Source organism: Phyllobates terribilis, unplaced genomic scaffold, assembly GCF_046119375.1.
Source record: "Phyllobates terribilis strain yellow unplaced genomic scaffold, ASM4611937v1 Scaffold_511__1_contigs__length_1272262, whole genome shotgun sequence".
Lineage (NCBI taxonomy): Eukaryota > Metazoa > Chordata > Amphibia > Anura > Dendrobatidae > Phyllobates > Phyllobates terribilis.
The window spans coordinates 329,329-401,417 of NW_027363271.1; positions in this window are offsets into that span (position 1 = coordinate 329,329).

A 72,089-nucleotide genomic window follows, 5' to 3' on the forward strand; every position below is an offset into this window, starting at 1 on the left:
TAACAGCAGAACAGTGAGTGCAGCTCTGGAGGTGACTGGAGGATAAGACACGATGTAACAGCAGAACAGTGACTGAAGCACTGGAGGATAAGACACGATGTAACAGCGGAATAGTGAATGCAGCTCTGGAGGCGACTAGAGGATAGGACACGATGTAACAGCAGAACGGTGAGTGCATCTCTGGAGCTGAATGGAGGATAAGACTGGATGTAACAGCAGAAAAGTGACTGCAGCTCTGGAGGTGACTGGAGGATAAGATATGATGTTACAGGAGAATAGAGACTGCAGCTCTGGAGGTGACTGCATGATAAAACATGATGTAATAGCAGAATAGTGACTACAGCTCTGGAGTTGACTGGAGGATAAGACATAATGTAACAGCAGAATAGTGACCGCAGGTCTGGAGGTGATTGCAGGATAAGACATGATGTAACAGCAGAATAGTGAGTGCAGCTCTGGAGGTGGCTGGTGGATAAGACATGATGTTACAGCAGAATAGTGAGTGCAGCACTTGAGGTGACTGGAGGATAAGACCTGATGTAACAGCAGAATAGTGAGTGCAGCTCTGGAGGTGACTGGAGGATAAGACCTGATATAACAGCAGAATAGTGACTGCAGCTCTGGAGGTGACTGGAGGATAAGACACGATGTAACAGCAGAACAGTGAGTGCAGCTCTGTAGGTGACTGGAGGATAAAACACGATGTAACAACAGAACAGTGACTGCAGCTCTGGAGGTGACTGGAGGATAAGACACGATGTAACAACAGAACAGTGACTGCAGCTCTGGAGGTGACTGGAGGATAAGACAGGAAGTAACAGCAGAATACTGAGTGCAGCTCTGGAGGTGACTGCAGGATAAGATGTCATGTAACAGCAGAATAGTGAATGCAGCTCTGGAGGTGACTGGAGGATAAGACACGATGTAACAGCAGAATAGTGAGTGCAGCTCTGGAGGTGGCTGGAGGATAAGACACGATGTAAAAGCAGAAAAGTGACTGCAGCTCTGGAGGTGACTGGAGGATAAGACATGATGTTACAGGAGAATAGAGACTGCAGCTCTGCAGGTGACTGGAGGATAAGAGATGTTGTAACAGAAGAATAGTGAGTGCAGCTCTGGAGGTGACTGGAGGATAAGACATGATGTAACAGCAGAATAGTAACAGCAGCTCTGGAGGTGACTGGAGGATAAGACACGATGTAACAGCAGAATAGTGACTGAAGCTCTGGAGGTGACTGGAGGATAAGACACGATGTAACAGCAGAATAGTGAGTGCAGATCTGGAGGTGGCTGGAGGATAAGACCTGATGTAACAGCAGAATAGTGATTACAGCTCTGGAGGTGACTGGAGGATAAGACCTGATGTAACAGCAGAATAGTGAGCGCAGACCTGGAGGTGGCTGGAGGATAAGACACGATGTAACAGCAGAAGAGTGACTGCAGCTCGGGAGGTGACTGGAGGATAAGTCCTGATGTAACAGCAGAACAGTGATTGCATCTCTGGAGGTGAATGGAAGATAAGACAGGATGTAACAGCAGAATAGAGACTGCAGCTCTGGAGGTGACTGGAGGATAAGACACGATGTAACAGCAGAATAGTGAGTGCAGCTCTGGAAGTAACTGGAGGATAAGACATGATGTAACATCAGAATAGTGACTGCAGCTCTGGAGGTGACTGGAGGATAAGACACAATGTAACAGAAGAATGGTAATTGCAGATCTGGAGGTGACTGGACGATAAGACACGAGGTTACAGTAGAATAGTGAGTGCAGCTCTGGAGGTGACTGGAGGATAAGACCTGATGTAACAGAATAGTGACTGCAGCTCTGGAGGTGACTGGAGGATAAGACACGATGTAACAGCAGAACAATGAGTGCAGCTCTGGAGGTGACTGGAGGATAAGACACGATGTAACAGCAGAACAGCGACTGCAGCTCTGGAGGAGACTGGAGGATAAGACACGATGTAACAGCAGAATAGTGAGTGCAGATCTGGAGGTGACTGGAAGATAAGACACGAAGTAACAGCAGATACTGAGTGCAGCTCTGGAGGTGACTGGAGGATAAGACCTGATGTAACAGCAGAATAGTGACTACAGCTCTGGAGTTGACTGGAGGATAAGACCTGATGTAACAGCAGAATAGTGACTACAGCTCTGGAGGTGACTGGAGGATAAGACATAATGTAACAGCAGAATAGTGATTGCAGCACTTGAGGTGACTGGAGGATAAGACATGATGTAACAACAGAATAGAGACTGCAGCTCTGGAGGTGACTGGAGGATAAGACCTGATGTAACAGCAGAATAGTGAGTGCAGCTCTGGAGGTGACTGGAGGATAAGACACGATGTTACAGCAGAATAGTGCGTGCAGCTCTAGAGGTGACTGGAGGATAAGACCTGATATAACAGCAGAATAGTGACTGCAGCTCTGGAGGTGACTGGAGGATAAGACACGATGTAACAGTAGAACACTGAGTGCAGCTCTGGAGGTGACTGGAGGATAAGACACGATGTAACAACAGAACAGTGACTGCAGCTCTGGAGGTGACTGGAGGATAAGACACGAAGTAACAGCAGAAAACTGAGTGCAGCTCTGGAGGTGACTGGAGGATAAGATGTCATGTAACAGCAGAATAGTGAATGCAGCTCTGGAGGTGACTGGAGGATAAGACACGATGTAACAGCAGAATAGTGAGTGCAGCTCTGGAGGTGGCTGGAGGATAAGACACGATGTAAAAGCAGAAAAGTGACTGCAGCTCTGGAGGTGACTGGAGGATAAGACACGATGTAACAGCAGAAAAGTGACTGCAGCTCTGCAGGTGACTGGAGGATAAGAGATGATGTAACAGCAGAATAGTGAGTGCAGTTCTGGAGGTGACTGGAGGATAAGACATGATGTAACAGCAGAATAGTAACAGCAGCTCTGGAGGTGACTGGAGGATAAGACACGATGTAACAGCAGAATAGTGACTGAAGCTCTGGAGGTGACTGGAGAATAAGACACGATGTAACAGCAGAATAGTGAGTGCAGATCTGGAGGTGGCTGGAGGATAAGACCTGATGTAACAGCAGAATAGTGATTACAGCTCTGGAGGAGACTGGAGGATAAGACTTGATGTAACAGCAGAATAGTGATTACAGCTCTGGAGGTGACTGGAGGATAAGACACGATGTAACAGCAGAAGAGTGACTGCAGCTCTGGAGGTGACTGGAAGATAAGACCTGATGTAACAGCAGAATAGTGAGTGTAGCTCTGAAGGTGACTGGACGATAAGACTTGATGTAACAGCAGAATAGTGACCGCAGCTCTTGAGGTGACTGGAGAATAAGACGCGATGTAACAGCAGAATAGTGAGTGCAGCTCGGGAGGTGACTGGAGGATAAGTCCTGATGTAACAGCAGAACAGTGATTGCATCTCTGGAGGTGAATGAAGGATAAGACACGATGTAACAGCAGAATAGTGACTGCAGCTATGGAGGTAGCTGGAGGATAAGACACGATATAACAGCGGAATAGTGACTGCAGCTCTGGAGGCGACTAAAGGATATGACATGATGTACAGCAGAAAAGAGACTACTGCTCTGGAGGGGACTAAAGGATATGACATGATGTACAGCAGAATAGTGACTACAGCTCTGGAGGTAACTGGAGGATAAGACATAATGTAAGAGCAGAATAGTGAGAGCAGCTCTGAAGGTGACTGGAGGATAAGACAAGATGTAACAGCAGAATAGTGACGACAGCTCTGGAGGTGACTGGAGGATAAGACTCGATGTAACAGCAGAACAGTGAGTGGAGCTCTGGAGGTGGCTGGAGGATAAGACATGAATTAACAGCAGAATAGTGACTGCAGCTTTTGAGGTGACTGGAGGATAAGACCTGATGTAATAGCAGAACAGTGACTGCAGCTCTGGAGGTGACTGGAGGATAAGACACGATGTAACAGCAGAAAACTGAGTGCAGCTCTGGAGGTGACTGGAGGATAAGATTTCATGTAACAGCAGAATAGTGAATGCAGCTCTGGAGGTGACTGGAGGATAAGACACGATGTAACAGCAGAATAGTGAGTGCAGCTCTGGAGGTGGCTGGAGGATAAGACACGATGTAAAAGCAGAAAAGTGACTGCAGCTCTGGAGGTGACTGGAGGATAAGACACGATGTAACAGCAGAAAAGTGACTGCAGCTCTGCAGGTGACTGGAGGATAAGAGATGATGTAACAGCAGAATAGTGAGTGCAGTTCTGGAGGTGACTGGAGGATAAGACATGATGTAACAGCAGAATAGTAACAGCAGCTCTGGAGGTGACTGGAGGATAAGACACGATGTAACAGCAGAATAGTGACTGAAGCTCTGGAGGTGACTGGAGAATAAGACACGATGTAACAGCAGAATAGTGAGTGCAGATCTGGAGGTGGCTGGAGGATAAGACCTGATGTAACAGCAGAATAGTGATTACAGCTCTGGAGGTGACTGGAGGATAAGACACGATGTAACAGCAGAATAGTGAGGGCAGCTCTTGAGGTGACTGGAGGATAAGACACGATGTAACAGCAGAAAAGTGAGGGCAGCTCTTGAGGAGACTGGAGGATAAGACACGATGTAACAGCAGAAAAGTGAGTGCAGCTCTGGAGGTGCCTGGAGGATAAGACACGATGTAACAGCAGAATAGTGAGTGCAGCTCTGGAGGTGGCTGGAGGATAAGACACGATGTAACAGCAGAAAAGTGAGTGCAGCTCTGGAGGTGACTGGAGGATAGGACATGATGTAACAGGAGAATAGAGACTGCAGCTCTCGAGGTGACTGCAGGATAAGACATGATGTAACAGCAGAATAGAGACTGCAGCTCTGTAGGTGACTGGAGAAGACATGATGTAACAGCAGAATAGTGAGTGCAGCTCTTGGGGTGACTGGAGGATAAGACACGATGTAACAGCAGAATAGTGACTACAGCTCTGGAATTGACTGGAGGATAAGACATGATGTAACAACAGAAAAGTAACTGCAGCTCTGGAGGTGACTGGAGGATAAGACATAATGTAACAGCAGAATAGTGACCGCAGGTCTGGAGGTGTCTGGAGGATAAGACATGATGTAACAGCAAAATAGTGACTACAGCTCTGGAGTTGACTGGAGGATAAGACACGATGTAACAACAGAATAGTAACTGCAGCTCTGAAGGTGACTGGAGGATAAGACACAATATAACAGTAGAATGGTAAGTGCAGCTCTGGAGGTGACTGGAGGTTAAGACACGATGTTACAGCAGAATAGTGACTGCAGCTCTACAAGAGACTGGAGGATAAGACACGATGTAACAGCAGAACAGTGAGTGCAGCTCTGGAGGTGACTGGAGGATAAGACACGATGTAACAGCAGAACAGTGACTGCAGCACTGGAGGATAAGACACGATGTAACAGCGGAATAGTGAATGCAGCTCTGGAGGCGACTAGAGGATAGGACACGATGTAACAGCAGAACGGTGATTGCATCTCTGGAGCTGAATGGAGGATAAGACTGGATGTAACAGCAGAAAAGTGACTGCAGCTCTGGAGGTGACTGGAGGATAAGATATGATGTTACAGGAGAATAGAGACTGCAGCTCTGGAGGTGACTGCATGATAAAACATGATGTAATAGCAGAATAGTGACTACAGCTCTGGAGTTGACTGGAGGATAAGACATAATGTAACAGCAGAATAGTGACCGCAGGTCTGGAGGTGATTGCAGGATAAGACATGATGTAACAGCAGAATAGTGAGTGCAGCTCTGGAGGTGGCTGGTGGATAAGACATGATGTTACAGCAGAATAGTGAGTGCAGCACTTGAGGTGACTGGAGGATAAGACCTGATGTAACAGCAGAATAGTGAGTGCAGCTCTGGAGGTGACTGGAGGATAAGACCTGATATAACAGCAGAATAGTGACTGCAGCTCTGGAGGTGACTGGAGGATAAGACACGATGTAACAGCAGAACAGTGAGTGCAGCTCTGTAGGTGACTGGAGGATAAAACACGATGTAACAACAGAACAGTGACTGCAGCTCTGGAGGTGACTGGAGGATAAGACACGATGTAACAACAGAACAGTGACTGCAGCTCTGGAGGTGACTGGAGGATAAGACAGGAGGTAACAGCAGAATACTGAGTGCAGCTCTGGAGGTGACTGCAGGATAAGATGTCATGTAACAGCAGAATAGTGAATGCAGCTCTGGAGGTGACTGGAGGATAAGACACGATGTAACAGAAGAATAGTGAGTGCAGCTCTGGAGGTGGCTGGAGGATAAGACACGATGTAAAAGCAGAAAAGTGACTGCAGCTCTGGAGGTGACTGGAGGATAAGACATGATGTTACAGGAGAATAGAGACTGCAGCTCTGGAGGTGACTGCAGGATAAGACACGATGTAACAGCAGAATAGTGACTGCAGCTCTGGAGGTGACTGGAGGATAAGAGATGTTGTAACAGAAGAATAGTGAGTGCAGCTCTGGAGGTGACTGGAGGATAAGACATGATGTAACAGCAGAATAGTAACAGCAGCTCTGGAGGTGACTGGAGGATAAGACACGATGTAACAGCAGAATAGTGACTGAAGCTCTGGAGGTGACTGGAGGATAAGACACGATGTAACAGCAGAATAGTGAGTGCAGATCTGGAGGTGGCTGGAGGATAAGACCTGATGTAACAGCAGAATAGTGATTACAGCTCTGGAGGTGACTGGAGGATAAGACCTGATGTAACAGCAGAATAGTGAGCGCAGACCTGGAGGTGGCTGGAGGATAAGACACGATGTAACAGCAGAAGAGTGACTGCAGCTCGGGAGGTGACTGGAGGATAAGTCCTGATGTAACAGCAGAACAGTGATTGCATCTCTGGAGGTGAATGGAAGATAAGACAGGATGTAACAGCAGAATAGAGACTGCAGCTCTGGAGGTGACTGGAGGATAAGACACGATGTAACAGCAGAATAGTGAGTGCAGCTCTGGAAGTAACTGGAGGATAAGACATGATGTAACATCAGAATAGTGACTGCAGCTCTGGAGGTGACTGGAGGATAAGACACAATGTAACAGAAGAATGGTAATTGCAGATCTGGAGGTGACTGGACGATAAGACACGAGGTTACAGTAGAATAGTGAGTGCAGCTCTGGAGGTGACTGGAGGATAAGACCTGATGTAACAGAATAGTGACTGCAGCTCTGGAGGTGACTGGAGGATAAGACACGATGTAACAGCAGAACAATGAGTGCAGCTCTGGAGGTGACTGGAGGATAAGACACGATGTAACAGCAGAACAGCGACTGCAGCTCTGGAGGAGACTGGAGGATAAGACACGATGTAACAGCAGAATAGTGAGTGCAGATCTGGAGGTGACTGGAAGATAAGACACGAAGTAACAGCAGATACTGAGTGCAGCTCTGGAGGTGACTGGAGGATAAGACCTGATGTAACAGCAGAATAGTGACTACAGCTCTGGAGTTGACTGGAGGATAAGACATGATGTAACAGCAGAATAGTGACTACAGCTCTGGAGGTGACTGGAGGATAAGACATGATGTAACAGCAGAATAGAGACTGCAGCTCTGGAGGTGACTGGAGGATAAGACCTGATGTAACAGCAGAATAGTGAGTGCAGCTCTGGAGGTGACTGGAGGATAAGACACGATGTTACAGCAGAATAGTGCGTGCAGCTCTAGAGGTGACTGGAGGATAAGACCTGATATAACAGCAGAATAGTGACTGCAGCTCTGGAGGTGACTGGAGGATAAGACACGATGTAACAGTAGAACACTGAGTGCAGCTCTGGAGGTGACTGGAGGATAAGACACGATGTAACAACAGAACAGTGACTGCAGCTCTGGAGGTGACTGGAGGATAAGACACGAAGTAACAGCAGAAAACTGAGTGCAGCTCTGGAGGTGACTGGAGGATAAGATGTCATGTAACAGCAGAATAGTGAATGCAGCTCTGGAGGTGACTGGAGGATAAGACACGATGTAACAGCAGAATAGTGAGTGCAGCTCTGGAGGTGGCTGGAGGATAAGACACGATGTAAAAGCAGAAAAGTGACTGCAGCTCTGGAGGTGACTGGAGGATAAGACACGATGTAACAGCAGAAAAGTGACTGCAGCTCTGCAGGTGACTGGAGGATAAGAGATGATGTAACAGCAGAATAGTGAGTGCAGTTCTGGAGGTGACTGGAGGATAAGACATGATGTAACAGCAGAATAGTAACAGCAGCTCTGGAGGTGACTGGAGGATAAGACACGATGTAACAGCAGAATAGTGACTGAAGCTCTGGAGGTGACTGGAGAATAAGACACGATGTAACAGCAGAATAGTGAGTGCAGATCTGGAGGTGGCTGGAGGATAAGACCTGATGTAACAGCAGAATAGTGATTACAGCTCTGGAGGTGACTGGAGGATAAGACCTGATGTAACAGCAGAATAGTGAGCGCAGATCTGGAGGTGGCTGGAGGATAAGACACGATGTAACAGCAGAATAGTGACTGAAGCTCAGCAGGTAACTGGAGGATAAGACACGATGTAACAGCAGAATAGTGAGTGCAGATCTGGAGGAGACTGGAGGATAAGACTTGATGTAACAGCAGAATAGTGATTACAGCTCTGGAGGTGACTGGAGGATAAGACACGATGTAACAGCAGAAGAGTGACTGCAGCTCTGGAGGTGACTGGAAGATAAGACCTGATGTAACAGCAGAATAGTGAGTGTAGCTCTGAAGGTGACTGGACGATAAGACTTGATGTAACAGCAGAATAGTGACCGCAGCTCTTGAGGTGACTGGAGAATAAGACGCGATGTAACAGCAGAATAGTGAGTGCAGCTCGGGAGGTGACTGGAGGATAAGTCCTGATGTAACAGCAGAACAGTGATTGCATCTCTGGAGGTGAATGAAGGATAAGACACGATGTAACAGCAGAATAGTGACTGCAGCTATGGAGGTAGCTGGAGGATAAGACACGATATAACAGCGGAATAGTGACTGCAGCTCTGGAGGCGACTAAAGGATATGACATGATGTACAGCAGAAAAGAGACTACTGCTCTGGAGGGGACTAAAGGATATGACATGATGTACAGCAGAATAGTGACTACAGCTCTGGAGGTAACTGGAGGATAAGACATAATGTAACAGCAGAATAGTGAGAGCAGCTCTGAAGGTGACTGGAGGATAAGACAAGATGTAACAGCAGAATAGTGACGACAGCTCTGGAGGTGACTGGAGGATAAGACTCGATGTAACAGCAGAACAGTGAGTGGATCTCTGGATATGACTGGAGGATAAGACACGATGTAACAGCAGAACAGTGAGTGGAGCTCTGGAGGTGGCTGGAGGATAAGACATGAATTAACAGCAGAATAGTGACTGCAGCTTTTGAGGTGACTGGAGGATAAGACCTGATGTAATAGCAGAACAGTGACTGCAGCTCTGGAGGTGACTGGAGGATAAGACACGATGTAACAGCAGAAAACTGAGTGCAGCTCTGGAGGTGACTGGAGGATAAGATGTCATGTAACAGCAGAATAGTGAATGCAGCTCTGGAGGTGACTGGAGGATAAGACACGATGTAACAGCAGAATAGTGAGTGCAGCTCTGGAGGTGGCTGGAGGATAAGACACGATGTAAAAGCAGAAAAGTGACTGCAGCTCTGGAGGTGACTGGAGGATAAGACACGATGTAACAGCAGAAAAGTGACTGCAGCTCTGCAGGTGACTGGAGGATAAGAGATGATGTAACAGCAGAATAGTGAGTGCAGTTCTGGAGGTGACTGGAGGATAAGACATGATGTAACAGCAGAATAGTAACAGCAGCTCTGGAGGTGACTGGAGGATAAGACACGATGTAACAGCAGAATAGTGACTGAAGCTCTGGAGGTGACTGGAGAATAAGACACGATGTAACAGCAGAATAGTGAGTGCAGATCTGGAGGTGGCTGGAGGATAAGACCTGATGTAACAGCAGAATAGTGATTACAGCTCTGGAGGTGACTGGAGGATAAGACCTGATGTAACAGCAGAATAGTGAGCGCAGATCTGGAGGTGGCTGGAGGATAAGACACGATGTAACAGCAGAATAGTGACTGAAGCTCAGGAGGTGACTGGAGGATAAGACACGATGTAACAGCAGAATAGTGAGTGCAGATCTGGAGGAGACTGGAGGATAAGACTTGATGTAACAGCAGAATAGTGATTACAGCTCTGGAGGTGACTGGAGGATAAGACACGATGTAACAGCAGAAGAGTGACTGCAGCTCTGGAGGTGACTGGAAGATAAGACCTGATGTAACAGCAGAATAGTGAGTGTAGCTCTGAAGGTGACTGGACGATAAGACTTGATGTAACAGCAGAATAGTGACCGCAGCTCTTGAGGTGACTGGAGAATAAGACGCGATGTAACAGCAGAATAGTGAGTGCAGCTCGGGAGGTGACTGGAGGATAAGTCCTGATGTAACAGCAGAACAGTGATTGCATCTCTGGAGGTGAATGAAGGATAAGACACGATGTAACAGCAGAATAGTGACTGCAGCTATGGAGGTAGCTGGAGGATAAGACACGATATAACAGCGGAATAGTGACTGCAGCTCTGGAGGCGACTAAAGGATATGACATGATGTACAGCAGAAAAGAGACTACTGCTCTGGAGGGGACTAAAGGATATGACATGATGTACAGCAGAATAGTGACTACAGCTCTGGAGGTAACTGGAGGATAAGACATAATGTAACAGCAGAATAGTGAGAGCAGCTCTGAAGGTGACTGGAGGATAAGACAAGATGTAACAGCAGAATAGTGACGACAGCTCTGGAGGTGACTGGAGGATAAGACTCGATGTAACAGCAGAACAGTGAGTGGATCTCTGGATATGACTGGAGGATAAGACACGATGTAACAGCAGAACAGTGAGTGGAGCTCTGGAGGTGGCTGGAGGATAAGACATGAATTAACAGCAGAATAGTGACTGCAGCTTTTGAGGTGACTGGAGGATAAGACCTGATGTAATAGCAGAACAGTGACTGCAGCTCTGGAGGTGACTGGAGGATAAGACACGATGTAACAGCAGAATAGAGACTGCAGCTCTGGAGGTGACTGGAGGATAAGACCTGATGTAACAGCAGAATAGTGACTACAGCTCTGGAGATGATTGGAGTATAAGACCTGATGTAACAGCAGAATAGTGACTGCAGCTCTGAAGGTGGCTGGAGGATAAGACACGTTGTAACAGCAGAATAGTGACTGCAGCTCTGGAGGTGAGTGGAAAATAAGACATGACGTAACAGCAGAATAGTGACTACAGCTCTGGAGAAAACTGGAGGATAAGACCTGATGTAACAGCAGAATAGTGACCACAGCTCTGGAGGTGAGTGGAGGATAAGACAGGATGCAGCAGCAGAATAGTGACTGCAGCTCTGGAGGTGACTGGAGGATGACACACGATGTAACAGCAGAATAGTGAGTGCAGCTCTGAAGGTGACTGGAGGATAAGACATGATGTAACAGCAGAATAGTGACTGCAGCTCTGGAGGTGACTGGAGGATGACACACGATGTAACAGCAGAATAGTGAGTGCAGCTCTGAAGGTGACTGGAGGTTAAGACATGATTTAACAGCAGAATAGTGAGTGCAGCTCTGGAGGTGACTGGCAGATAAAACATGATGTTACAGCAGAAATGTGACTGCAGCTCTGGAGGTGAATGGAGGATAAGACCTGATGTAACAGCAGAATAGAGACTACAGCTCTGGAGGTGACTGGAGGATAAGACACGATGTAACAGCAGAATAGTGAGTGCAGCTCTTAAGGTGACTGGAGGATAAGACATGATGTAACAGCAGAATAGTAACAGCAGCTCTGGAGGTGACTGGAGGATAAGACACGATGTAACAGCAGAATAGTGACTGAAACTCTAGAGGTGACTGGAGGATAAGACACGATGTAACAGCAGAATAGTGAGTGCAGATCTGGAGGTGGCTGGAGGATAAGACCTGATGTAACAGCAGAATAGTGAGTGCAGCTCTGAAGTTGACTGGAGGATAAGACATGATGTAACAACAGAATAGTAACTGCAGCTCTGGAGGTGTCTGGAGGATAAGACATGATGTAACAGCAAAATAGTGACTACAGCTCTGGGGGTGACTGGAGGATAAGAGACAATGTAACAGCAGAATGGTAATTGCAGATCTGGAGGTGACTGAACGATAAGACACGATGTTACAGCAGAATAGTGAGTGCAGCTCTGGAGGTGACTGGAGGATAAGACCTGATGTAACAGCAGAATAGTGAGTGCAGCTCTGGAGGTGACTGGAGGATAAGACACGATGTAACAGCAGAACAGCGACTGCAGCTCTGGAGGAGACTGGAGGATAAGACACGATGTAACAGCAGAATAGTGAGTGCAGCTCTGGAGGTGACTGGAGGATAGGACACGATGTAACAGCAGAATAGTGAGTGCAGATCTGGAGGTGACTGGAAGATAAGACACGAAGTAACAGCAGATACTGAGTGCAGCTCTGGAGGTGACTGGAGGATAAGACCTGATGTAATAGCAGAACAGTGAATGCATCTCTGGAGGTGAATGGAGGATAAGACAGGATGTAACAGCAGAATAGAGACTGCAGCTCCGGAGGCGACTGGAGGATAAGACCTGATGTAACAGCAGAATAGAGACTGCAGCTCTGGAGGTGACTGGAGGATAAGACCTGATGTAACAGCAGAATAGTGACTGCAGCTCTGGAGCTGACTGGAGGATAAGACCTGATGTAACAGCAGAATAGTGACTGCAGCTCTGGAGTTGACTGGAGGATAAGACCTGATGTAACAGCAGAATAGTGAGTGCAGCTCTGGAGGTGACTGGAGGATAAGCCATGTTGTAACAGCAGAATAGTGACTGCAGCTCTGGAGGTAACTGGAGGATAAGACACGATGTAACAGCAGAATAGTTACTGCAGCTCTGGAGGTGACTGGAGGATAAGACATGATGTAAGAGCAGAATAGAGAATGCAGCTCTGGAGGTGACTGGAGGATAAGAGATGATGTAACAGCAGAATATTAAGTGCAGCTCTGGAGGTGACTGGAGGATAAGACATGATGTAACAGCAGAATAGTAACGGCAGCTCTGGAGGTGACTGGAGGATAAGACACGATGTAACAGCAGAATAGTGACTGAAGCTCTGGAGGTGGCTGGAGGATAAGACACGATGTAACAGCTGAACAGTAACTGCAGCTCTGGAGGTGACTGGAGGATAAGACACGATGAAACAGCAGAATAGTGAGTGCAGCTCTGGAAGTAACTGGAGGATAAGACATGATGTAACAGCAGAATAGTAACTGCAGCTCTGGAGGTAATTGGAGGATAAGACATAATGTAACAGCAGAATAGTGAGAGCAGCTCTGGAGGTGACTGGAGGATAAGACACAATGTAACAGCAGAATGGTGAGTGCAGCTCTGGAGGTGACTGGAGGATAAGACACGATGTAACTGCAGAATAGGGAGTCCAGATCTGGAGGTGACTGGATGATAAGACCTGATGTAACTGCAGAATAGTGAGTGCAGCTCTGGAGGTGAATGGAGGATAAGACCTGATGTAACAGCAGAATAGAGACTGCAGCTCTGAAGTTGACTGGAGGATAAGACACGATGTAACAACAGAATAGTGAGTGCAGCTCTGGAGGTGACTGGAGGATAAGACATGAAGTAACAGCAGAATAGTGACTGCAGCTCTAGAGGTGACAGGAGGATAAGACATGATGTAACAACAGAATAGTGAGTGCAGCTCTGGAGGTGACTGGAGGATAAGACATGATGTAACAGCAGAATAGTGACTGCACCTCTGGAGGTGACTGGAGGATAAGACATGATGTAACAACAGAATAGTTATTGCAGCTCTGGAGGTGACTGGAGGAAGAGACACGATGTTACAGCAGAATAGTGAGTGCAGCTCTGGAGGTGAATGGAGGATAAGAACTGATGTAACAGCAGAATAGAGACTACAGCTCTTGAGGTGACTGGAGTATAAGACACGATGTAACAGCAGAATAGTGAGTGCAGCTCTGGAGGTGGCTGGAGGATAAGACACGATGTAACAGCAGAAAAGTGACTGCAGCTCTGGATGTGACTGCAGGATAAGACAAGATTTAACAGCAGAATAGAGACTTCAGCTCTGTAGGTGACTGGAGGAGAAGACATGATGTAACAGCAGAATAGTGAGTGCAGCTCTTGGGGTGACTGGAGGATAAGACACGATGTAACAGCAGAATAGTAACTACAGCTCTGGAGTTGACTGGAGGATAAGACATGATGTAACAGCAGAATAGTGACTGCAGCTCTGGAGGTGACTGGAGGATAAGACACGATGTAACAGCAGAAAAGTGACTGCAGCTCTGGAGGTGACTGGAGGATAAGACACGATGTAACAGCAAAATAATGACTACAGCTCTGGAGGTGACTGGAGAATAAGACACAATGTAATAGCAGAACAGTGAATGCATCTCTGGAGGTGAATGGAGGATAAGACAGGAAGTAACAGCAGAATAGAGACTGCAGCTCCGGAGGCGACTGGAGGATAAGACCTGATGTATCAGCAGAATAGAGACTGCAGCTCTGGAGGTGACTGGAGGATAAGACCTGATGTAACAGCAGAATAGTGACTGCAGCTCTGGAGGTGACTGGAGGATAAGACCTGATGTAACAGCAGAATAGTGACTGCAGCTCTGGAGGTGACTGGAGGATAAGACCTGATGTAACAGCAGAATAGTGAGTGCAGCTCTGGAGGTGACTGGAGGATAAGCCATGTTGTAACAGCAGAATAGTGACTGCAGCTCTGGAGGTAACTGGAGGATAAGACACGATGTAATAGCAGAATAGTTACTGCAGCTCTGGAGGTGACTGGAGGATAAGACATGATGTAAGAGCAGAATAGAGAATGCAGCTCTGGAGGTGACTGGAGGATAAGAGATGATGTAACAGCAGAATATTAAGTGCAGCTCTGGAGGTGACTGGAGGATAAGACATGATGTAACAGCAGAATAGTAACGGCAGCTCTGGAGGTGACTGGAGGATAAGACACGATGTAACAGCAGAATAGTGACTGAAGCTCTGGAGGTGGCTGGAGGATAAGACACGATGTAACAGCTGAACAGTAACTCCAGCTCTGGAGGTGACTGGAGGATAAGACACGATGAAACAGCAGAATAGTGAGTGCAGCTCTGGAAGTAACTGGAGGATAAGACATGATGTAACAGCAGAATAGTAACTGCAGCTCTGGAGATAATTGGAGGATAAGACATAATGTAACAGCAGAATAGTGACAGCAGCTCTGGAGGTGGCTGGAGGATAAGACCTGATTTTACAGCAGAATAGTGAGTGCAGATCTGGAGGTGACTGGAGGATAAGACACGAAGTAACAGTAGAATACTTAGTGCAGCTCTGGAGGTGACTGGAGGATAAGATGTCATGTAACAGTAGAATAGTGAATGCAGCTCTGGAGGTGACTGGAGGATAAAACACGATGTAACAGCAGAATAGTGACTGCAGCTCTGGAGGTGACTGGAGGATAAGACACAATGTAACAGCAGAATAGTGACTGCAGCTCTGGAGGTGACTGGAGGATAAGACACGATGTAACAGTAGAAAAGTGACTGCAGCTCTGGAGGTGACTGGAGGATAAGACACGATGTAACAGCAAAATAGTGACTACAGCTCTGGAGGTGACTGGAGAATAAGACACAATGTAACAGCAGAATAGTGACTGCAGCTCTGCAGATGACTGGAGGATAAGACATGATGTAACAGCAGAACAGTGAGTGCAGCTCTGGAGGTGACTGGAGGATAAGACACGACGTAACAGCAGAATAGTGAGTGCAGCTCTGTAGGAGGCTGGAGGATAAGACACGATGTAACAGCAGAAAAGTGACTGCAGCTCTGGAGGTGACTGGAGGATAGGACACGATGTAACAGCAGAATAGTGAGTGCAGATCTGGAGGTGACAGGAGGATAAGACACGAAGTAACAGCAGAATACTTAGTGCAGCTCTGGAGGTGACTGGAGGATAAGATGTCATGTAACAGTAGAATAGTGAATGCAGCTCTGGAGGTGACTGGAGGATAAGACACGATGTAACAGCAGAATAGTAACTGCAGCTCTGGAGGTAATTGGAGGATAAGACATAATGTAACAGCAGAATAGTGACAGCTCTGGAGGTGGCTGGAGGATAAGATGTCATGTAACAGCAGAACAGTGAGTGCAGCTCTGGAGGTGACTGGAGGATAAGACACGATGTAACAGCAGAACAGTGACTGCAACACTGGAAGATAAGACACGATGTAACAGCAGAATAGTGAGTGCAGCTCTGGAGGTGACTGGAGGATAAGACACGATGTAACAGCAGAATAGTGAGTGCAGCTCTGGAGGTGACTGGAGGATAAGATGTCATGTAACAGTAGAATAGTGAATGCAGCTCTGGAGGTGACTGGAGGATAAGACACGATGTAACAGCAGAATAGTAACTGCAGCTCTGGAGGTGACTGGAGGATAAGACAATGTAAAAGCAGAATAGTGAGTGCAGGTCTGGAGGTGACTGGAGGATAAGGCGTGATGTTACAGCAGAATAGTGACTGCAGCTCTGGAGGTGACTGGAGGATAAGACAAGATGTAACAACAGAATAGTTATTGCAGCTCTGGAGGTGACTGGAGGATGAGACACGATGTAACAGCAGAACAGTGATGCAGCTCTGGAGGTGACTGGAGGATAGGACACGATGTAACAGCAGAACAGTGACTGCAGCACTGGAGGATAAGACAAGATGTAACAGCAGAATAGTTACTGCACGTCTGGAGGTGACTGGAGGATAAGACATGATGTAACAACAGAATAGTTATTGCAGCTCTGGAGGTGACTGGAGGATGAGACACGATGTAACAGCAGAACAGTGATGCAGCTCTGGAGGTGACTGGAGGATAGGACACGATGTAACAGCAGAACAGTGACTGCAGCACTGGAGGATAAGACAAGATGTAACAGCAGAATAGTGAGTGCAGCTCTGGAGGTGACTGGAGGATAAGACATGATGTAACAGCAGAATAGTGAGTGCAGATCTGGAGGTGACTGGAGGATAAGACACGAAGTAACAGTAGAATACTTAGTGCAGCTCTGGAGGTGACTGGAGGATAAGATGTCATGTAACAGTAGAATAGTGAATGCAGCTCTGGAGGTGACTGGAGGATAAAACACGATGTAACAGCAGAATAGTGACTGCAGCTCTGGAGGTGACTGGAGGATAAGACACGATGTAACAGCAGAATAGAGATTGCAGCTCTGGAGGTGACTGGAGGATAAGACATGATGTAACAGCAGAATAATAATGGCAGCTCTGGAGGTGACTGGAGGCTAAAACACGATGTAACAGAAGAATAGTGACTGAAGCTCTGGAGGTGACGGGAGGATAAGACACGATGTAACAGCAGAATAGTGAGTGCAGATCTGGAGGTGACTGGAGGATAAGACACGATGTAACAGCAGAATAGTGAGTGCAGATCTGGAGGTGACTGGAGGATAAGAAACGATGTAACAGCAGAATGGTAAGTGCAGCTCTGGAGGTGACTGGAGGATAAGACACGATGTTACAGCAGAATAGTGACTGCAGCTCTGCAGGTTACTGGAGGATAAGACACGATGTAACAGCAGAACAGTGAGTGCAGCTCTGGAGGTGACTGGAGGATAAGACACGATGTAACAGCAGAACAGTGACTGCAGCACTGGAGGATAAGACACGATGTAACAGCAGAATAGTGACTGCAGCTCTGCAGGAGACTGGAGGATAAGACACGATGTAACAGCAGAACAGTGAGTGCAGCTCTGGAGTTGACTGGAGGATAGGACACGATGTAAAAGCAGAATAGTGAGTGCAGATCTGGAGGTGACTGGAGGATAAGACACGATGTAACAGCAGAAAAGTGACTGCAGCTCTGGATGTGACTGCAGGATAAGACATGATTTAACAGCAGAATAGAGACTTCAGCTCTGTAGGTGACTGGAGGAGAAGACATGATGTAACAGCAGAATAGTGAGTGCAGCTCTTGGGGTGACTGGAGGATAAGACACGATGTAACAGCAGAATAGTAACTACAGCTCTGGAGTTGACTGGAGGATAAGACATGATGTAACAGCAGAATAGTGACTGCAGCTCTGGAGGTGACTGGAGGATAAGACACGATGTAACAGCAGAAAAGTGACTGCAGCTCTGGAGGTGACTGGAGGATAAGACACGATGTAACAGCAAAATAATGACTACAGCTCTGGAGGTGACTGGAGAATAAGACACAATGTAATAGCAGAACAGTGAATGCATCTCTGGAGGTGAATGGAGGATAAGACAGGAAGTAACAGCAGAATAGAGACTGCAGCTCCGGAGGCGACTGGAGGATAAGACCTGATGTATCAGCAGAATAGAGAATGCAGCTCTGGAGGTGACTGGAGGATAAGACCTGATGTAACAGCAGAATAGTGACTGCAGCTCTGGAGGTGACTGGAGGATAAGACCTGATGTAACAGCAGAATAGTGACTGCAGCTCTGGAGGTGACTGGAGGATAAGACCTGATGTAACAGCAGAATAGTGAGTGCAGCTCTGGAGGTGACTGGAGGATAAGCCATGTTGTAACAGCAGAATAGTGACTGCAGCTCTGGAGGTAACTGGAGGATAAGACACGATGTAATAGCAGAATAGTTACTGCAGCTCTGGAGGTGACTGGAGGATAAGACATGATGTAAGAGCAGAATAGAGAATGCAGCTCTGGAGGTGACTGGAGGATAAGAGATGATGTAACAGCAGAATATTAAGTGCAGCTCTGGAGGTGACTGGAGGATAAGACATGATGTAACAGCAGAATAGTAACGGCAGCTCTGGAGGTGACTGGAGGATAAGACACGATGTAACAGCAGAATAGTGACTGAAGCTCTGGAGGTGGCTGGAGGATAAGACACGATGTAACAGCTGAACAGTAACTCCAGCTCTGGAGGTGACTGGAGGATAAGACACGATGAAACAGCAGAATAGTGAGTGCAGCTCTGGAAGTAACTGGAGGATAAGACATGATGTAACAGCAGAATAGTAACTGCAGCTCTGGAGATAATTGGAGGATAAGACATAATGTAACAGCAGAATAGTGACAGCAGCTCTGGAGGTGGCTGGAGGATAAGACCTGATTTTACAGCAGAATAGTGAGTGCAGATCTGGAGGTGACTGGAGGATAAGACACGAAGTAACAGTAGAATACTTAGTGCAGCTCTGGAGGTGACTGGAGGATAAGATGTCATGTAACAGTAGAATAGTGAATGCAGCTCTGGAGGTGACTGGAGGATAAAACACGATGTAACAGCAGAATAGTGACTGCAGCTCTGGAGGTGACTGGAGGATAAGACACAATGTAACAGCAGAATAGTGACTGCAGCTCTGGAGGTGACTGGAGGATAAGACACGATGTAACAGTAGAAAAGTGACTGCAGCTCTGGAGGTGACTGGAGGATAAGACACGATGTAACAGCAAAATAGTGACTACAGCTCTGGAGGTGACTGGAGAATAAGACACAATGTAACAGCAGAATAGTGACTGCAGCTCTGCAGATGACTGGAGGATAAGACATGATGTAACAGCAGAACAGTGAGTGCAGCTCTGGAGGTGACTGGAGGATAAGACACGACGTAACAGCAGAATAGTGAGTGCAGCTCTGTAGGAGGCTGGAGGATAAGACACGATGTAACAGCAGAAAAGTGACTGCAGCTCTGGAGGTGACTGGAGGATAGGACACGATGTAACAGCAGAATAGTGAGTGCAGATCTGGAGGTGACAGGAGGATAAGACACGAAGTAACAGCAGAATACTTAGTGCAGCTCTGGAGGTGACTGGAGGATAAGATGTCATGTAACAGTAGAATAGTGAATGCAGCTCTGGAGGTGACTGGAGGATAAGACACGATGTAACAGCAGAATAGTAACTGCAGCTCTGGAGGTAATTGGAGGATAAGACATAATGTAACAGCAGAATAGTGACAGCTCTGGAGGTGGCTGGAGGATAAGATGTCATGTAACAGCAGAACAGTGAGTGCAGCTCTGGAGGTGACTGGAGGATAAGACACGATGTAACAGCAGAACAGTGACTGCAACACTGGAAGATAAGACACGATGTAACAGCAGAATAGTGAGTGCAGCTCTGGAGGTGACTGGAGGATAAGACACGATGTAACAGCAGAATAGTGAGTGCAGCTCTGGAGGTGACTGGAGGATAAGATGTCATGTAACAGTAGAATAGTGAATGCAGCTCTGGAGGTGACTGGAGGATAAGACACGATGTAACAGCAGAATAGTAACTGCAGCTCTGGAGGTGACTGGAGGATAAGACAATGTAAAAGCAGAATAGTGAGTGCAGGTCTGGAGGTGACTGGAGGATAAGGCGTGATGTTACAGCAGAATAGTGACTGCACGTCTGGAGTTGACTGGAGGATAAGACATGAAGTAACAACAGAATAGTGAGTGCAGCTCTGGAGGTGACTGGAGGATAAGACAAGATGTAACAACAGAATAGTTATTGCAGCTCTGGAGGTGACTGGAGGATGAGACACGATGTAACAGCAGAACAGTGATGCAGCTCTGGAGGTGACTGGAGGATAGGACACGATGTAACAGCAGAACAGTGACTGCAGCACTGGAGGATAAGACAAGATGTAACAGCAGAATAGTTACTGCACGTCTGGAGGTGACTGGAGGATAAGACATGATGTAACAACAGAATAGTTATTGCAGCTCTGGAGGTGACTGGAGGATGAGACACGATGTAACAGCAGAACAGTGATGCAGCTCTGGAGGTGACTGGAGGATAGGACACGATGTAACAGCAGAACAGTGACTGCAGCACTGGAGGATAAGACAAGATGTAACAGCAGAATAGTGAGTGCAGCTCTGGAGGTGACTGGAGGATAAGACATGATGTAACAGCAGAATAGTGAGTGCAGATCTGGAGGTGACTGGAGGATAAGACACGAAGTAACAGTAGAATACTTAGTGCAGCTCTGGAGGTGACTGGAGGATAAGATGTCATGTAACAGTAGAATAGTGAATGCAGCTCTGGAGGTGACTGGAGGATAAAACACGATGTAACAGCAGAATAGTGACTGCAGCTCTGGAGGTGACTGGAGGATAAGACACGATGTAACAGCAGAATAGAGATTGCAGCTCTGGAGGTGACTGGAGGATAAGACATGATGTAACAGCAGAATAATAACGGCAGCTCTGGAGGTGACTGGAGGCTAAAACACGATGTAACAGAAGAATAGTGACTGAAGCTCTGGAGGTGACGGGAGGATAAGACACGATGTAACAGCAGAATAGTGAGTGCAGATCTGGAGGTGACTGGAGGATAAGACACGATGTAACAGCAGAATAGTGAGTGCAGATCTGGAGGTGACTGGAGGATAAGAAACGATGTAACAGCAGAATGGTAAGTGCAGCTCTGGAGGTGACTGGAGGATAAGACACGATGTTACAGCAGAATAGTGACTGCAGCTCTGCAGGTTACTGGAGGATAAGACACGATGTAACAGCAGAACAGTGAGTGCAGCTCTGGAGGTGACTGGAGGATAAGACACGATGTAACAGCAGAACAGTGACTGCAGCACTGGAGGATAAGACACGATGTAACAGCAGAATAGTGACTGCAGCTCTGCAGGAGACTGGAGGATAAGACACGATGTAACAGCAGAACAGTGAGTGCAGCTCTGGAGTTGACTGGAGGATAGGACACGATGTAAAAGCAGAATAGTGAGGGCAGATCTGGAGGTGACTGGAGGATAAGACACGATGTAACAGCAGAACAGTGAGTGCAGCTCTGGAGGTGACTGGAGGATAGGACACGATGTAACAGCAGAATAGTGACTGCAGCTCTGGAGGTGACTGGAGGATAAGATGTCATGTAACAGTAGAATAGTGAATGCAGCTCTGGAGGTGACTGGAGGATAGGACACGATGTAACAGCAGAAATGTGACTGCAGATCTGGAGGTGACTAGAGGATAAGACATGATTTAACAGCGGAATAGTAACTGCAGCTCTGGAGGTAATTGGAGGATAAGACATAATGCAACAGCAGAATAGTGGCAGCAGCTCTGGAGGTGGCTGGAGGATAAGATATGATATAACAGCAGAGTAGTGACTGCAGCTCTGGAGGTGACTGGAAGATAAGACACGATGTAACAGCAGAATAGTGACAGCAGATCTGGAGGTAACTGGAGGATAAGACATAATGTAACAGCAGAATAGTGGGTGCAGCTATTGAGGTGACTGGAGGATAAGACACGATGTAACAGCAGAATAGTGGGTGCAGCTCTGGAGGTGACTGGAGGATAAGACACGATGTAACAGCAGAATAGTGACTGCAGCTCTGGAGGTGACTGGAAGATAAGACACGATGTAACGGTAGAATAGTGAGTGTAGCTCTGGAGGTAACTGGAGGATAAGACATGATGTAAAAGCAGAATAGTAAGTGCAGCTCTAGAGGTGGCTGGCGGATAAGACACGATGTAACAGCAGCATAGTGAGTGCAGCTCTGGAGGTGACTGGAGGATAAGTCAATGTAACAGCAGAGTAGTGACTGCAGCTCTGGAGGTAACTGGAGGATAAGACACGATGTAACAGCAGAATAGTGACTGCAGTTCTGGAGGTGACTAGAGGATAAGACAGGATGTAACAGCAGAATAGTGAATGCAGCTCTGGAGGTAACTGGAGGATAAGACATGATGTAACAGCAGAATAGTGACTGTAGCTCTGGAGGTAACTGAAGGATAAGACATGATGTAAGAGCAGAATAGTGACTGCAGCTCTGGAGGTGGCTTGAGGATAAGATCTGATGTAATAGCAGAATAGTGACTACAGCTCTGGAGGTGACTGGAGGATAAGACACGATGTAACAGCAGAATAGTGAATGCAGCTCTGGAGGTGGCTGGAGGATAAGACACGATGTAACAGCAGAATAGTGAATGCAGCTCTGGAGGTGACTGGCGGATAAGACAAATAGTAACAGCAGAATAGTGAGTGCAGCTCTGGAGGTGACTGGAGGATAAGACCTGATGTAACAGCAGAATAGTGACTGCAGCTCTGGAGGTGGCTGGAGGATAAGACACGATGTAACAGCAAAATAGAGACTGCAGCTCTGGAGGTGACTGGAAGATAAGACACGATGTAACAGCAGAGTAGTGAGTGCAGGTTTGGAGGTGACTGGAGGATAAGACATGATGTAACAGCAGAGTAGTGACTGCAGCTCTGGAGGTGACTGGAGGATAAGACATGATGTAACAGCAGAATTGTGACAGCAGGTCAAGAGGTGTCTGGAGGATAAGACATGATGTAACAGCAGTATAATAAGTGCAGCTCTGGAGGTGACTGGAGGTTAAGACACGATGTTACAGCACAATAGTGACTGCAGCTCTGGAGGTGACTGGAGGATAAGACACGATGTAACAGCAAAATAGTGACTACAGCTCTGGAGGTGACTGGAGGATAAGACACAATGTAACAACAGTATGTTAAGTGCAGCTCTGGAGGTGACTGGAGGATAAGACCTGATGTAACAGCAGAATAGTGACTGCAGCTGTGGAGGTGACTGGAGGACAAGACACGATGTAACAGCAGAATAGTGAGTGCAGCTCTAGAGGTGGCTGGCGGATAAGACACGATGTAACTGCAGAATAGTGTGTGCAGCTCTGGAGGTGACTGGAGGATAAGACATGATGTAACAGCAGAATAGCGACTACAGCTCTGGAGATGACTGGAGGATAAGACATGATGTAACAGCAGAGTAGTGACTGCAGCTCTGGAGGTGACTGGAGGATAAGACATGATGTAACAGCAGAATAGTGACTACAGCTCTGGAGGATAAGACACAAGGTAACAGCAGTATGGTAAGTGCAGCTCTAGAGGTGATTGGAGGTTAAGACACGATGTTACAGCAGAATAGTGAGTGCAGCTCTTGAGGTGACTGGAGGATAAGACCTGATGTAACAGCAGAATAGTGACTGCAGCTCTGGAGGTGACTGGAGGATAAGACACGATGTAACAGCAGAATAGTGACTGCAGCTCTGGAGGTGACTGGAGGATAAGACACGATGTAACAGCAGAAGAGTGAATGCAGCTCTGGAGGTGACTGGAGGATTAGACATGATGTAAAAGCAGAATAGTGATTTCAGCTCTGGAGGTGACTGGAGGATAAGACAAGATGTAACAGCAGAATAGTGAGTGCAGCTCTGGAAGTTACTGGAGGATAAGACACGATGTTACAGCAAAATAGTGACTGCAGCTCTGGAGGTGACTGGAGGATAAGACCTGATGTAACAGCAGAATAGAGACTGCAGCTCTGGAGGTAACTGGAGGATAAGACATAATGTAACAGCAGAATAGTGTTTGCAGCTCTGGAGGTGACTGGAGGATAAAACACGTAACAGCAGAATAGTGATTACAGCTCTGGAGGTGACTGGAGGATAAGACACAATGTAACAGCAGAATGGTTAGTGCAGCTCTGGAGGTGACTGGAGGTTAAGACACGATCTAACAGCGGAATAGTGAGTGCAGCTCTGAAGGTGACTGGAGGATAAGACCTGATGTAACAGCAGAATAGTGACAGCAGCTCTGGAGGTGACTGGAGGATAAGACACGATGTAACAGCAGAAGAGTGACTGCAGCTCTGGAGGTGACTGGAGGATTAGACATGATATAAAAGCAGAATAGAGACTGCAGCTCTGGAGGTAACTGGAGGATAAGACATAATGTAATAGCAGAATAGTGACCGCAGCTCTGTAGGTGACTGGAGGATAAAACACGATGTAACAGCAGAATAGTGATTACAGCTCTGGAGGTGACTGGAGGATAAGACACAATGTAACAGCAGAATAGTGAGTGCAGCTCCGGAAGTGACTGGAGGATAAGACAAGATGTAACAGCAGAATAGTGACTGCAGCTCTGGAGGTAACTGGAGGATAAGACATGATGTAAGATCAGAATAGTGACTGCAGCTCTGGAGGTAACTGGAGGATAAGACATGATGTAAGATCAGAATAGTGAGTGCAGCTCTGGAGGTGGCAGGAGGATAAGACCTGATGTAATAGCATATTAGTGACTGCAGCTCTGGAGTTGACTGGAGGATAAGACCTGATATAACAGCAGAATAGTGACTGCAGCTCTGGAGGTGACTGGAAGATAAGACATGATGTAACAGCAGAATAGTGAGTGCAGCTCTAGAGGTGACTGGCGGATAAGACACGATGTAACAGCAGAATAGTGAATGCAGCTCTGGAGGTGACTGGAGGATAAGACATAATGTAACAGCAGAATAGTGAGAGCAGCTATTGAGGTGACTGGAGGATAAGACATGACGTAACAGCAGAATAGTGACTGCAGCTCTGGAGTTAACTGGAGGATAAGACATGATGTAAGAGCAGAATAGTGAGTGCAGCTCTGGAGGTGGCTGGAGGATAAGACCTGATGTACTAGCAGAATAGTGACTGCAGCTCTGGAGGTGACTGGAGGATAAGGCCTGATGTAACAGCAGAATAGTGACTGCAGCTCCGGAGGTGGCAAGAGGATAAGACACAATGTAACAGCAGAATAGTGAGTGCAGCTCTGGAGGTGACTGGAGGATAAGACATGACGTAACAGCAGAATAGTGACTACAGCATTGGAGATGACTGGAGGATAAGACACGATGTAACAGCAGAGTAGTGACTGCAGCTCTGGAGGTGACTGGCGGATAAGACACGATGTAACAGCAGAATAGTGAATGCAGCTCTGGAGGTGACTGGAGGATAAGACATAATGTAACAGCAGAATAGTGAGAGCAGCTATTGAGGTGACTGGAGGATAAGACCTGATGTAACAGCAGAATAGTGACTGGAGCTCTGGAGTTAACTGGAGGATAAGACATGATGTAAGAGCAGAATAGTGAGTGCAGCTCTGGAGGTGGCTGGAGGATAAGACCTGATGTAATAGCAGAATAGGGACTGCAGCTCTGGAGGTAACTGGAGGATAAGACATGATGTAAGAGCAGAATAGTGAGTGCAGCTCTGGAGGTGACTGGAGGATAAGGCCTGATGTAACAACAGAATAGTGACTGCAGCTCCGGAGGTGGCAAGAGGATAAGACACAATGTAACAGCAGAATAGTGAGTGCAGCTCTGGAGGTGACTGACGTTTAAGACACATTTTAACAGCAGAATAGTGAGTGCAGCTCTGGAGGTGACTGGAGGATAAGACATGATGTAACAGCAGAATAGTGACTACAGCTCTGGAGATGACTGGAGGATAAGACATGATGTAACAGCAGAGTAGTGACTGCAGCTCTGGAGGATAAGACACAAGGTAACAGCAGTATGGTAAGTGCAGCTCTGGAGGTGATTGGAGGTTAAGACACGATGTTACAGCAGAATAGTGAGTGCAGCTCTTGTGGTGACTGGAGGATAAGACACGATGTAACAGCAGAAGAGTGAATGCAGCTCTGGAGGTGATTGGAGGATTAGACATTATGTAAAAGCAGAATAGTGATTGCAGCTCTGGAGGTGACTGGAGGATAAGACAAGATGTAACAGCAGAATAGTGACCGCAGCTCTGGAGGTGACTGGAGGATAAGACCTGATGTAGAAGCAGAATAGTGAGTGTAGCTCTGGAGGTGACTGGAGGATAAGACACGATGTAACAGCAGAAGAGTGACTGCAGCTCTGGAGGTGACTGGAAGATAAGACCTGATGTAACAGCAGAATAGTGAGTGTAGCTCTGAAGGTGACTGGACGATAAGACTTGATGTAACAGCAGAATAGTGACCGCAGCTCTTGAGGTGACTGGAGAATAAGACGCGATGTAACAGCAGAATAGTGAGTGCAGCTCGGGAGGTGACTGGAGGATAAGTCCTGATGTAACAGCAGAACAGTGATTGCATCTCTGGAGGTGAATGAAGGATAAGACACGATGTAACAGCAGAATAGTGACTGCAGCTATGGAGGTAGCTGGAGGATAAGACACGATATAACAGCGGAATAGTGACTGCAGCTCTGGAGGCGACTAAAGGATATGACATGATGTACAGCAGAAAAGAGACTACTGCTCTGGAGGGGACTAAAGGATATGACATGATGTACAGCAGAATAGTGACTACAGCTCTGGAGGTAACTGGAGGATAAGACATAATGTAACAGCAGAATAGTGAGAGCAGCTCTGAAGGTGACTGGAGGATAAGACAAGATGTAACAGCAGAATAGTGACGACAGCTCTGGAGGTGACTGGAGGATAAGACTCGATGTAACAGCAGAACAGTGAGTGGATCTCTGGAGGTGGCTGGAGGATAAGACATGAATTAACAGCAGAATAGTGACTGCAGCTTTTGAGGTGACTGGAGGATAAGACCCGATGCAATAGCAGAACAGTGACTGCAGCTCTGGAGGTGACTGGAGGATAAGACCTGATGTAACAGCAGAATAGTGACTACAGCTCTGGAGATGATTGGAGTATAAGACCTGATGTAACAGCAGAATAGTGACTGCAGCTCTGAAGGTGGCTGGAGGATAAGACACGTTGTAACAGCAGAATAGTGACTGCAGCTCTGGAGGTGAGTGGAAAATAAGACATGACGTAACAGCAGAACAGTGACTACAGCTCTGGAGAAAACTGGAGGATAAGACCTGATGTAACAGCAGAATAGTGACCACAGCTCTGGAGGTGAGTGGAGGATAAGACAGGATGCAGCAGCAGAATAGTGACTGCAGCTCTGGAGGTGACTGGAGGATGACACACGATGTAACAGCAGAATAGTGAGTGCAGCTCTGAAGGTGACTGGAGGATAAGACATGATGTAACAGCAGAATAGTGACTGCAGCTCTGGAGGTGACTGGAGGATGACGCACGATGTAACAGCAGAATAGTGAGTGCAGCTCTGAAGGTGACTGGAGGTTAAGACATGATTTAACAGCAGAATAGTGAGTGCAGCTCTGGAGGTGACTGGCAGATAAAACATGATGTTACAGCAGAAATGTGACTGCAGCTCTGGAGGTGAATGGAGGATAAGACCTGATGTAACAGCAGAATAGAGACTACAGCTCTGGAGGTGACTGGAGGATAACACACGATGTAACAGCAGAATAGTGAGTGCAGCTCTTAAGGTGACTGGAGGATAAGACATGATGTAACAGCAGAATAGTAACAGCAGCTCTGGAGGTGACTGGAGGATAAGACACGATGTAACAGCAGAATAGTGACTGAAGCTCTGGAGGTGACTGGAGGATAAGACACGATGTAACAGCAGAATAGTGAGTGCAGCTCTGGAGGTGGCTGGAGGATAAGACCTGATGTAACAGCAGAATAGTGAGTGCAGCTCTGAAGTTGACTGGAGGATAAGACATTATGTAACAACAGAATAGTAACTGCAGCTCTGGAGGTGTCTGGAGGATAAGACATGATGTAACAGCAAAATAGTGACTACAGCTCTGGGGGTGACTGGAGGATAAGAGACAATGTAACAGCAGAATGGTAATTGCAGATCTGGAGGTGACTGAACGATAAGACACGATGTTACAGCAGAATAGTGAGTGCAGCTCTGGAGGTGACTGGAGGATAAGACCTGATGTAACAGCAGAATAGTGAGTGCAGCTCTGGAGGTGACTGGAGGATAAGACACGATGTAACAGCAGAACAGCGACTGCAGCTCTGGAGGAGACTGGAGGATAAGACACAATGTAACAGCAGAATAGTGAGTGCAGCTCTGGAGGTGACTGGAGGATAGGACACGATGTAACAGCAGAATAGTGAGTGCAGATCTGGAGGTGACTGGAAGATAAGACACGAAGTAACAGCAGATACTGAGTGCAGCTCTGGAGGTGACTGGAGGATAAGACCTGATGTAATAGCAGAACAGTGACTACAGCTCTGGAGGTGACTGGAGGATAAGACCTGATGTAACAGCAGAATAGTGACTGCAGCTCTGGAGCTGACTGGAGGATAAGACCTGATGTAACAGCAGAATAGTGACTGCAGCTCTGGAGGTGACTGGAGGATAAGACCTGATGTAACAGCAGAATAGTGAGTGCAGCTCTGGAGGTGACTGGAGGATAAGCCATGTTGTAACAGCAGAATAGTGACTGCAGCTCTGGAGGTAACTGGAGGATAAGACACGATGTAACAGCAGAATAGTTACTGCAGCTCTGGAGGTGACTGGAGGATAAGACATGATGTAAGAGCAGAATAGAGAATGCAGCTCTGGAGGTGACTGGAGGATAAGAGATGATGTAACAGCAGAATATTAAGTGCAGCTCTGGAGGTGACTGGAGGATAAGACATGATGTAACAGCAGAATAGTAACGGCAGCTCTGGAGGTGACTGGAGGATAAGACACGATGTAACAGCAGAATAGTGACTGAAGCTCTGGAGGTGGCTGGAGGATAAGACACGATGTAACAGCTGAACAGTAACTGCAGCTCTGGAGGTGACTGGAGGATAAGACACGATGAAACAGCAGAATAGTGAGTGCAGCTCTGGAAGTAACTGGAGGATAAGACATGATGTAACAGCAGAATAGTAACTGCAGCTCTGGAGGTAATTGGAGGACAAGACATAATGTAACAGCAGAATAGTGACAGCAGCTCTGGAGGTGGCTGGAGGATAAGACCTGATTTTACTGCAGAATAGTGAGAGCAGCTCTGGAGGTGACTGGAGGATAAGACACGAGGTAACTGCAGAATAGTGAGTCCAGATCTGGAGGTGACTGGATGATAAGACCTGATGTAACTGCAGAATAGTGAGTGCAGCTCTGGAGGTGAATGGAGGATAAGACCTGATGTAACAGCAGAATAGAGACTGCAGCTCTGGAGTTGACTGGAGGATAAGACACGATGTAACAACAGAATAGTGAGTGCAGCTCTGGAGGTGACTGGAGGATAAGACATGAAGTAACAGCAGAATAGTGACTGCAGCTCTAGAGGTGACAGGAGGATAAGACATGATGTAACAACAGAATAGTGAGTGCAGCACTGGAGGTGACTGGAGGATAAGACATGATGTAACAGCAGAATAGTGACTGCACCTCTGGAGGTGACTGGAGGATAAGACATGATATAACAACAGAATAGTTATTGCAGCTCTGGAGGTGACTGGAGGAAGAGACACGATGTTACAGCAGAATAGTGAGTGCAGCTCTGGAGGTGAATGGAGGATAAGAACTGATGTAACAGCAGAATAGAGACTACAGCTCTTGAGGTGACTGGAGTATAAGACACGATGTAACAGCAGAATAGTGAGTGCAGCTCTGGAGGTGGCTGGAGGATAAGACACGATGTAACAGCAGAAAAGTGACTGCAGCTCTGGATGTGACTGCAGGATAAGACATGATTTAACAGCAGAATAGAGACTTCAGCTCTGTAGGTGACTGGAGGAGAAGACATGATGTAACAGCAGAATAGTGAGTGCAGCTCTTGGGGTGACTGGAGGATAAGACACGATGTAACAGCAGAATAGTAACTACAGCTCTGGAGTTGACTGGAGGATAAGACATGATGTAACAGCAGAATAGTGACTGCAGCTCTGGAGGTGACTGGAGGATAAGACACGATGTAACAGCAGAAAAGTGACTGCAGCTCTGGAGGTGACTGGAGGATAAGACACGATGTAACAGCAAAATAATGACTACAGCTCTGGAGGTGACTGGAGAATAAGACACAATGTAACAGCAGAATAGTGACTGCAGCTCTGCAGATGACTGGAGGATAAGACATGATGTAATAGCAGAACAGTGAATGCATCTCTGGAGGTGAATGGAGGATAAGACAGGAAGTAACAGCAGAATAGAGACTGCAGCTCCGGAGGCGACTGGAGGATAAGACCTGATGTAACAGCAGAATAGAGACTGCAGCTCTGGAGGTGACTGGAGGATAAGACCTGATGTAACAGCAGAATAGTGACTGCAGCTCTGGAGGTGACTGGAGGATAAGACCTGATGTAACAGCAGAATAGTGACTGCAGCTCTGGAGGTGACTGGAGGATAAGACCTGATGTAACAGCAGAATAGTGAGTGCAGCTCTGGAGGTGACTGGAGGATAAGCCATGTTGTAACAGCAGAATAGTGACTGCAGCTCTGGAGGTAACTGGAGGATAATACACGATGTAATAGCAGAATAGTTACTGCAGCTCTGGAGGTGACTGGAGGATAAGACATGATGTAAGAGCAGAATAGAGAATGCAGCTCTGGAGGTGACTGGAGGATAAGAGATGATGTAACAGCAGAATATTAAGTGCAGCTCTGGAGGTGACTGGAGGATAAGACATGATGTAACAGCAGAATAGTAACGGCAGCTCTGGAGGTGACTGGAGGATAAGACACGATGTAACAGCAGAATAGTGACTGAAGCTCTGGAGGTGGCTGGAGGATAAGACACAATGTAACAGCTGAACAGTAACTGCAGCTCTGGAGGTGACTGGAGGATAAGACACGATGAAACAGCAGAATAGTGAGTGCAGCTCTGGAAGTAACTGGAGGATAAGACATGATGTAACAGCAGAATAGTAACTGCAGCTCTGGAGGTAATTGGAGGATAAGACATAATGTAACAGCAGAATAGTGACAGCAGCTCTGGAGGTGGCTGGAGGATAAGACCTGATTTTACAGCAGAATAGTGAGTGCAGATCTGGAGGTGACTGGAGGATAAGACACGAAGTAACAGTAGAATACTTAGTGCAGCTCTGGAGGTGACTGGAGGATAAGATGTCATGTAACAGTAGAATAGTGAATGCAGCTCTGGAGGTGACTGGAGGATAAAACACGATGTAACAGCAGAATAGTGACTGCAGCTCTGGAGGTGACTGGAGGATAAGACACGATGTAACAGTAGAAAAGTGACTGCAGCTCTGGAGGTGACTGGAGGATAAGACACGATGTAACAGCAAAATAGTGACTACAGCTCTGGAGGTGACTGGAGAATAAGACACAATGTAACAGCAGAATAGTGACTGCAGCTCTGCAGATGACTGGAGGATAAGACATGATGTAACAGCAGAACAGTGAGTGCAGCTCTGGAGGTGACTGGAGGATAAGACACGACGTAACAGCAGAATAGTGAGTGCAGCTCTGTAGGAGGCTGGAGGATAAGACACGATGTAACAGCAGAAAAGTGACTGCAGCTCTGGAGGTGACTGGAGGATAGGACACGATGCAACAGCAGAATAGTGAGTGCAGATCTGGAGGTGACAGGAGGATAAGACACGAAGTAACAGCAGAATACTTAGTGCAGCTCTGGAGGTGACTGGAGGATAAGATGTCATGTAACAGTAGAATAGTGAATGCAGCTCTGGAGGTGACTGGAGGATAAGACACGATGTAACAGCAGAATAGTAACTGCAGCTCTGGAGGTAATTGGAGGATAAGACATAATGTAACAGCAGAATAGTGACAGCTCTGGAGGTGGCTGGAGGATAAGATGTCATGTAACAGCAGAACAGTGAGTGCAGCTCTGGAGGTGACTGGAGGATAAGACACGATGTAACAGCAGAACAGTGACTGCAGCACTGGAGGATAAGACACGATGTAACAGCAGAATAGTGAGTGCAGCTCTGGAGGTGACTGGAGGATAAGACACGATGTAACAGTAGAATAGTGAATGCAGCTCTGGAGGTGACTGGAGGATAAGACACGATGTAACAGCAGAATAGTAACTGCAGCTCTGGAGGTGACTGGAGGATAAGACAATGTAAAAGCAGAATAGTGAGTGCAGGTCTAGAGGTGACTGGAGGATAAGGCGTGATGTTACAGCAGAATAGTGACTGCACGTCTGGAGTTGACTGGAGGATAAGACATGAAGTAACAACAGAATAGTGAGTGCAGCTCTGGAGGTGACTGGAGGATAAGACACGATGTAACAGCAGAATAGAGAGTGCAGCTCTGGAGGTGACTGGAGGATAAGACATGATGTAACAACAGAATAGTTATTGCAGCTCTGGAGGTGACTGGAGGATGAGACACGATGTAACAGCAGAACAGTGACTGCAGCACTGGAGGATAAGACAAGATGTAACAGCAGAATAGTGAGTGCAGCTCTGGAGGTGACTGGAGGATAAGACATGATGTAACAGCAGAATAGTGAGTGCAGATCTGGAGGTGACTGGAGGATAAGACACGAAGTAACAGTAGAATACTTAGTGCAGCTCTGGAGGTGACTGGAGGATAAGATGTCATGTAACAGTAGAATAGTGAATGCAGCTCTGGAGGTGACTGGAGGATAAAACACGATGTAACAGCAGAATAGTGACTGCAGCTCTGGAGGTGACTGGAGGATAAGACACGATGTAACAGCAGAATAGAGATTGCAGCTCTGGAGGTGACTGGAGGATAAGACATGATGTAACAGCAGAATAGTAACGGCAGCTCTGGAGGTGACTGGAGGATAAAACACGATGTAACAGTAGAATAGTGACTGAAGCTCTGGAGGTGACGGGAGGATAAGACACGATGTAACAGCAGAATAGTGAGTGCAGATCTGGAGGTGACTGGAGGATAAGACACGATGTAACAGCAGAATAGTGAGTGCAGATCTGGAGGTGACTGGAGGATAAGAAACGATGTAACAGCAGAATGGTAAGTGCAGCTCTGGAGGTGACTGGAGGATAAGACACGATGTTACAGCAGAATAGTGACTGCAGCTCTGCAGGTGACTGGAGGATAAGACACGATGTAACAGCAGAACAGTGAGTGCAGCTCTGGAGGTGACTGGAGGATAAGACACGATGTAACAGCAGAACAGTGACTGCAGCACTGGAGGATAAGACACGATGTAACAGCAGAATAGTGACTGCAGCTCTGCAGGAGACTGGAGGATAAGACACGATGTAACAGCAGAACAGTGAGTGCAGCTCTGGAGTTGACTGGAGGATAGGACACGATGTAAAAGCAGAATAGTGAGTGCAGATCTGGAGGTGACTGGAGGATAAGACACGATGTAACAGCAGAACAGTGAGTGCAGCTCTGGAGGTAACTGGAGGATAGGACACGATGTAACAGCAGAATAGTGACTGCAGCTCTGGAGGTGACTGAAGGATAAGATGTCATGTAACAGTAGAATAGTGAATGCAGCTCTGGAGGTGACTGGAGGATAGGACACGATGTAACAGCAGAAAAGTGACTGCAGATCTGGAGGTGACTAGAGGATAAGACATGATTTAACAGCGGAATAGTAACTGCAGCTCTGGAGGTAATTGGAGGATAAGACATATTGCAACAGCAGAATAGTGGCAGCAGCTCTGGAGGTGGCTGGAGGATAAGATATGATGTAACAGCAGAGTAGTGACTGCAGCTCTGGAGGTGACTGGAAGATAAGACACGATGTAACAGCAGAATAGTGACAGCAGATCTGGAGGTAACTGGAGGATAAGACATAATGTAACAGCAGAATAGTGGGTGCAGCTATTGAGGTGACTGGAGGATAAGACACGATGAAACAGCAGAATAGTGGGTGCAGCTCTGGAGGTGACTGGAGGATAAGACACGATGTAACAGCAGAATAGTGACTGCAGCTCTGGAGGTGACTGGAAGATAAGACACGATGTAACGGCAGAATAGTGAGTGTAGCTCTGGAGGTGACTGGAGGATAAGACATGATGTAAAAGCAGAATAGTAAGTGCAGCTCTAGAGGTGGCTGGCGGATAAGACACGATGTAACAGCAGCATAGTGAGTGCAGCTCTGGAGGTGACTGGAGGATAAGTCAATGTAACAGCAGAGTAGTGACTGCAGCTCTGGAGGTAACTGGAGGATAAGACACGATGTAACAGCAGAATAGTGACTGCAGCTCTGGAGGTGACTAGAGGATAAGACAGGATGTAACAGCAGAATAGTGAATGCAGCTCTGGAGGTAACTGGAGGATAAGACATGATGTAACAGCAGAATAGTGACTGCAGCTCTGGAGGTAACTGAAGGATAAGACATGATGTAAGAGCAGAATAGTGACTGCAGCTCTGGAGGTGGCTTGAGGATAAGATCTGATGTAATAGCAGAATAGTGACTGCAGCTCTGGAGGTGGCTGGAGGATAAGACACGATGTAACAGCAGAATAGTGAATGCAGCTCTGGAGGTGACTGGCGGGTAAGACAAATAGTAACAGCAGAATAGTGAGAGCAGCTCTGGAGGTGACTGGAGGATAAGACCTGATGTAACAGCAGAATAGTGACTGCAGCTGTGGAGGTGGCTGGAGGATAAGACACGATGTAACAGCAAAATAGTGAGTGCAGGTTTGGAGGTGACTGGAGGATAAGACATGATGTAACAGCAGAGTAGTGACTGCAGCTCTGGAGGTGACTGGAGGATAAGACATGATGTAACAGCAGAATTGTGACAGCAGGTCAAGAGGTGTCTGGAGGATAAGACATGATGTAACAGCAGTATATTAAGTGCAGCTCTGGAGGTGACTGGAGGTTAAGACACGATGTTACAGCACAATAGTGACTGCAGCTCTGGAGGTGACTGGAGGATAAGACACGATGTAACAGCAAAATAGTGACTACAGCTCTGGAGGTGACTGGAGGATAAGACACATTGTAACAGCAGAATAGTGAGTGCAGCTCTGGAGGTGACTGGAGGATAAGACATGATGTAACAGCAGAATAGCGACTACAGCTCTGGAGATGACTGGAGGATAAGACATGATGTAACAGCAGAGTAGTGACTGCAGCTCTGGAGGTGACTGGAGGATAAGACATGATGTAACAGCAGAATAGTGACTACAGCTCTGGAGGATAAGACACAAGGTAACAGCAGTATGGTAAGTGCAGCTCTAGAGGTGATTGGAGGTTAAGACACGATGTTACAGCAGAATAGTGAGTGCAGCTCTTGAGGTGACTGGAGGATAAGACCTGATGTAACAGCAGAATAGTGACTGCAGCTCTGGAGGTGACTGGAGGATAAGACACGATGTAACAGCAGAATAGTGACTGCAGCTCTGGAGGTGACTGGAGGATAAGACACGATGTAACAGCAGAAGAGTGAATGCAGCTCTGGAGGTGACTGGAGGATTAGACATGATGTAAAAGCAGAATAGTGATTTCAGCTCTGGAGGTGACTGGAGGATAAGACAAGATGTAACAGCAGAATAGTGAGTGCAGCTCTGGAAGTTACTGGAGGATAAGACACGATGTTACAGCAAAATAGTGACTGCAGCTCTGGAGGTGACTGGAGGATAAGACCTGATGTAACAGCAGAATAGAGACTGCAGCTCTGGAGGTAACTGGAGGATAAGACATAATGTAACAGCAGAATAGTGTTTGCAGCTCTGGAGGTGACTGGAGGATAAAACACGTAACAGCAGAATAGTGATTACAGCTCTGGAGGTGACTGGAGGATAAGACACAATGTAACAGCAGAATGGTTAGTGCAGCTCTGGAGGTGACTGGAGGTTAAGACACGATCTAACAGCAGAATAGTGAGTGCAGCTCTGAAGGTGACTGGAGGATAAGACCTGATGTAACAGCAGAATAGTGACAGCAGCTCTGGAGGTGACTGGAGGATAAGACACGATGTAACAGCAGAAGAGTGACTGCAGCTCTGGAGGTGACTGGAGGATTAGACATGATATAAAAGCAGAATAGAGACTGCAGCTCTGGAGGTAACTGGAGGATAAGACATAATGTAATAGCAGAATAGTGACCGCAGCTCTGTAGGTGACTGGAGGATAAAACACGATGTAACAGCAGAATAGTGATTACAGCTCTGGAGGTGACAGGAGGATAAGACACAATGTAACAGCAGAATAGTGAGTGCAGCTCCGGAAGTGACTGGAGGATAAGACAAGATGTAACAGCAGAATAGTGACTGCAGCTCTGGAGGTAACTGGAGGATAAGACATAATGTAATAGCAGAATAGTGACCGCAGCTCTGTAGGTGACTGGAGGATAAAACACGATGTAACAGCAGAATAGCGACTACAGCTCTGGAGATGACTGGAGGATAAGACATGATGTAACAGCAGAGTAGTGACTGCAGCTCTGGAGGTGACTGGAGGATAAGACATGATGTAACAGCAGAATAGTGACTACAGCTCTGGAGGATAAGACACAAGGTAACAGCAGTATGGTAAGTGCAGCTCTAGAGGTGATTGGAGGTTAAGACACGATGTTACAGCAGAATAGTGAGTGCAGCTCTTGAGGTGACTGGAGGATAAGACCTGATGTAACAGCAGAATAGTGACTGCAGCTCTGGAGGTGACTGGAGGATAAGACACGATGTAACAGCAGAATAGTGACTGCAGCTCTGGAGGTGACTGGAGGATAAGACACGATGTAACAGCAGAAGAGTGAATGCAGCTCTGGAGGTGACTGGAGGATTAGACATGATGTAAAAGCAGAATAGTGATTTCAGCTCTGGAGGTGACTGGAGGATAAGACAAGATGTAACAGCAGAATAGTGAGTGCAGCTCTGGAAGTTACTGGAGGATAAGACACGATGTTACAGCAAAATAGTGACTGCAGCTCTGGAGGTGACTGGAGGATAAGACCTGATGTAACAGCAGAATAGAGACTGCAGCTCTGGAGGTAACTGGAGGATAAGACATAATGTAACAGCAGAATAGTGTTTGCAGCTCTGGAGGTGACTGGAGGATAAAACACGTAACAGCAGAATAGTGATTACAGCTCTGGAGGTGACTGGAGGATAAGACACAATGTAACAGCAGAATGGTTAGTGCAGCTCTGGAGGTGACTGGAGGTTAAGACACGATCTAACAGCAGAATAGTGAGTGCAGCTCTGAAGGTGACTGGAGGATAAGACCTGATGTAACAGCAGAATAGTGACAGCAGCTCTGGAGGTGACTGGAGGATAAGACACGATGTAACAGCAGAAGAGTGACTGCAGCTCTGGAGGTGACTGGAGGATTAGACATGATATAAAAGCAGAATAGAGACTGCAGCTCTGGAGGTAACTGGAGGATAAGACATAATGTAATAGCAGAATAGTGACCGCAGCTCTGTAGGTGACTGGAGGATAAAACACGATGTAACAGCAGAATAGTGATTACAGCTCTGGAGGTGACAGGAGGATAAGACACAATGTAACAGCAGAATAGTGAGTGCAGCTCCGGAAGTGACTGGAGGATAAGACAAGATGTAACAGCAGAATAGTGACTGCAGCTCTGGAGGTAACTGGAGGATAAGACATAATGTAATAGCAGAATAGTGACCGCAGCTCTGTAGGTGACTGGAGGATAAAACACGATGTAACAGCAGAATAGTGATTACAGCTCTGGAGGTGACAGGAGGATAAGACACAATGTAACAGCAGAATAGTGAGTGCAGCTCCGGAAGTGACTGGAGGATAAGACAAGATGTAACAGCAGAATAGTGACTGCAGCTCTGGAGGTAACTGGAGGATAAGACATGATGTAAGATCAGAATAGTGACTGCAGCTCTGGAGGTAACTGGAGGATAAGACATGATGTAAGATCAGAATAGTGAGTGCAGCTCTGGAGGTGGCTGGAGGATAAGACGTGATGTAATAGCATATTAGTGACTGCAGCTCTGGAGGTGACTGGAGGATAAGACCTGATGTAACAGCAGAATAGTGACTGCAGCTCTGGAGGTGACTGGAAGATAAGACATGATGTAACAGCAGAATAGTGAGTGCAGCTCTAGAGGTGACTGGCGGATAAGACACGATGTAACAGCAGAATAGTGAATGCAGCTCTGGAGGTGACTGGAGGATAAGACATAATGTAACAGCAGAATAGTGAGAGCAGCTATTGAGGTGACTGGAGGATAAGACATGACGTAACAGCAGAATAGTGACTGCAGCTCTGGAGTTAACTGGAGGATAAGACATGATGTAAGAGCAGAATAGTGAGTGCAGCTCTGGAGGTGGCTGGAGGATAAGACCTGATGTAATAGCAGAATAGTGACTGCAGCTCTGGAGGTGACTGGAGGATAAGGCCTGATGTAACAGCAGAATAGTGACTGCAGCTCCGGAGGTGGCAAGAGGATAAGACACAATGTAACAGCAGAATAGTGAGTGCAGCTCTGGAGGTGACTGACGTTTAAGACACATTTTAACAGCAGAATAGTGAGTGCAGCTCTGGAGGTGACTGGAGGATAAGACATGACGTAACAGCAGAATAGTGACTACAGCATTGGAGATGACTGGAGGATAAGACACGATGTAACAGCAGAGTAGTGACTGCAGCTCTGGAGGTGACTGGCGGATAAGACACGATGTAACAGCAGAATAGTGAATGCAGCTCTGGAGGTGACTGGAGGATAAGACATAATGTAACAGCAGAATAGTGAGAGCAGCTATTGAGGTGACTGGAGGATAAGACATGACGTAACAGCAGAATAGTGACTGCAGCTCTGGAGTTAACTGGAGGATAAGACATGATGTAAGAGCAGAATAGTGAGTGCAGCTCTGGAGGTGGCTGGAGGATAAGACCTGATGTAATAGCAGAATAGGGACTGCAGCTCTGGAGGTAACTGGAGGATAAGACATGATGTAAGAGCAGAATAGTGAGTGCAGCTCTGGAGGTGACTGGAGGATAAGGCCTGATGTAACAGCAGAATAGTGACTGCAGCTCCGGAGGTGGCAAGAGGATAAGACACAATGTAACAGCAGAATAGTGAGTGCAGCTCTGGAGGTGACTGACGTTTAAGACACATTTTAACAGCAGAATAGTGAGTGCAGCTCTGGAGGTGACTGGAGGATAAGACATGATGTAACAGCAGAATAGTGACTACAGCTCTGGAGATGACTGGAGGATAAGACATGATGTAACAGCAGAGTAGTGACTGCAGCTCTGGAGGATAAGACACAAGGTAACAGCAGTATGGTAAGTGCAGCTCTGGAGGTGATTGGAGGTTAAGACACGATGTTACAGCAGAATAGTGAGTGCAGCTCTTGTGGTGACTGGAGGATAAGACACGATGTAACAGCAGAAGAGTGAATGCAGCTCTGGAGGTGACTGGAGGATTAGACATGATGTAAAAGCAGAATAGTGATTGCAGCTCTGGAGGTGACTGGAGGATAAGACAAGATGTAACAGCAGAATAGTGACCGCAGCTCTGGAGGTGACTGGAGGATAAGACCTGATGTAGAAGCAGAATAGTGAGTGTAGCTCTGGAGGTGACTGGAGGATAAGACATGATGTAACAGCAGAATAGTAACTGCAGCTCTGGAGGTGACTGGAGGATAAGATACGATGTAACAGCAGAAAAGTGACTGCAGCTCTGGAGGTGACTGGAGGATAAGACATGATGTAACAGCAGAATAGAGACTGAAGCTCTGGAGGTGACTGGAGGATAAGACACGATGTAACAGCAGAATAGTGAGTGCAGCTCTGGAGGTAACTGGAGGATAAGACATGAGGAAACAGCAGAATAGTGACTACAGCTCTGGAGGTAACTGGAGGATAAGACATAATGTAACAGCAGAATAGTGACCGCAGCTCTGGAAGGTGGCTCGAGGATAAGACATGATGTTACACCAGAATAGTGGGTGCAGCTCTGGAGGTGACTGGAGGTTAAGACACGATGTAACAGCAGAATAGTGAGTGCAGTTCTGAAGGTGACTGGAGGATAAGACACGATGTAACAGCAGTATAGTGTCTGCAGCTCTGGAGGTGACTGGAGGATAAAACACGATGTAACAGCAGAATAGTGATTACAGCTCTGGAGGTGACTGGAGGATAAGACACAATGTAACAGCAGAATAGTGAGTGCAGTTCTGGAAGTGACTGGAGGATAATACAGAATGTAACAGCAGAATAGTGACTGCAGCTCTGGAGGTAACTGGAGGATAAGACCTGATGTAATAGCATAATAGTGACTGCAGCTCTGGAGGTGACTGGAGGATAAACCTGATGTAACAGCAGAATAGTGACTGCAGCTCTGGAGGTGGCTGGAGAATAAGACACGATGTAACTGCAGAATAGTGACTGCAGCTCTGGAGGTGACTGGAAGATAAGACATGATGTAACAGCAGAATAGTGAGTGCAGCTCTGGAGGTGGCTGGCGGATAATACAGAATGTAACAGCAGAATAGTGAGCGCAGCTATTGAGGTGACTGGAGGATAAGACATGATGTAAGAGCAGAATAGTGAGTGCAGCTCCGGAGGTGGCTGGAGGATAAGACACGATGTAACAGCAGAATAGTGAGTGTAGCTCTGGAGGTGACTGGAGGATAAGACATGACGTAACAGCAGAATAGTGACTACAGCTCTGGAGATGACTGGAGGATAAGACACGATGTAAAAGCAGAGTAGTGACTGCAGCTCTGTAGGTGACTGGAGGATAAGACACGATGTAACAGCAGAATATTGGGTGCAGCTCAGGAGGTGACTGGAGGATAAGACATGAAGTAACAGCAGAATAGTGACAGCAGATCTGGAGGTAACTGGAGGATAAGACATAATGTAACAGCAGAATAGTGACCGCAGGTCTGGAGGTGTCTGGAGGATAAGACATGATGTAACAGCAGAATAGTGACTGCAGCTCTGGAGGTGACTGGAGGATAAGAGGATGTAACAGCAGAATAGTGACTGCAGCTCTGGAGGTGACTGGAGGATAAGACAGGAAGTAACATCAGAATGGTGACTGCAGCTCTGGAGGTGACTGGAGGATAAGACTCGATGTAACAGCAGAATAGTGACTGCAGTTCTGGAGGTGACTGGAGGATAAGACAGGATGTGGCATCAGAATAGTGACTGCAGCTCTGGAGGTGACTGGAGGATAAGACAGGATGTAACATCAGAATAGTGACTGCAGCTCTGGAGGTGACTGGATGATAAGACACGATGTAACAGCAGAATAGTGACTACAGCTCTGGAGATGACTGGAGGATAAGACATGATGTAACTGCAGATTAGAGACTGGAGCTCTGGAGGTGGTTGGAGGAGAAGAAACGATGTAACAGCAGAATAGTGACTGCAGCTCTGGAGGTGACTGGAAGATAAGACACGATGTAACGGCAGAATAGTGAGTGCAGCTCTGGAGGTGTCTGGAGGATAAGACATGATGTAACAGCAGAATATTGAGTGCAGCTCTAGAGGTGGCTGGCGGATAAGACACGATGTAACAGAAGAATAGGGAGTGCAGCTCTGGAGGTGGCTGGCGGATAAGACACATTGTAACAGCAGAATAGGGAGTGCAGCTCTGGAGGTGGCTGGCGGATAAGACACATTGTAACAGCAGAATAGTGAGTGCAGCTCTGGAGGTGACTGGAAGATAAGACATAATGTAACAGCAGAATATTTACCGCAGCTATTGAGGTGACTGGAGGATAAGACATGACGTAACAGCAGAATAGTGACTACAGCTCTGGAGATGACTGGAGGATAAGATATGACGTAACAGCAGAATAGTGACTGCAACTCTGGAGGTGACTGGAGGATAAGACACGATGTAACAGCAGTATGGTAAGTGCAGCTCTGGAGGTGACTGGAGGTTAAGACACGATGTAACAGCAGAATAGTGACTGCAGCTCGGGAGGTGACTGGAGGATAAGACACGATTTAACAGCAGAATAGTGACTGCAGCTCTGGAGGTGACTGGACGATAAGAAACGATGTAACAGCAGAACAGTGAGTGCAGCGCTGAAGGTGACTGGAGGATAAGACACGATGTAACAGCAGAATAGTGAGTGCAGCTCTGGAGGTGACTGGAGGATAAGACACGATGTAAAAGCAGAATAGTGCGTTCAGGTCTGGAGGTGACTGGAGGATAAGATGTCATGAAACAGCAGAATAGTGACTGCAGCTCTGGAGGTGACTGGAGGATAAGACACGATGTAACAGCAGAATAGTGACTGCAGCTTTGGAGGTGACTGGCGGATAAGACACGATGTAACAGAAGATTAGGGAGTGCAGCTCTGGAGGTGGCTGGCGGATAAGACACATTGTAACAGCAGAATAGTGAGTGCAGCTCTGGAGGTGACTGGAGGATAAGACATAATGTAACAGCAGAATAGTGACAGCAGCTATTGAGTTGAATGGAGGATAAGATATGACATAACAGCAGAGTAGTGACTGCAGCTCTGGAGGTGACTGGAGGATAAGACACGATGTTACAGCAGAATAGTGAGTGCAGCTCTGGAGGTGATTGGAGGATAAGACTTGATGTAACAGCAGAATAGTGACTGCAGCTCTGGAGGTAACTGGAGGATAAGATGTCATGAAACAGCAGAATAGTGACTGTAACCTCTGGAGGTGACTGTAGGATAAGACAAGATGTAACAGAATTATGGTAAGTGCAGCTCTGGAGGTGACTGGAGGTTAAGACAGGATGTAACAGCAGAATAGTGACTGCAGCTCTGGAAGTGACAGGAGGATAAGACAGGATGTAAAAGCAGAATAGTGAGTGCAGCTCTGGAGGTGAATGGATGATAAGACATAATATCACAGCAGAATGGTGAGAGCAGCTCTGTAGGTGACTGGAGGATAAGACACGTTGTAACAGCAGAATGTTGAGTGCAGCTCTGCAGGTGACTGGAGGATAACACACGATGTAACAGAATAGTGAGTGCAGCTCTGGAGGTGAGTGGAGGATAACAGCTGATGTAACATCAGAATAGTGACTGCAGCTCCGGAGGTGACTGGAGGATAAGACCTGATGTAACAGCAGAATAGTGGCTGCAGCTCTGGAGGTGGCTGGAGGATAAAACACGATGTAACAGCAGAATAGTGACTGCAGCTCTGGAGGTGACTGGAGGATAAGACCTGATGTAACAGCAGAACAGTGAGGGCAGCTCTGGAGGTGACAGGAGGATAAGACACGATGTAACAGCAGAATAGTGACTGCAACTCTGGAGGTGAGTGGAGTATAAGACAGGATGTAACAGCAGAATAGTGAGTGCAGCTCTGGAGGAGACAGGCGGATAAAACATGATGTAACAGCAGAATAGTGAGTGCAGCTCTGGACGTGACTGGAGGAAAAGATAAGATGTAACAGCAGAACAGTGACTACAGATCTGGAGGTGACTGGAGGATAAGACACGATGTAACAGCAGAATAGTGAGTGCAGCTCTTGAGGTGACTGGAGGATAAGACATGAAATAATAGCAGAATAGTGAGTGCAGATCTGGATGAGACTAGAGGATAAGACACGAACTAACAGCAGATTAGTGACTGCAGCTCTGGAGGTGACTGGAGGATAAGACTTGATGTAACAGCAGAATAGTGACTGCAGCTGTGGAGGTGGCTGGAGGATAAGACATGATGTAACAGCAGAATACTGAGTGCAGCTTTGGAGGTGGCTGGAGGAAAAGACACGATTTAACAGCAGAATATAGACTGCAGCTCTGGAGATGACTGGAGGATAAGACATGGTGTAACAGCAGCTCTGGAGGTGACAGGAGGATAAGACACGATGTAACAGCAGAATAGTGAGTGCAGCCCTTGAGGTGACTGGAGGATAAGACACGATGTAACAGCAGAAAAGTGAGTGCAGCTCTGGAGGTGACTGGAGAATAAGACACGATGTAAGAGCAGAATAGAGACTGCAGCTCTGGAGGATAAGACCTGATGTAACAGCAGAATAGAGACTACAGCTCTGGAGGTGACTGGAGGATAAGACATGATGCAACAGCAGAATAGTGACTGCAGCTCTGGAGGTGACTGGAGGATAAGGCACGATGTAACAGCAGAATAGTGAGTGCAGCTCTGGAGGTGATTGGAGGATAAGACACGATGTAACAGCAGAATAGTGAGTGCAGCTCTGGAGGAAACTGGAGGATAAGACGTGTTGTAACAGCAGAATAGTGACTGCAGCTCTGGAGGTGACTGGAGGATAAGACATGAAATAATAGCAGAATAGTGAGTGCAGCTCTGGATGTGACTGGAGGATAAGACACGATGTAACAGCAGAATAGTGACTGCAGCTCTGGAGGTGACTGGAGGATAAGACTTGATGTAACAGCAGAATAGTGACTGCAGCTCTGGAGGTGGCTGGAGGATAAGACAGGTTGCAACAGCAGAAGAGTGACTGCAGCTCTGGAGGTGACTGGAGGATAAGACATGATGTAAAAGAAGAATACTGAGTGCAGCTTTGGAGGTGACTGGAGGATAAGACACGATGTAACAGCAGAATAGTGACTGCAGCTCTGGAGATGACTGGAGGATAAGACATGGTGTAACAGCAGCTCTGGAGGTGACAGGAGGATAAGACACGATGTAACAGCAGAATAGTGAGTGCAGCACTTGAGGTGACTGGAGGATAAGACACGATGTAACAGCAGAATAGTGACTGCAGCTCTGGAGGTGACTGGAGGATAAGACATGATGTAACAGCAGAATAGTGAGTGTATCTCTGGAGGTGACTGGAGGATAAGACACGATGTAACAGCAGAATAGTGACTGCAGCTCTGGAGGTAACTGGAGGATAAGACACGATGTAACAGCAGAATACTGAGTGCAGCTTTGGAGGTGACTGGAGGATAAGACACGATGTAACAGCAGAATAGTGACTGCAGCTCTGGAGATGACTGGAGGATAAGACATGGTGTAACAGCAGCTCTGGAGGTGACAGGAGGATAAGACACGATGTAACAGCAGAATAGTGAGTGCAGCACTTGAGGTGACTGGAGGATAAGACACGATGTAACAGCAGAATAGTGACTGCAGCTCTGGAGGTGACTGGAGGATAAGACATGATGTAACAGCAGAATAGTGAGTGTAGCTCTGGAGGTGACTGGAGGATAAGACACGATGTAACAGCAGAATAGTGACTGCAGCTCTGGAGGTAACTGGAGGATGAGACACGATGTAACAGCTGAAAATTGACTGCAGCTCTTGAGGTGACTGGAGGATAAGACACGATATAACAGCTGAAAAGCGACTGCAGCTCTGGAGGTGACTGGAGAATAAGACTTGATGTAATAGCAGAATAGAAACTACAGCTCCGGAGGTGACAGGAGGATAAGACACGATGAAACAGCAGAATATTGAGTGCAGCTCTGGAGGTGACTGGCGGATAAAACATGATATAACAGCAGAATAGTGAGTGCAGCTGTGGAGGTGACTGGAGGATAATACATGGTGTAACAGCAGAATAGTGACTACAGCTCTGGAGGTGACTGGAGGATAAGATATGATGTAACAGCAGAATAGTGAGTGCAGCTCTGGAGGTGACTGGAGCATAAGACGTGTTGCAACAACAGAATAGTGACTGCAGCTCTGGAGGTGACTGGAGGATAAGATACGATGTAACAGTAGAATAGTGACTACAGCTCTGGAGGTAACTGGAGGATAAGACATGAAATAATAGTAGAATAGTGACTGCAGCTCTTGAGGTGACTGGAGGATAAGACACGAACTAACAGCAGAATAGTCACTGCAGCTCTGGAGGTGACTGGAGGATAAGACCTGATGTAACAGCAGAATGGTGAGTGCAGCTCTGGAGGTGACTGGAGGATAAGACACGATGTAACATCAGAATAGTGACTGCAGCTCTGGAGGTGACTGGAGGATAAGACACAATGTAACAGCAGAATAGTGACTGCAACTCTGGAGGTGACTGGAGGATAAGACACGATGTAACAGCAGAATAGTGAGTGCAGCTCTGGAGGTGACTGGAGGATAAAACATGATGTAACAGCAGAATAGTGACTGCAGCTCTGGAGGTGACTGGAGGATAAGACACGATGTAACAGCAGAATAGTGACTGCAGCTCTGGAGGTGACTGGAGGATAAGACACGATGTAACAGCAGAATAGTGACTGCAGCTCTGGAGGTGACTGGAGGATAAGACTTGATGTAACAGCAGAAGAGTGACTGCAGCTCTGGAGGTGACTGGAGGATAAGACACGATGTAACAGCAGAATAGTGACTGCAGCTCTGGAGGTGGCTGGAGGATAAGACAGGTTGCAACAGCAGAAGAGTGACTGCAGCTCTGGAGGTGACTGGAGGATAAGACATGATGTAAAAGAAGAATACTGAGTGCAGCTTTGGAGGTGACTGGAGGATAAGACACGATGTAACAGCAGAATAGTGACTGCAGCTCTGGAGATGACTGGAGGATAAGACATAGTGTAACAGCAGCTCTGGAGGTGACAGGAGGATAAGACACGATGTAACAGCAGAATAGTGAGTGCAGAACTTGAGGTGACTGGAGGATAAGACACGATGTAACAGCAGAACAGTGACTGCAGCTCTGGAGGTGACTGGAGGATAAGACATGATGTAACAGCAGAATAGTGAGTGTAGCTCTGGAGGTGACTGGAGGATAAGACACGATGTAACAGCAGAATAGTGACTGCAGCTCTGGAGGTAACTGGAGGATAAGACACGATGTAACAGCTGAAAATTGACTGCAGCTCTTGAGGTGACTGGAGGATAAGACACGATATAACAGCTGAAAAGCGACTGCAGCTCTGGAGGTGACTGGAGAATAAGACTTGATGTAATAGCAGAATAGAAACTACAGCTCTGGAGGTGACTGGAGGATAAGACCTGATGTAACAGCAGAATAGTGATTGCAGCTCCGGAGGTGACAGGAGGATAAGACACGATGAAACAGCAGAATATTGAGTGCAGCTCTGGAGGTGACTGGCGGATAAAACATGATATAACAGCAGAACAGTGAGTGCAGCTGTGGAGGTGACTGGAGGATAATACATGGTGTAACAGCAGAATAGTGACTACAGCTCTGGAGGTGACTGGAGGATAAGATATGATGTAACAGCAGAATAGTGAGTGCAGCTCTGGAGGTGACTGGAGCATAAGACGTGTTGCAACAACAGAATAGTGACTGCAGCTCTGGAGGTGACTGGAGGATAAGATACGATGTAACAGTAGAATAGTGACTACAGCTCTGGAGGTAACTGGAGGATAAGACATGAAATAATAGTAGAATAGTGACTGCAGCTCTTGAGGTGACTGGAGGATAAGACACGAACTAACAGCAGAATAGTCACTGCAGCTCTGGAGGTGACTGGAGGATAAGACCTGATGTAACAGCAGAATGGTGAGTGCAGCTCTGGAGGTGACTGGAGGATAAGACACGATGTAACATCAGAATAGTGACTGCAGCTCTGGAGGTGACTGGAGGATAAGACACGATGTAACAGCAGAATAGTGAGTGCAGCTCTGGAGGTGACTGGAGGATAAAACATGATGTAACAGCAGAATAGTGACTGCAGCTCTGGAGGTGACTGGAGGATAAGACACGATGTAACAGCAGAATAGTGAGTGCAGCACTGGAGGTGACTGGAGGATAAGACACGATGTAACAGCAGAAAAGTGACTGCAGCTCTGAAGGTGACTGGAGAATAAGATATGATGTAACAGCAGAATAGTGAGTGCAGCTCTGGAGGTGACTGGCGGATAAAACATGATATAACAGCAGAATAGTGAGTGCAGCTGTGGAGGTGACTGGAGCATAAGACATGTTGTAAGAACAGAATAGTGACTGCAGCTCTGGAGGTGACTGGAGGATAATACATGGTGTAACAGCAGAATAGTGACTACAGCTCTGGAGGTGACTGGAGGATAATACATAATGTAACAGCAGAATAGTGACTGCAGCTCTGGAGGTGTCTGTAGGATAAGACACGATGTAACAGCAGAATAGTGAGTGCAGCTCTGGAGGTAACTGGAGGATAAAACATGAAATAATAGCAGAATAGTGAGTGCAGCTCTGGATGTGACTGGAGGATAAGACACGATGTACCAGCAGAAAATTGAGTGCAGCTTTGGAGGTGGCTGGAGGATAAGACACGATGTAACAGCAGAATAGTGACTGAAGCTCTGGAGATGAATGGAGGATAAGACATGGTGTAACAGCAGCTCTGGAGGTGACAGGAGGATAAGACATAATGTAACAGCAGAATAGTGAGTGCAGCTCTGGAAGTGACAGGAGGATAAGACACGATGTAACAGCAGAATAGTGAGTGCAGCCCTTGAGGTGACTGGAGGATAAGACATGATGTAACAGCAGAATAGTGAGTGCAGCTCTGGAGGTGACTGGAGGATAAGACACGATGTAACAGTAGAATAGAGACTGCAGCTCTGGAGGTGACTGGAGGATAAGACATGATGTAACAGCAGAAAAGAGACTGCAGCTCTGGAGGTGACTGGAGGATAAGACACGATGTAATAGCAGAATAGTGACTACAGCTCTGGAGGTGACTGGTGGATAAGACACGATGTAACAGCAGAATAGTGACTGCAGCTCTGGAGGAAACTGGAGGATAAGACATGATCTAACAGCAGAATAGTGACTGCAGCTCTGGAGGTGACTGGAGGATAAGGCCTGATGTAACAGCAGAATAGAGACTACAGCTCCGGAGGTGACTGGAGGATAAGATATGATGTAACAGCAGAATAGTGACTGCAGCTCTGGAGGTGACTGGAGGATAAGACACGATGTAACAGCAGAATAGTGACTGCAGCTCTGGAGGTGTCTGAAGGATAAGACACGATGTAACAGCAGAATAGTGAATGCAGCTCTGGAGGTGTCTGAAGGATAAGACACGATGTAACAGCAGAATAGTGAGTGCAGCTCTGGAGGAGTCTGGAGGTTAAGACACTATGTAACAGCAGAACAGTGACTACAGCTCTTGAGGTGACTGGAGGATAAGACACGAACTAACAGCAGAATAGTGACTGCAGCTCTGGAGGTGACTGGAGGAGAAGACACGATGTAACTGCAGAATAGTGACTGCAGCTCTGGAGGTGACTGGAGGATAAGACACGATGTAACAGCAGAATAGTGAGTGCAGCTCTGGAGGTGACTGGAGGATAAGACATGAAGTAACAGCATAATAGTGAGTGCAGCTCTGGAGGTAACTGGAGGACAAGACACGATGTAACAGCAGAATATTGACTGCAGCTCTTGAGGTGACTGGAGGATAAGACACGATGTAATAGCAGAATAGTGACTGCAGCTCTGGAGGTAACTGGAGGACAAGACATGATGTAACAGCAGAATAGAGAGTGCAGATCTGCAGGTGACTGGAGGATAAGACGTGATATAACAGCGGAATAGTTATCGCAGCTCTGGAGGTGACTGGAGGATAAGACATGATGTAACAGCAGAATAGTGACTGCAGTTCTGGAGGTGAATGGAGGACAAGACATGATGTAACAGCAGAATAGTGACTGCAGCTCTGGAGGTGACTGGAGGATAAGACCTGATGTATCAGCAGAATAGAAACTACAGCTCTGTGGGTGACTGGAGGATAAGACACGATGTAACAGCAGAATGGTGAGTGCAGCTCTGGAGGTGACTGGACGATAAGAGCTGATGTAACATCAGAATAGTAACTGCAGCTCTGGCGGTGACTGGAGGATAAGACATAATATCACAGCAGAATAGTGAGTGCAGCTCTGTAGGTGACTGGAGGATAAGACACGATGTAACAGTAGAATAGTGAGTGCAGCTCTGGAGGTGACTGGAGGATAAGACACGATCTAACAGCAGAATAATGACTGCAGCTCTGGAGGATAACACCTGATGTAACACCAGAATAGTGACTGCAGCTCTGGAGGTGACTGGAAGATAGGACATGATGTAACAGCAGAATAGTGATTGCAGCTCTGGAGGTGACTGGAGGATAAGACATGATGTAACAGCAGAATAATGACTGCAGCTGTGGAGGTGACTGGAAGATAGGTCATAATGTAACAGCAGAATAGTGACTGCAGCTCTGGAGGTGACTGGAGGATAAGACACGATGTAACAGCAGAATAGTGAGTGCAGCTCTGGAGGTAACTGGAGGACAAGACACGATGTAACAGCAGAATGGTGACTGCAGCTCTTGAGGTGACTGGAGGATAAGACACGATGTAATAGCAGAATATTGACTGCAGCTCTGGAGGTGACTGGAGGATAAGACATGATGTAACAGCAGAATAGTGACTGCAGCTGTGGAGGTGACTGGAAGATAGGTCATAATGTAACAGCAGAATAGTGACTGCAGCTCTGGAGTTGACTGGAGGATAAGACATGATGTAACAGCAGAATAGTGACTACAGCTCTGGAGGTGACTGGAGGATAAGACACAATGTAACAGCAGAATGGTGAGTGCAGCTCTGGAGGTGACTGGAGGATAAGACACGATGTAACAGCAGAATAGTGACTACAGCTCTGAAGGTGACTGGAGGATAAGACAATGTAACAGCAGAATGGAGAGTGCAGCTCTGGAGGTGACTGGAGGATAAGACACGATGTAACAGCAGAATAGCGAGTGCAGCTCTGGAGGTGACTGGAGCATAAGACCTGATTTTACAGCAGAATAGTGACTGCAGCTCTGGAGGTGACTGGAGGATAAGACACGATGTAACAGCAGAATAGTGACTTCAGCTCTGGAGTTTACTGGAGGATAAGACACGATGTAACAGCAGAATAGCGAGTGCAGCTCTGGAGGTGACTGGAGCATAAGACCTGATTTTACAGCAGAATAGTGACTGCAGCTCTGGAGGTGACTGGAGGATAAGACACGATGTAACAGCAGAATAATGACTTCAGCTCTGGAGTTTACTGGAGGATAAGACACGATGTAACAGCAGAATAGTGAGTGCAGCTCTGGAGGTGAATGCAGGATAAGACACGATGTAACAGCAGAATAATGATACAGCCCCATCCTGCAGTATATCTCCCCTCCCACCTATATACAGCCCCATCCTGTAGTATATCCCGCCTGTCATCTATATACAGCCCCATCCTGCAGTATATCATACCTCTCACCTATATACAGCCCCATCCTGCAGTATATCCCACCTCTCACCTATATACAGCCCCATCCTGTAGTATATCTCACCTCTCACCTATATACCGTCCCATCCTGTAGTATATCCCACCTCTCACCTATATACAGCCCCATCCTGCAGTATATCCCACCTCTCACCTATATACAGCCCCATCCTGCAGTATATCCCCACCTCTCACCTATATACAGCCCCATCATTCAGTATATCCCACCTCTCACCTATATACAGCCCCATCATTCAGTATATCCCACCTCTCACCTATATACAGCCCCAGCCTGTAGTATATCCCACGTCTCACCTATATACAGCCCCATCCTGCAGTATATCCCACCTCTCACCTATATACAGCCCCAGCCTGTAGTATATCTCACCTCTCACCTATATACAGCCCCAGCCTGTAGTATATCCCACCTCTCACCGATATACAGCCCCATGCTGCAGTATATCCCACCTCTCACCTATATACAGCCCCATGCTGCAGTATATCCCACCTCTCACCTATATACAGCCCCATCCTGCAGTATATCCCACCTCTCACCTATATACAGCCCCATCCTGTAGTATATCCCACCTCTCACCTATATACAGCCCCATCCTGTAGTATATCCCACCTCTCATCTATATACAGCCCCATCCTGTAGTATATCTCACCTCTCACCTATATACAGCCCCATCCTGCAGTATATTCCACCTCTCACCTATATACAGCCCCATCCTGTAGTATATCCCACCTCTCACCTATATACAGCCCCATCCTGCAGTATATCCCACCTCTCACCTATATACAGCCCCATCCTGCAGTATATCCCACCTCTCACCTATATACAGCCCCATCCTGCAGTATATTCCACCTCTCACCTATATACAGCCCCATCCTGCAGTATATCCCACCTCTCACCTATATACCGTCCCATCCTGCAGTATATCCCCCCTCTCATCTATGTACAGCCCCAGCCTGTAGTATATCCCACGTCTCACCTATATAAAGCCCCATCCTGCAGTATATCCCACCTCTCATCTATATACCGTCCCATCCTGCAGTATATCCCACCTCTCACCTATATACAGCCCCAACCTGTAGTATATCCCACCTCTCACCTATATACAGCCCCAGCCTGTAGTATATCCCACCTTTCACCTATATACCGTCCCATCCTGCAGTATATCCCCCCTCTCATCTATATACAGCCCCAGCCTGTAGTATATCCCACCTCTCACCTATATACAGCCCCATCCTGTAGTATATCCCACCTCTCATCTATATACAGCCCCATCCTGCAGTATATCCCCCCTCTCACCTATATACAGCCCCATCCTGTAGTATATCCCACCTCTCATCTATATACAGCCCCATCCTGCAGTATATCCCCCCTCTCACCTATATACAGCCCCAGCCTGTAGTATATCCCACCTCTCACCTATATACAGCCCCAGCTTGTAGTATATCCCACCTCTCATCTATATACAGCCCCATCCTGCAGTATATCTCACCTCTCACCTATATACAGTCCCATCCTGCAGTATATCCCCCCTCTCATCTATATACAACCCCATCCTGCAGTATATCCCCCCTCTCATCTATATACAGCCCCAGCCTGTAGTATATCCCACGTCTCACCTATATACAGCCCCATCCTGCAGTATATCCCACCTCTCACCTATATACAGCCCCAGCCTGTAGTATATCCCACCTCTCACCGATATACAGCCCCATGCTGCAGTATATCCCACCTCTCACCTATATACAGCCCCATGCTGCAGTATATCCCACCTCTCACCTATATACAGCCCCATCCTGCAGTATATCCCACCTCTCACCTATATACAGCCCCATCCTGTAGTATATCCCACCTCTCACCTATATACAGCCCCATCCTGTAGTATATCCCACCTCTCACCTATATACAGCCCCATCCTGTAGTATATCCCACCTCTCACCTATATACAGCCCCATCCTGTAGTATATCTCACCTCTCACCTATATACAGCCCCATCCTGCAGTATATCCCACCTCTCACCTATATACAGCCCCATCCTGTAGTATATCCCACCTCTCACCTATATACAGCCCCATCCTGTAGTATATCCCACCTCTCACCTATATACAGCCCCATCCTGCAGTATATCCAACCTCTCACCTATATACAGCCCCATCCTGCAGTATATTCCACCTCTCACCTATATACAGCCCCATCCTGCAGTATATCCCACCTCTCACCTATATACCGTCCCATCCTGCAGTATATCCCCCCCTCTCATCTATGTACAGCCCCAGCCTGTAGTATATCCCACGTCTCACCTATATAAAGCCCCATCCTGCAGTATATCCCACCTCTCATCTATATACCGTCCCATCCTGCAGTATATCCCACCTCTCACCTATATACAGCCCCAACCTGTAGTATATCCCACCTCTCACCTATATACAGCCCCAGCCTGTAGTATATCCCACCTTTCACCTATATACCGTCCCATCCTGCAGTATATCCCCCCTCTCATCTATATACAGCCCCAGCCTGTAGTATATCCCACCTCTCACCTATATACAGCCCATCCTGTAGTATATCCCACCTCTCATCTATATACAGCCCTATCCTGCAGTATATCCCCCCTCTCACCTATATTCAGCCCCATCCTGTAGTATATCCCACCTCTCATCTATATACAGCACCATCCTGCAGTATATCACCCCTCTCACCTATATACAGCCCCAGCCTGTAGTATATCCCACCTCTCACCTATATACAGCCCCAGCTTGTAGTATATCCCACCTCTCATCTATATACAGCCCCATCCTGCAGTATATCTCACCTCTCACCTATATATAGTCCCATCCTGCAGTATATCCCCCCTCTCATCTATATACAACCCCATCCTGCAGTATATCCCCCCTCTCATCTATATACAGCCCCAGCCTGTAGTATATCCCACCTCTCATCTATATACCGTCCCATCCTGCAGTATATCCCACCTCTCATCTATATACCGTCCCATCCTGCAGTATATCCCCCCTCTCAGACCCTCTATATAGCTCTGTATAATGCAGCCCCATATAGTATAATGCACCCCTATTGCCCATTCAGTGTAAAGCACTCCCATATAGCATAATGCAGCCCCATAGTCTTAAATGTAATTTAATGGCCACAACAATGTCCTAAAAAAATAAAATACAATACTCACCTCCAGGGGCGGACACAGACTGTAGTGGGCCCCTGTGCAAGAAATTTTGGGGGGCCCCCCCTGCCCTTCATAAGGCAACAAAGTTATGTAAACATAACCCCCCATGTGCATCTCTCACCCCCCCATGTGCAGCTCTCATCCCACCCATGTGCAGCTCTCACCCCCCCCATGTGCATCTCTCATCCCCCCATGTGCATCTCTCATCCCCCCCATGTGCATCTCTCACCCCCCCATGTGCATCTCTCACCCCCCCATGTGCATCTCTCACCCCCCCATGTGCATCTCTCACCCCCCCATGTGCATCTCTCACCCCCCTCATGTGCATCTCTCATCCCCCCGTGCATCTCTGATTCCCCCCACTCATAGTTAATTAATTGTATTTAAAAAAAATAAAACTTGTTATACTTACCTCCATGCAATCCCTGCAGAATCCTGGCGCTCGTCCACGTCGCTGCCACCAGGTTCTCCTGACGTTCGGCCATGTGACGGCGCCACATACATAGCCATCAGCTTTTGTTTTGGCCAAAAGATTTTTAAAGCCGCCACCACGATAAGGTAGACTCTTCTGGGCGGGCCCTACTCTAACCTATTATAATTTTCTTAAAATATCCAATACTCTTTTTAGATATATTTTTATTTAGTTTTCTTTAAGGGAATGTGTCATATACATTTTTTTTTTAAATGACCAATAATACCACATACAGGGAATACCGCCACACCATGACCAGACCACATATTACCACAACATAGTGACCGAATAATACCACACAGAAGGGAGAAAAACTGCCACACCATGACCAGACCACATATTACCACTACATTACTAATATTACCACCACATTACTAATATTACCATAAGTGTCATTATACACGGGAGCTCTATACATGGTATGTATAACGTAAGTGTCCAGGTAATCTAGTGATCACCAGTGAAATTATACACAGGAGCTCTGTATATAGTGTCAGTGTACAGGTAATACAGTGATCACCAGTGACATTATACACAGGAGCTCTGTATATAGTGTACAGGTAATACAGTGATCATCAGTGACATTATACACAGGAGCTCTGTATATAGTGTCAGTGTACAGGTAATACAGGGATCACCAGTGACATTATACACAGGAGCTCTGTATATAGTGTCAGTGTACAGGTAATACAGTGATCACCAGTGAAATTATACACAGGAGCTCTGTATATAGTGTCAGTGTACAGGTAATACAGTGATCATCAGTGACATTATACACAGGAGCTCTGTATATAGTGTCAGTGTACAAGTAATACAGTGATCACCAGTGACATTATACACAGTGTACATGTAATAGACTGACTCACCGGTGACGTCTCTAGGTGAAGTCCTTCATCTTCGCTTTTCTCCTTCATCCAGCACAGACCGCCATCACGTCTTCCAGCCAGGACTTGTCTCTGCATAAAATAACACAGTTATCTAGAGCACATTCCCCAACTTCTACATTACGCAGCTGAATACAGACGTGCATCCACCATCAATATATGGTTAGTTATTATGCAACCTACCATTCCAAATATAAATTGTAATCCACCACTGTGCCCCCATTAACTGTAAATAGGCACTTAATATATAATTTAATTAGAACCTCTACTCTTTCCGCCAATTTGTTACCAGTCACACTCCTGCATCCGCAACGCCCCCTACTCTATACTTCCTGCTCCCCGCATTCAATATTTACATGCACCCCCTGCCCCAATTCATTATATCATGTCCGTGCTCTCCCCACCCCATCATCATTTATCATTTACTCTCCCCCACCCCACATTCGTTATGTGCAGCTCATTATCCCCCTACTCCCAATTCCCCCATGTGCAGCTCTCAAACCCCCCCATGTGCAGCTCTCATCCCCCCCATGTGCACATCTCTCACCCCCTCCCCCACATGTGCCCCTCTCTCATCCCCCTCCCCCACATGTGCCCCTCTCTCATCCCCCTCCCCCACATGTGCCCCTCTCTCATCCCCCCCCCCACATGTGCCCCTCTCTCATCCCCCCCCACATGTGCATCTCCCATCTCCCCCCCCACACATGTGCATCTCCCATCCCCCCCCCACACATGTGCATCTCCCATCTCCCCCCCCACACATGTGCATCTCCCATCTCCCCCCCCACACATGTGCATCTCCCATCTCCCCCCCCACACATGTGCATCTCCCATCTCCCCCCCCACACATGTGCATCTCCCATCTCCCCCCCACACATGTGCATCTCCCATCTCCCCCCCCCACACATGTGCATCTCCCATCTCCCCCCCCCACACACATGTGCATCTCCCATCTCCCCCCCACACACATGTGCATCTCCCATCTCCCCCCCACACACATGTGCATCTCCCATCTCCCCCCCCACACACATGTGCATCTCCCATCTCCCCCCCACACACATGTGCATCTCCCATCTCCCCCCCCCACACACATGTGCACAGGGGCGGACACAGACTGTAGTGGGCCCCTGTGCAAGAAATTTTGGGGGGCCCCCCCCGCCCTTCATAAGGCAACAAAGTTATGTAAACATAACCCCCCCATGTGCATCTCTCACCCCCCCATGTGCAGCTCACCCCCGTGCATCTCTCATCCCCCTCCGTGCATCTCTCATCCCCCTCCGTGCATCTCTCATCCCCCTCCGTGCATCTCTCATCCACCCCCCGTGCATCTCTCATCCCCTCCGTGCATCTCTCATCCCCTCCGTGCATCTCTCATCCCCCCCGTGCATCTCTCACCCCCCCGTGCATCTCTCACCCCCCCGTGCATCTCTCATCCACCCCCCGTGCATCTCTCATCCCCCCCGTGCATCTCTCACCCCCCCCGTGCATCTCTCATCCACCCCCCGTGCATCTCTCATCCCCCCCGTGCATCTCTCATCCACCCCCCCGTGCATCTCTCATCCCCCCCGTGCATCTCTCACCCCCCCGTGCATCTCTCACCCCCCCGTGCATCTCTCATCTCTCCCCTCCCTCCCATGTGCATCTCTCATCTCTCCCCTCCCCCCATGTGCATCTCTCATCTCTCCCCTCCCTCCCATGTGCATCTCTCATCTCTCCCCTCCCCCCCATGTGGATCTCTCATCTCTCCCCTCCCCCATGTGCATCTCTCATCTCTCCCTTCCCCCCCATGTGGATCTCTCATCTCTCCCCTCCCCCATGTGCATCTCTCCCCTCCCCCCCATGTGGATCTCTCATCTCTCCCCTCCCCCATGTGCATCTCTCATCTCTCCCCTCCCCCCATGTGCATCTCCCATTCCCCCCACTCCTAGTTAATTGTATTTAAAAAAAAATAAAACTTGTTATACTTACCCCCATGCGATCCCTGCAGAATCCTGGCGCTCGTCCAAATCGCTGACACCAGGTTCTCCTGACTTCCGGCCATGTGACGGCGCCGTCACATGACCGGAAGTCAGGGGAATCATGAAGGTGCTGCCGCAGCAGCGCAGCGCTAAGATGTCCCGGACCCGGCGCTTAGCATGCGGCCGGGGGCCCCATGAGGAGAGAGACGCACAAGAGGGGGGCTCCGAGGGAGCTCCTACCGGCCGGGCCCCATACTGGAGTCAGGGCAGTCATGCCCTGATGGCGGCCCTGCTGGAGGCTGGAGGGGCCCCCTCTCCCCGCGGACCGGCTGAAAAACCCCAACGGCCCGGTCCTGGTCCGCGGACCGGCGGTTGGGGACCTCTGTGTTATAGAGTCTGCTCTTTGGCAGCTTGGCCCCCGGAATGAGATTTATAGTGCTATCATAAGGACGATCGGGAGGGAGTTTTTGGCACCCCTGCTCCGAGAACTCTTCCCCAAAATCTGACAGGTAATTAGGCACAGACCGGGTATCCACCCTTGCCAACCGGGTACCCAAGCAGTGCTCTTGACAATACCCACTCCATTTAACAATCTCCTGAGTCTGCCAATCAACAACAGGTTTGTGCACGGTGAGCCAAGGGAGTCCCAGTACTACAAGTGAGGGCAGACCCTCTAGCACATAGCAGTCTAACACGTCAGTGTGCATAGCCCCCACCTGAAGCCACACGTCACAGATGACTTGAGTAAAGTGCCCTTGTCTCAAGGGGGTGGAGTCAATGGCGACAATGTGAATGGGTCTGGACAGTGGATGTGGGACGGGGACTTGGACCTGGACGAACCTAGAGTCGATCAAATTTAACACGGCCCCACTGTCCAGAAAGGCCCACACCTCCGCCTTAACTCCACCCACATGAACCACGGCTGGTAGAAAAAATTGTGTCTTACCCATGGAGGTGATGAATACACCCAGGTTGCTAACCTCCCAGCAACCTGGGCTATCAGGCTTCTCCGGTGGTTGCTTACACTGGGAAGGACACATGCCTACGAAATGTCCCCTTTTCCCACAAAAGGAACACACTCCCCCTTACGACTGACTACAGTCAATTTGCCAGCGGAGGATGCCGCTCCCACCTGCATGAGATTCACAGTTGGCTCAACGCTGACTTCCTGTGACCCCGGATCCCCCACACACCTATGTCTCTGGCGAAGACGGCAGTCAACCCGGATCGCCAGAGACATGGCTGTCTCAAGGAAGTCTGGAGTCTCATACAGGGCCAAGGCATCCTTCACACTTACTGAAAGCCCCTCACAAAAGAGACTACCAAGTGGGGGTCGTTCCACATGGTATCCGTGGCCCACTTCCGAAACTTGGAGCAATATTCCTCCGCCGGCCGATCTCCTTGCTGAAGTTGGTGCAGTGTGGACTCCGCTAAGGAGACACGATCGGGGTCATAATATATATGGCCTAGAGTCCGCAAAAACTCCTCCACCGTCTGGAGCGACGGTGAATCAGGAGTGAGATTATTATGCCCACATGTTGCTCCTCTGAATCTGAGGAAACGGAATGTAGCCTGAAGTACAGTTCACAGGCCTCTCTAAAGACCACAAAGTTGTCCCGCCCCCCAGAGAACCTGTCAGGCAATGCAACCTTGGGCTCCACTATGGTTTGTCTGAGAGACGAGACACCCACACCCGATGTATTAAGGGACCGCAAAACCACTGTGCTTAAATCCGCCACCTCCAGACTGAGCTGCTGCAATTGCCCCGTCAGAGCAGTAAAAGGATCCATAATGGAGCAGAAAAAGCGGTTATGGTCAGAGATAATGTCACAACACAGCTGTCGGGTGACTAGAGATCAGGGGCTCCTACCCTGACCCTAACACTACAGGTTGCTCTAGCTCACCCTATTCCCCAGGATACCTCTGAAGGTGAGGATGCCAGGGCCTCCGCCAGGGGCGGACTGGCCCACCAGAGGATCGGGAAAACCCCCGGTGGGCCCCGAGTCCCAATGGCCACGCCCCCAAGCTCCACCCCCTATCCTTCATGGGCCCTGAACAGAGGGCCCCCCGGTTCGCTAATCATATCGGTAGCACTGCCGATATGATTAGTGATGGGCTCTCTACAGCGGCAAAGCAGGGAGAGCGATCTCCCTGCTGCCGCAGTGCCCCTCTGCCTCCTCTGCGCAGCGCGACACTGCCAGCGCGTGCACAGGAGGTCAGTCTCAGGGCGATGACGTCATCGCCCTGGGACTGCTTCCTGTGCGATGATGTCATCGCCCTGGGACTGCTTCCTGTGGAGGACGGACCCGGCATCGCCCCAGGCAACTCGGCACGCGAGTATGAAACGCGGGGGGGGGAGAACCCCTGGCCGAGGCTGGCAGTAAATACTACTGGGCAATGGGCATGATTATCATCATGCCCATTGCCCAGCATGTCCTGCTGCCAGCCTCTGGTTACTGGTACTATGCCCAGCAGCATGTACTACCACCAGTGGCTGGCAGAACATGCTGGGTGGGCATGATAGTACCACGGAGGCTGACAGGACATACTAGGCATGAATCATGCCTAGTATGTCCTGTCAGCCTCTGTGGTACTATCATGCCCAGCATGTCCTGCCAGCCACTGGTGGTACCATCATGCATGCCCATTGCCCATTTTGTTTTTTATTAAAGATGGAGTCCCTACATGTGTTTTATTTTTATTAAAACATTTTTTTCTCTGTGTTGTGTTTTTTTTCTGTTTACTAGAAATTCATTGTGGCCATGTCTAATTTGGCTTGACGCCATGAATTTCAGGCTGTTGGAAGAGCTGGATAAAGTGCCTGGAAATGGCGCTACGATGAATGCGCCAATTCCAGGGGTGGCTGCGGGCTGCCGTTTTCAGCATGGGGGCCCAGAATGCTTGGGCCTTACCATGCTGAGAATCCCAGCCCCCCTGGTTTTACCTGGCTGGCGATCAAAATATGGTGGACGCCCACGCATTTTTTTTATTGTTATTTTTTTAAATAATTAAAAAAAAAAAACATTGGCCTTTCCAGACTTTTGATCAGCAGCCACGGTAAAGCCAGGCAGTCAGAGGTGGCAGCCCGTAGCTGTCTGCTTTATCTGCGCTGAGAATCAAAAATTCTGCGGAGCGCTATGTCATTTTTGTTTTATTATTTATTTATTTTCACACTTCTATATGTGTGACAGTCCCAACAGCCAATCACAGACGCTGACACAGAGAATGGGCATCGTGATTGGCTGCTTGAGTAACCTGAAAGCAGCCCATACATAGTACCATACTAGAATATATGGGCTAATTGTACATTAGTCGAACAGTCAATCACAGAGGCCCATCCTCTTTGACAGCATCTGCGATTGGCTGTTGGGTCTGTCACATATAGAAGTGTGAAAAGAAATTTTTAAAAACGATGTAGCGCTCCGCAGAATTTTTGATTCTCACCGCAGATAAAGCAGACAACTACGGCCTGCCACCCCAGCTGCCTGGCTTTACCTTGGCTGGCGATCAAAAGACAGAGAAGCCGAATATTTGTTTTAAACGTATTTAATATTTTAAAAAAAAAAAAATGCGTGGGCTTCCGCCATATGTTGATCGCCAGCCAGATAAAACAAGGCAGCTGGGGGCTGGGATTCGCAGCATGGCATGGTAAGGCCCAAGCGTTCTTGGCCCCCCACGCTGAAAATCGCAGCCCGCAGCCACCCCTGAAAATGGCGCATTCATCCTAGCACCATTTCCACATGCTTTACCTGGCTATTCCAGCGGCCCTGGTGGGAGTGGCACCCTGGGTAATAATAGGGTTAGTACCAGGCCAGCTTTGTATTATCAGCTGGTACTAAGCCCAAAATTCATGGTGTCACGCCAAATTAGACATAGCCACCATGAATTTCTAGTAAACAGAAAAAAAAAAAGACAGAATTTTTTTTCTTATTAAAAATAAAACACATTTAGGGACTCCATCTTTAATAAACAAAAATCCTCACTCCAACGTAATCCATAGGTCTTCTGTCTTCAGCTCTGCTACATCTTTGCCATCAGACAAATATGTCTGCTGACAGAGATGAGCAGGCACAGAATGACACTGGAGCTCTGTTACTGTGTAGTGCGGCACTAGGTTGCTTTTCTTGTCATTTCATGCAGTGTAGAAATCTTGGGAAAAGTGTGGATTGTGCTCTGGAAGTGATCAGTTATAGCTATAGTTATTTTCTGCAGAGATAAGTCCTGCATAGAAGATGTGATATATTGGTCTGCGGCAGATAAAGAACTTGTGAGTATGTGTATTACCTATACACGCACACTGACACTATATACAGAGCTCCTGTGTGTAATGTCACTGGTGATCACTGTATTACCTATACACACACACTGACACTATATACAGAGATCCTGTGTGTAATGTCACTGGTGAGTATGTGTATTACCTATACACGCACACTGACACTATATACAGAGCTCCTGTGTGTAATGTCACTGGTGATCACTGTATTACCTGTACACTGACACTATATACAGAGCTCCTGTGTGTAATGTCACTGGTGATCACTGTATTACCTATACACACACACTGACACTATATACAGAGCTCCTGTGTATAATGTCACTGGTGATCACTGTATTACCTATACACACACACTGACACTATATACAGAGCTCCTGTGTGTAATGTCACTGGTGATCACTGTATTACCTGTACACTATATACAGAGCTCCTGTGTATAATGTCACTGGTGATCACTGTATAACCTGTACACTGACCCAATATACAGAGCTTTTTTACATTTTTATTATTTTAGCATTATTTGTCACTATGTGGTGGCATTATGTGCTTTGGTCATGGTGTGGTGGTATTTGTGCCTTGTATGTGGCATTATTTGGGCACTATGTGGTGGTAATATGTGATCTGGTCACGGTGTGGTAGTATTTCTGCCTTCTATCTGGTAATATTGGTCTTGGTAGAGTGGATTGTGGTTGGTCATTTGTTTTATCTGATATCAATTAGGGGAAACCTCTTTATTTCCAACAGATATTAAATACTTGGATGTTTAACCCCTCCCTGTCCTGTAACTATTACACAGCAGCAGAGATGCAGTTACAGAGGTTCACCAGAGAAAGCAAGTTGGCATTTGGTGAGATTTTCACCTCTGTATTTATAAGAAAAAAACAGAAGTGGGTGAGAAATGCATAAAACATTACCTCGGATTGCTCCACGCCTGGTTTTGTCTTATAAATACTGAGGTAAAAATCTCACCAAATACTCAAAGTGCCACAATCTTCTGACAGTGCGGATTCCACCAATAAATAAGTGATCACCTTCCCAACCTGTTCATCGCTGATAACTTGTTTTCACCAATAAAAACCCTTTAATGCAAACTACAGTAATTGAACATCGCAGTTCTGGTGAGGGCACAGTGATGGGCAGGAGCCGCCAATATAATGGGTATAACGGCTAACCGGTATTTGCAAATAGCTGAAGGGTGGGTTGGCCTGGGTGGGCCCCAGACACTCCAGTCCGGCGCTGGCCTCCGCCTTCGCCCTAACTCCTGCCTTAGCCCTCCTTCTGTTCTCCGCCACCTGGGGAAGAGTGGCGCTACTGTGCACTGTACTACACCAACCCGACAAACAGGGCTACAAAGACGGGTTAATAGAAAACTCCAGGCATACGAAATATTCACTCACATATTACAGAGGGAAACACCAGGGTGTGAAGGTAGGGGGAATAAACCAAAATGGAGAAGGATAAGGAATTACACGCATACAAACCAGACACCAGTCACAAGTAATTCCTCCAACACTCCTTCTCATAAGAAACTCCTCTCCCTCCTCTGACATAGATTAGTATCAGAGCCCAGATTATAAAGGGAAAAGGAGTGGCTAACCGAGCTCAGCTGTGAGCACAGGGAAATCCAACATGGCCGCTTAACCCCTGTTCAGCCAGAATAAATACACACAATTAAAATGACAGAGAAGTGCTTTGTCTCAGAGCCGGAGTAGGAGCAATATGACGCTTAGGTCTCCTGGCTCCAAACTGTCGTGGTAACCGTGTGACAAAATCATTTTTCGCATGATTATTAACTGCTTTGTTTATTTCTTCCTGTCCATCCCCCAATGCTGCGCAGAGATTTGTGGAAGAAGTATCATAGAACCTGCAATTATCAGGTGACAAAACCTTTCCCAGTCCAGCACAGAAGGTGGGTGTGCGTGCATTTGCCAGTGTATGCATGTGCCTCTGTCTGCAAAAAATCAATTTTGCCATGATTATTAACTCCATTATTTTTTCCTTCCTGACCCTCCCCCAATGCTGCATGGAGATTTGTGGACTAAGTATCATAGGACCTGCAATTATCAAGTGAGAAAATATTTGAAGGTCCAGCACAGAAGGTGGGTGTGCGTACATGTGCCTGTGTCTGCAAAATATTATTGTTATTAGGGTCAGGAAGAAAGAAACAATGTAGTTAGTAATCTTCTGCAAAACTGATTTTTTGTAGACACAGGTGTTAAGATGAATAAATTAAGTTGTTTATGAAATTAATTATTGCCTTTATATGAGTCAGTAGAGATGCTAGAAAGTGCTGTGAGACAAGATGGCGCCTGCACTCAGGACCAAGCCCTGGAAAGCAAGATATCTCGTGCTGGAAGTCTACGCAATGCAAAGACCATATATGGACTATCCAATGGAAAAGGACATGACAATCAGCTAGCTACGCCTTAGTATGCGATGATATAAAATGCCCCTTGCTTGTGTCGCAATAAAGATTTGATGCACCTACTCTGTCAAGAGAGGAGCTGCACCTGACTGTGTCTGGTTTTATTTCTTCTGCGCATGCACTTTATTTAAACCGGAGCAGGCAATCGAGCGTCCTGATATAGGACCACCCTAACATTCTAGGCGCCCAACGTGGGGCCACCAGCAGGGGGCGCCCCAACTCCAGCTTGATACGGAGACTGATCACCTCCAAAGGAACACATTTTTTGGATATTCTATCTCTCAATGTTAAAATTACCCTACCCTTAAAATTATAGACTGTTCATGTCTTTGTAAGTGGGCAAACTTACAAAAACAGCAAGGTATCAAATACTTATTTCCCCCACTGTGTATGTATATACACTCCTCAAAAAAATAAAGGGAACACTTAAGCATCAGAATATAAATCCAAGTAAATCAAACTTCTGTGAAAGCAAACTGTCCACTTAGGAAGCAACACTGATTGACAATCACTTTCACATGCTGTTGTGCAAATGGAATAGACAATAGATGGAAATTATTGGCAATTATCAAGACACACTCAATAAAGGAGTGGTTCTGCAGGTGGGGACCACAGACCACATCTCAGTACCAATGCTTTCTGGCTGATGTTTTGGTCACTTTTGAATGTTGGTTGTACTTTCACACTCATGGTAGCATGAGACGGACTCTACAACCCACAGAAGTTGCTCAGATAGTGCAGCTCATCCAGGATGGCACATCAATGCGAGCTGTGGCAAGAAGGTTTGCTGTGTCTGTCAGCGTAGTGTCCAGAGGCTGGAGGCGCTATCAGGAGACAGGCCAGTACACCAGGAGACGTGGAGGAGGCCGTAGGAGGGCAACAAACCAGCAGCAGGATCGCTACCTCCACCTTTGTGCAAGGAGGAACAGGAGGAGCACGGCCAGAGCCCTGCAAAATGACCTCCAGCAGGCCACAAATGTGCATGTGTCTGCACAAGCTGTTAAAAACCGACTCTATGAGGGTGGTATGGGGGCCCAACGTCCACAGATGGGGGTTGTGCTCACAGCCCAACACCGTGCAGGACGCTTGGCATTTGCCACAGAGCAACAGGATTGGCAAAGTCGCCACTAGTGCCATGTGCTCTTCACAGATGAAAGCAGGTTCACACTGAGCACATGTGACAGACGTGACAGAGTCTGGAGACGCCGTGGAGAGCGATCTGCTGCATGCAACATCCTTCAGCATGACCGGTTTGGCAGTGGGTTAGTAATGGTGTGGGGTGGCATTTCTTTGGAGGGCCGCAGAGCCCTCCATGTTCTCGCCAGAGGTAGCCTGACTGCCATTAGGTACCGAGATGAGATCCTTAGACCCCTTGTGAGACCATATGCTGGTGTGGTTGGCCCTGGGTTCCTCCTAATGCAGGACAATACCAGACCTCATGTGGCTGGAGTGTGTCAGCAGTTCCTGCAAGATGAAGGCATTGAAGCTATGGACTGGCCCGCCCGTTCCCCAGACCTGAATCCGATTGAGCACATCTGGAACATCATGTCTCGCTCGATCCACCAACGTCACATTGCTAGTGTTGAGCGAGCACTAAAATGCTCGGGTGCTTGAAGCTCGGGCCGAGCTCGCCATGATACTCGGGTGCTCGACCCGAGCAACTAGCCCAATGTTAGTCTATGGGAGACCCGAGCATTTTTGCGGCGGCTCCCCCGGCAGTCTTTTAAAAGCCTAACAAGTGCCCAAAACGATAGTGACAGTGCTGAAATGACATGGGGACAGCATGGGGATCGCCCCAGGAAGCATTTCTGACCCCCAGGTCACTGCTGTCAGCAACGTGGTCAGAGATATTAAGCCACTGTTAAGGGCTCACAATAAAATGTTCAAAAACGAAACTGAAGTGCTTTCCTGTGAAATATGTTAAGGAAGTTCCTTTCCAGGGTAAAGACTTGTGTATAAGGTAAAGTAAATAACCCCAAATAAAATACTCCTCCACACCTTGGGCTATGTTCACAAGTAGCATTTTTTATGCGTTTTTACACTTTTGTATTGCTTTCAACCGTGACAAATGCATTCACCGGGAAATGCCATTTTAACATTTTACAACCTTATCTGGCCATGTGCTGTGTGACACATGCATACAGTGCTGAAAAGACATGGGAACAGCATGGGGAAGACCCCTGGAAGCATCTCTGACACCCAGGTCACTGCCTAAATGTGTGCCCATCAGAAGTCATCCTTGCCGCATCAGAAGATACAGACTTGCAGCTATCCCCGTGCAAGTTCTTGTCCCAGGGCAGTGCTCAATTGTACCTCCCCCATTCCTTGCGATGCAAGCACAAATATGCAGCCAACCACCCACCCTCCCCCAGGCTGCAATACCATACTGCTTGCTTGCACTTGAAATTGGGCCTTTTAGGCATGTGGAGGCGGAATCTGGCCACCACGTCATGGCTGCGTTGGTGGCCTGGTATCCATACTCAGTCCCCGGCGGCCGGGTGTCCACACTCGGTCCCCAGCCGTAAGGGGGCGGCCAGGTGTCCATACTCGGTCCCCAGCCGCCCCGCGGCCAGGTGTCCACACACGGTCCCCAGCCGCCTGGGGGCAGCCGAGTGTCCATAAACGGTCCCCAGCCGCCCCTATTTCTCCTTGGAACATCCCCCACACACTTTTCTCCGGTGGGCCCTGGCTTCTCCATCAGGGGAGTTGAGAGTGCCAAGGTGAGGAGCATGATGATGATGATAGAAGTTAGTGTAGCACCCTGAGGATTCGGCTGCTACAGGGGTATTGCACCTCAACCCAGAGGTGTGATATTCCACTCCCGGGTAAGGATGGAGTGTGGAACTGAGCTCGGTAGGCTGCATGCACTACACACATCCCATTTCCGAGGAACAGGCCGACGGTACTCCCACTTAGAAATGTGCAGGTACGACCGAGTCTGTTCCTGGCTGGAGTGGGAGGGGGGTGGTACATCCCAAGTAGTGTAGGGGCAGATAGGGGGAGCAGCCTGGGTAAAGATAGGAGCTCATTGGGTGCTGGTCACCTGAGCTCACACATAGAGGGTGTATATAAGGTGGGCACCATCATAGAACAGGGTCAGTCTGTCAGAGTCAGGAAGAGGAGCAGAGCAGAGCCCTAGAGAGAGAGAGAGAGGAAAAAGAAAGAGAGACCCAGAGGGGGAAGCAGAAGAGAGGACTCTAAGACCCCAAATTCAAGCAACGGGTGAAGAGTCGGCATCAGGGTACCGGAACCCAAGCTGGTGGGGGCAAAAACACACCCCAGCCAGAGACCGGAGGCCGTGGGCAGCGTCTGCCACGGCCACCCACCACATCCACCACGAAGGCATACCACGTGGAGGGTCAGGGAACCCAAGGCCAAGGGTCTCCCAACAGAAGGCCCGAGGGAGCTGGACCTGGGTGGATCAATAGTGGGGACGGCCAGAGAAAGGACTGAAGGAGAGCTCAGGGTCACGCTCCGGACTCGCTTGGGGGTTGGCTGGATCCAGGACCTGGTGGACGCAGCACGGCTCGGGAGGTCACTTGAAGCTGGAGTGACCGGAACATCAGCAGTGAGTAAATACCCTAAACTGCACAACCCGACTCTGTCTTCCTTTAACATCTATGCTGCACCACCACAACCCCCATCCTCTGCACCTGACCCCCTGAGGCTATACCCCACCCGTTGGGGGTTATACCATCAAAAGCTGCACCTACACCATCAGCCTCAGCGGACCCTGCTGCAGCGGCGGCCATAGTGACCGCAATACAACGGGTGGCGTAGTCGACAATAAAGAACTTAATAACATCTGTAGGACTGCCACATACAACTGAGTTTGACACCCTGGGCACGGACCGGGTCACAGCCACTCGGAAGACTACAACCCCCATCTGATCCGGCTCCGGATATTCCCACTAAAGAATATGGCCCAGGGGGCGCGTCAACTTTGGCGTAGTCGGCAGGATTACGTGCCCGCAACACCCGGGTACTGCGTGCCTGAAGAACAGTGCAAGTTTACCTCAAAAGGGAGTCTCCTGCCGGTTCCGGAGGGTCCCCGCCATCGGACCCCATCACCAGTCAATTCCCGCCGGTTGTCCGCCATTAACAGCTTTTTCCCGCCATCTGCAGAGTTTCCCGCCACTGGGAGACGATTCCCGCCATTTCCAAAGGTTTCCCGCCTTGGAAGAGCGGACGCCATTATGGGCGTGCCAAAGGATGGCAAGAGGCCACCTCCCATCGTGGGCCAGGTCGAAGAATGGCGCCAAAAGCGGAAACCGCCCCCACCAACAGAGACTGTGATGCTGGAAGTGTCCATCAGCGTAAGAGAACTGCCCCTGGAACTGACAATCACAAAGTTGCCCCGGGACCACCCTCGATGTGGGCGGAGACAGAAGAAGAGAACAAAGATGGGTGTCGCCTGGAGCAGTCTGGAGAGAGCGCACCCGGAGACAAGACGTCTGGAAGAGAGTCCAGAGAGAGCCTACCCGGAGATGGAGGGAGAGCCAGGCAGCACCGACCCAGCGGTCAGGAGCCTGATGCGGGCCGCCACTCCAGGCAGCACCGACCCAGTGGTCAGGAGCCTGTTGCCGGTCGCCATTCCAGAAGGCCGGCTGGAGACAACGGGAGGAGAGCAGAGCAGCACCGACCCGTTGGTCAGGAGCCTGCTAGAAGCAACGACTCCACTAGGCTTAGTGGAGGTCTTGGCACAGCTCCCCCGAGACCGGGAGTGTGCACAGACTGCGCTGGAGGGCCTCGCACGGAGGATGGCCCGGGTGCAGCGAGAGACGTTGGCGGAGTGGAGCCGTGAGATGGCCCAGCAGACCGAGACCCGTCAGCGGAGCACGCCACCCAAGACGAGGAGACCGACCGCCTCTGAGGATGGCGCGGGAGGATTGAAGGCCGGAGACGGCGCCGAGAAGGGAGCCGAACTAAGGGAGGCAGGTAAAGGGGACGTCTATACCCCAAACCGGGAAACCGCGAACCTGCCCCAGCTCCCCGTCGCAGAGCCCGAAGTCTATCCTGCCGTGCCCGTCGCTGCAACGTCACCGCCGCAGACTAGGCCTCAAACGGGAGCCGCGACCCCTGTGACGTCACACGCCTCGACCCCGAGCGTGACTAAGCAGGAAGTACCACCAGCCTGGTCGCAAGGCCTAGTACCCCCGGGCGCCGCAATACCAACAGCGCCCCCTACCTCCGCGGAGCCCCCGGCCTGGTTGCAGGGCCAAGTAGCCCAGGGCGCCGCCGTCCTTACGGTGCCCTTCACCTCCCAGATACCCCAGGCCTGGCCGCAAGGCCCGGGCAACCCGGGCGCTAACACCACCGCGCCCATAAGACCTAAAGTGCCGCATCTGGGAGAGGACCTGTACGCCCAGCATACGTGCCCGGATGGGCAGCCATTTATATGGCCACCGGAGTTCCACCATCCCCGACTCCGGAGAGAGAGACCCCTGGATGAACCCCTGATCCCGGCTCCAAAGCCCGTTAAGAGGATCTCGCCCCCGCTAGAAGAAGCGCAGTTTGAGTGGGACCCCACCGGAGAAGACCTCATGGGGTTCACTCAAGAGACTCGGGCAGCCGCAGCGGAGCGTGCGGAGTGCTGCCGCCAGCAGCTCGAGGTCTTTGAGAGGGAGCGGAGAGAGAGGCGGGTCCGGGAACAACAAGCCCAGATAAGGAGCGCGGAGCAGAAGAGCCGGGCCAGGAGAGACCCCCGTGCAGCGCATAGTCCCCGCACCACCGGGACTGTGATCAAGTTTAACATGCAGCATGGGTGGGGCTTCATCCGAGACCACCGCACCCTAGGCGACGTCTTCGTGACCAGGAGAGACGTTGAGTCCCACCTACCGGAGGGACACAGAGGTCGTGACCTTTACATCGGGGACGAGGTCACCTTCACCCGGCACAAGTGTGCCAAAGGACCCTACGCCCTCCATGTGCATCGCCTGACGGAGGAAGAGCTGCGGTGTGAGGAGGAAGAACAAGAGGACCCGGACGGGTCTGAAACTAGAGCCAAAGGTAACAATAAAGAAAGAGCAGGAGGACGCCGTCGCTAAGTACAGCGAAGCAGAAGCTGTATATAGTTGCCCGTCGGGGCACAGTGAATTGAAACTGAAACTGAAACTGTTGCTGTTGCTAAAAATAGTCCCCGTTGGGACCAGCAAGTGTGAACTGTTACCCGTAATTCCCTAAATCCCACTGACCGAGGACTGAGAGCGGTCATTCCTCCCCAATACCTGGCCGAGGACTGAGAGCGGCCATATCCCTTGTATATAGTTGCGCGTCCTAAAGCGCCCCCTACCGGTTTTATAGGGAAAACCAGTTTTTCTAAGAGACTGTCGCACTTTACCCGGTCACACGTTGCACAGTGACCGGAGGAGGAGCCAGAGGCGACGAGAAAGTTTTATTAATATATATATATAATGTTTTATATGTTTATGAAAAAAAATGTATGTTTGGTGTTTATGTCTTACAGCCCGAGGACGTGCTGTGATTTACCAGGGGGGAATGTAGCACCCTGAGGATTCGGCTGCTACAGGGGTATTGCACCTCAACCCAGAGGTGTGATATTCCACTCCCGGGTAAGGATGGAGTGTGGAACTGAGCTCGGTAGGCTGCATGCACTACACACATCCCATTTCCGAGGAACAGGCCGACGGTACTCCCACTTAGAAATGTGCAGGTACGACCGAGTCTGTTCCTGGCTGGAGTGGGAGGGGGGTGGTACATCCCAAGTAGTGTAGGGGCAGATAGGGGGAGCAGCCTGGGTAAAGATAGGAGCTCATTGGGTGCTGGTCACCTGAGCTCACACATAGAGGGTGTATATAAGGTGGGCACCATCATAGAACAGGGTCAGTCTGTCAGAGTCAGGAAGAGGAGCAGAGCAGAGCCCTAGAGAGAGAGAGAGAGGAGAAAGAAAGAGAGACCCAGAGGGGGAAGCAGAAGAGAGGACTCTAAGACCCCAAATTCAAGCAACGGGTGAAGAGTCGGCATCAGGGTACCGGAACCCAAGCTGGTGGGGGCAAAAACACACCCCAGCCAGAGACCGGAGGCCGTGGGCAGCGTCTGCCACGGCCACCCACCACATCCACCACGAAGGCATACCACGTGGAGGGTCAGGGAACCCAAGGCCAAGGGTCTCCCAACAGAAGGCCCGA